The 72,089-nt window shown below is 43.5% G+C and overlaps 1 protein-coding gene and 1 pseudogene across 1 annotated transcript; one reads left to right on the top strand and one right to left on the bottom strand.

Moving 5' to 3' along the window:
• Positions 1-13,487: 13,487 nt before the first annotated feature.
• On the bottom strand, positions 13,488-45,058 carry Hapstr1 (HUWE1 associated protein modifying stress responses). The gene is made up of 4 exons (XM_052759435.1): positions 44,585-45,058; positions 43,869-43,949; positions 30,381-30,656; positions 13,488-15,861 (listed from the first exon to the last, which is right to left on the bottom strand). The coding sequence occupies exons 1-4, from the start codon at positions 44,808-44,810 to the stop codon at positions 15,617-15,619; spliced, it is 828 nt and encodes a 275-aa protein (XP_052615395.1). The 5' UTR covers positions 44,811-45,058; the 3' UTR covers positions 13,488-15,616.
• On the top strand, positions 39,905-40,245 carry LOC128121445 (60S ribosomal protein L39-like; annotated as a pseudogene).
• Positions 45,059-72,089: the final 27,031 nt, after the last annotated feature.

Below are 72,089 nucleotides of genomic sequence, written 5' to 3'. Positions count from 1 at the left end.
TCATTGTCAACCCCAAGTACCTGCACATGTGTGCCCCCACCTCAACATACACACATCACTACAAAAGAAGCTCAAAAATGTAGTTGGAAAAAGAAAACCATGACACTTGTTTTACACAGTGTGCATCTGTAGGCTGTGTTAGGGGCCTCTGCACTGTTCAGGGGAGACAAACCATCCAGAAACAGAATGTTCAGAATTTTACTCTTAGACTCAAGTCCCTGGCAATTTCCTCAAGTAGAAATGATTAATGTGCACCCATCCCTGGGGCAAGAAAGAGTATGCAGAGTAACAAAAAGATGGGGCCCCTTGCGTCTCCTGAGGATTGAGGTGATGCGGGCTCTGCTCATGCTCCCCCAGGGGCTCACCATGGCTATGGGTGTAGCACTGCTGCCCTCTGCAGCCACGTGGAGCTAACACAGGAGCCCACGGGTGACTGGAATAGTGCAGCCAGTACCTTCCATTACAGAAGCACTGAGCGTAGGCAGTTTAAAACTGCACTTTATCCAAAAGACCAGCAACCTGAAAAGACAGTGGATTAACATCCTAAAAGATCTGTCTTCCATCTCATCTCCAGGTGACAGGATCAGAAAGGAGAGAGACAAAGGCAATCATTGTAGAGCTCAGGCTGGCCTCTCGGGTCAGGGGTCAGCCACATTTCTGAGCCTATCTTCATGATCTCTGTATTCCTTTCATTATCACCCCTTAGACTCTTCCCTCATTCTGTGGATGTTAGGGCTCAGGCATTTCTGGAAACACTGAGTCTAGTTAGTTCCTGCTGGTACCAACTTTGTACTCCTCCTCCAGGGGTATCTGAGCTGGGAGGGAGTTAATTCAGAATAAACCATAAGCTATGAACAGCGTATGCTCACTAAGCTGTTGATTAACATGTGTGTGCAGATCCCTTTTCATAGTATGGAATACAACCAGGTCTTTATAATAAAGAACATGAAAGAAAAAAAAAAGCCAGACAGTGGTGGCACTCACCTTTAATTCCAAGACTCAAGAAGCTGAGGCAGACAGATCTCTGTGAGTTTGAGGCCAGGCTGGTCTACAGAGTGAGTTTCAGGACAACCAGAGCTATTACACAGAGAAACTCTGTCTCAAAATCCAAAAAAATAAAAAGGAGAGAGAGAGAATATGAAAGTGTCCCTATCATGACCACAGCCGTATCTGCACCAGGGCCCAGGGATAAGTTTCCCATCCCTACCCTGCCCAGTATACAAGGGCAAGAGTGCACTAGATGGAGGGAGATGGAGAGGCAAACGGAGATCTTACCTGATCCTGGAGGAAGTCAGAGGAGCACTCATGTTTGCAGGCTGCCTGATCTACATGCCACTAATTAAACACTATCTCCCACAGACCCCTGCCCAGCCAGACACCAGCACCTCCTTTATTTGCCAGTACCAGGCAGTCCTTCTCATGTAGAGTAGTACTGTGTGAGCTATGGAGGATGGAGTAAGGAAAAGAGAGGAATGGTCCGTATCCCACCCCACCCCATCCCCCCAAAAGTAAATGGACAGGAAATACAAATGTCCAGGGAAGAAAGGAATCCTCAGTTTGGACATGACAGAGAAGGCAGGAAAGATGCGGGACCTGAGTGAGCATCAGGGAGCAGCCTGGATGGACCACCCACTGAAGGAAGATGAAGACTCTGCATGGACAGGTAGGGTGGAGAAGGGCAAGGGGAGCCCTCTAAACTGAGGCGGCAGCTGGTGCAAAGACACCATGGTAAAAAATAAAATAAAATTGGGGGGGTACACTTCCCTCGTCTTGGGGTGACTGTCACAGGGTTGAGCATGGGGAGTGCCCCCACTCAGAGTCTGATTGTGTTTGTTACTTTTCAATGTTGTGATTGAATACCTGACAACACAAGGGAGGAAAAGGGGGAGGGTTTGTTCTGGCTCACAGTTTGAGTCCATCTCAGTGGGTAAGTCACAACAGCAGGAGTGTGAGGCAGCTGGTCACATCCCATCCAGTCAGGAAGCAGAGAGATGAGCGCTGGTGCTCAGCTCCCTCCCTCCATTTTATCCAGTCTGGGACTCTAACCCGTGGACTGGAACCACTCACCTTTAGGGTGGTTCTCCACCTCATTTAACCTAACCTAGATAATCCTTCATCTGCATACTCAGAAATCTGTTTCCAAGGTGATTCTAAATCTCATCAAATTGACAGTCAGGATAAACCATCACAGTAAAACTGGCTTAGGATATTCAAGGCATTAGTTTAGCTTGTATTCAAGTAACTTTGCTTACTACTTTTTTTTTTTCCAGGAAGTCTCAAGGAGCCCAGGTTTGCCTCAAATTCCATACATTCCCAAGGATTGTCTGGAATTCCTGATCCTCCTGCCTCCACTTCTCAAGGTCAGCTCCAAACTTCATTTCAGTTCCCTGTCGGGGCTGTACCCTGTCTTAGACCCAGGCCCCCTGCAAGGGTTGTTCCACCAGCTGTCTGTCTTCATTAACCCATAAACTTCACCTAGGTAGCAGCCACACCATCACCTCCATCCTGTGTCCCCAGGCACAGTGTCTAGACCACGATAAGAGGTCAATTAGCACTTGACACTCATTCTCTGAACCTGGAATTCAATCCCAGCAGACCTGGCTCAGTGAATACAGAATAAGCCTGACTCAAGTTAGCGCCTGAGATGTGTACATTTCCAGGGAAGCCTGTGCCATGACCATCACCATCAGATAGTGTTGGCTCACTGGCCTAGATCTGTGTGTGACTAACAAAGTTGGGTGACTCAAAATCACACAGGGAACATACTACTACTGGGACATTCAGAACCCTTTCTACCCAGCAAGTTCTGATTAGGGGGCTAAGGATGGCACCAGCAGTCCTGTAAAATCATCTCCTACCTAACAGTTGCTTCAAAGAACCACGTATTAAGAAAAACTGTTCCCAGCCGAGGAATGGTGGTGCACACCTTTAATCCCAGCACTAGGGGGGCAGAGGCAGGTGGATCTCTGTGTGTTGGAAGCTAGCCTGATCTACAGAATGAGTTCTAGGTCAGGCTCCAAAGCTACAGAGAAATCCTGTGTGTGGGGGTGGGTGGGTAGGTGGGTGGGTGGGGGTGGGTAGAAAGAAAAAAAAACAAAACTGTTCTCAAAGGCTTCCCTGACCCCCTAAAATCTTCATGGACACCGCACCCCAAAGGGTCTGTCTAGTGCTGACCTTCTCAGAGGCTCCTAGAAAACAAGCAACCCTACAAGAGGTCAGGTGTGTAATGCCAGGGGCCCTGGAGCCCAAGACCAATGATTAGGTGAGGACAGCAAGGTCGGATGCCCTGTGGTCCAGAAGCCTCTAGATGGCAGTGACCAGCCAGAAACAGTCTGCAGTAGCACAGGGAACCCGGAAGAGGGAAGGATGCCTGAGAAGGGCTGCCGAAGCCCAGGGCGGTTCAGAGATAAAAAGATGTCACCTGGGAACCAGCCAGCGTCCACTAATGAGCCCAATGAAGGGAGAAAGAGGGCCTGAATTATCAACAAGATACTACGGAGCACTCATTGAAGCCCTGCTCAGTCACTGCCAGACAGTAAACCCGCAGTTGACTTCTATCCTACTTTGAACACTTCCCCACACTGTGAGATTTCCCTTGGTGTTTAGGCTCTTGCCTTCCCTCTCCTACACCAAGTGATGTATACTTGATACTACTGCATAAGAATCAGCTTCCAGGGGCTGGAGAGATGGCCCAGTGGTTAAGAGCACTGGCTATTCTTCCAGAGGCCCTGGGTTCAATTCCCAGCGCCCACAGGGCAGCTCACAACTGTAATTCTAGTTCCAGGGGATTTGATACCTTCACACCAACATGTATAAAACAAAGTTTAAAAAAAATTTTAAAAATATCAGCTTTCAGCATCCTTTGGAATGTAGGAGCAGAAACTATGAGATGGCATCAAAGGCTAAGGCCCTTTTATATTCCTTTGGGTTTTTTGAGACAGGATATCACTAGCAAAATGGCTTCAAACTGACGATTCTCCTGCCTCAGCCTTGCTAGTACTGACATGAACCACAACACCAGGCATGTTTGTTGGCTGGTTCACTGAAAGCAAAGTCTTGCTATGTAGGAAGTCAGTCTGGCCTCAGATTCACAGCAACCTTCCCATCTCTACTTTCCAAGAGCTGTTTTTAAAATTTCTACTTACCAACAAGATACCGCAGAAACTGTCTCATCTATGTATTGTCTATTTGAATTTCAAGCTCTAAAAGCCCATTTACATCCTTGTTTTTACTGTGTGGTATATCACTTTCTCACTGGTATACAAAAACTAGTGTCTGCTCGTGTGTCTGTGGACCACGGGAGTAAATTTTTCATTTTGTGTGTGAGGGAGATGCATGTGTATGCTTGTTTTGCACAGAAGGCTAATAATATGCCCACTGGGCTTTCACGTGGGTTCTGAGGATATGGCAAGTGCTATACTCATGAGGCCATTTCCTCAGCCCCAAACTGGTCCCTATCATAACTCCATTCCCCTGAGTTTATAGTATGAACAAAACTTTACATTTATGCTGTGTTTTAGGGAAGTATTGTTTATTTCCTGTATGCTTATAAATATTTACATACTGGTTCTGGAGAGATGGCTCAGCAGTTGGGAGCACTAGACGCTCTTTCAGAGGACGCAGGAGTCCAGTGATCTGATGCACTCTCCTCCACAAGCAGCACACACATGGTACACAGACGTACACACAACATTTATACACATAAAACAATAACTAAAAAGGTTTTATACATATTTCCCTCATTGTCATTATTTTATTTGAGACAAGGCCTCAAGTAGTCCAGGCTGACCTCAAATTCACTGTTTCGGACACTGACCTTGAACTTCTGTATTTCCTAGGCAGGGATTACAACCATATGACCCCATACCAGGCTCTATGCAATGTTTCATATTACTACCAACTGAGCTACATTCCCAGCCCCATGAGTACTATTATGAATACTGAAGTTGTTAAATTCATGTAAGCCTCAAAACAATTTGAAATTTAAAACCATCATTACATTTTACAGACAAGGAAACTGAGGTAGGCTAACTAGGTTTGTTCAAGGTCACGCAATCCATTAAATGCTGAAATCAGACTCAAATCCTGCAGTTTACCTCCAGAGACTGAATCCTAGCATTTAGTCATACCCATTATATTTTTCTGATATCCGTGCTTCTTAATAATGTGTGTGAAAGTACCCATCCATGTGTGTATGTGGGGCTCAGAGAACAAACAGCCCTGAATGCCAGGTCTTACCTTCCAAGGTATTTGAAACAGGGACTGGTTTTGTTTGTTCCTATTGCATACATACCAGGCTATCTAAAGCTTCCAGGTCCCTCTGGGATTCCGCCTGTAGTGGTTTGGATGACAATTGCCCTGATAGGCAGCTCATATTTGAATGTTTGGTCTCCAATTAGTTGGACTGTTTGGGAAAGTCTAGGAAATATGGCCTTGTTGGAGATGTGTCACTGGGGCAGGGCTTTGAGGTTTCAAAAGCACATACCAGGCCCAGAATGTGTCTTGGTCTTTCTGCCTGTATGCCTGCAGATGTAAGCGTTCAGCCCCATGCCTGTCCCCGTCTGCTGCCATGCTTCCTGCCATGATAATCATGAACTAACCCTCTCAAAGTGTAAGCAACACTCCCAATTAAATGCTTTTTGTTTCCTTGGTCATGGTGTCTCCTCACAGCAACCAAACAGTAACTAATACAACTCCCTTTCCCCCGTAGGAACGCAGGGGTTACAGAAGCATATGCATATGTCCCTGGGGTCTGGGGATTTGAACTCAGGTTCTCACATCTACCTAACAACGCTTTATCCACTGAGCCCTTATCCTTAGCCCTACATCAGCCATTCTAATATATGTGTACATATATCTAGATGATTGTGTACACACACACACACACACACACACACACACACACACACACACACACACACACTAAGCTTAATTTAGAAAATCAATCTCCCACCATCTGCTTTGACTTAGAGGGCATGACACACAATGCCAAGGACATCAAATAACCTCTGATGTTACTCTCCCATGGGATCTTAAGCACTGAAGCAGGAATAGAGATATCACACAAAGGGTCCAAGTTTGAGAAAGACCATCTTCAAGCAAGTTCCTCAGCCTTTGTGAGCTAAACACGTGCAAAAACTTGCCTCCAGATTACCAGATGGTACACGTATTCAAAACACCCAGGAGGGTTAGAGTAACCAGTCAGCAGGATGATGTGGCAACTGGGAACCCGTGTACCCCAGGGCTGCTGACATTCCTGCAAGACTAGCCTGCTTCCTGTTTGTTTCAGCCCCACCCTCAGAGCCCAGAAAAGCTGGAGCCTGCTTTGCTTGACCATTGAGTTTGTGTCCAGCCAATGGTTGACAGGTCTGTAACCTGAGCTAGATCCTCTGGAGGGACTTTGGAGGCAGAGCCCTGGAGAATGGCCTGAGGATCCCATCAGCTTCTTCATCCGAGAATGAGAACAAAAGAGACCTGAGAATAAGTACTTAAGAGAATAGCTCCTGACAACTAGCCCAAATTGGGGGGGGCGGGGGGGGGGGGGGGGGGGGGTTGAGCAGCTTCCGTAAAGTTCCAGCCTCACTCCACTCTCCAGGTGTCCCAGGCCGAGGGGTGTGTGTGTTTGTGTATGTGTACATATGCATGCAGGTGTGTGTGCTTCACTCTGGTCAAATCACAGACACAGGAACAGGACAACTCCAATTCCTTCCAACCTTGTCTCAAAACAAGATTCACATGACTGTCCTAAACAGAAGCCCACTCGGAAATCTACTATCCCCAAGGAGCCACCCACTTGTGCCACTTACCTGCTCGACCTCGAATACCCACCCCTCTTTAAGACTGCATGGATTTCGGGTCAGAGTACTGTGACCCAGTTTGAGACAAACTGCAATGAAGAACAAGGCGAGGAGACCAGTGATGACCATTGGGAACGAATCCCTTGGTCCCTGGGGGCTGGAGAACAGTGTAGCTTCAGAGAACCAAGTCTTAGTGAGGGAACAGGAAGAGGTCCCTTGGGTTCAAATCATGCCTCGTTCCAGATTTCATTATTAGCCCCCGACACAGCGTGCCAGGAGGAACTACAGCTTTAAGAGTCTGGTGGGCAGGCCTTACTGTTTCCCTGGAAGCAACTTAGAGACTTTTTTTTCTCTGCATGCCTCCACCCAAACAGGAAGTGAGTCACCAAAGAATGTAGGGTTCCTGGCTGTAGGGTCTTCAGGCTGACCTTGAATGTCCCCCATTGGGAAGCGGGCTTTGTGGGGCCCTGACTCCAGGGTGAGAAAGACTTCAGCATCACTTGCCTCCGTGGGTAGTATTCGGCTTTTGGAAGGTCTCAGAATCATCCAGGTGCACCACACCCAAGCTGTACAGGGTCATGCATATTTTTTGTTCAGGTCCTGGCCAACAGTTTTTTTCTTTCTCACTTTACAGATGAAACACTGAGGCTCATCCCCACACACACACTACCCACTCCTGTCCCAAATTTAGGCTGAACAGGAACCATCCACAAGTACTTTCTTGACAGACCAGAGATTGGATAGATCTGGGTTCTGATGATTCAGCCATTCCCTTAACCCTTCAGTACCTCATACTTCTCATTTGCAAAATGAGAATCCCAATAAATATTTACTCCATGAGTCAAGGCCAACCAGGCTTATGCAGACACATTAAAACAGTGAACTAGTAAGTAAAAACATCACAAGACATGATGAGAAAGCCAGGAATTTTGCACTACAACTTGCAACTGGGGTAAAGGAAGGCTCCAGTGGATCAGACCCAAAGATCTCTCTTAACCCACTCCAAACTCCAGCCCTGTTTCTTCTGTGCCTAAGAAGGGCCAGCCAGGTTCCAGGGACCTACAAATAACCCACATCTTCCTTTTTAAGGGTCCTCCCCCAGAGACTGGTCCCCTCAGTACTCTGTGCAAGCATGTTAATCGAGTCCCCAGAGACGTGGAGTTTTCTGGCTTCCAAAGGTGCTGGAAACCCAATCCAAGGTGGAGGATGCAAGGGGTAGGTTTAAAAATATTAATGAGATGCGCTGGCTGTAGTGTGTGTACCACTACATACAACACTTCTGCTAGCACTGTACTGAAGGTGAAGCAGGGCTACTAACAGTCCACATGAGGACAGAGGCTTAGGCAACCTGTTCATGGTGATACCACAAACACCTCTCAACAAGCCAGTCTTCTCATCTGGGGACAAGCTCTTCCTCAATTCTCTCAGAGAAAAAATGCCAGGGTCATTCTGAGGGCAGTACTCCACTAATTCAGCCCTCAGACAAGTCTCAGGCAGTAGCACATTCCATCCTCACCCCCAACATCCTTCTACACAGAAGGGCGAACTTCAGATGTCTGTAACTGTTTCTGTATCAGGATGCCTGGTGATGTTTAATGCAATGGCTGGTGCACTCTGTTGTATCCATCAGGCTTGACCTTGGTCCAGCTTCCCTCATAGCTGCTGTGGCTCCAGGTGCACCTGCACTAGATGAATTGCTGGGCAAGAACTCACCTGCACCTGTTCGTACACACCACCAACATAGTATCATTTAAAAACATTGACATAAATGGACAGGACTCAAAACTTCCTTTTACTTAATTCAGCTTTGGAGGGGGGTGGGGGCAGAGATAGCTCGTCCTTTGATCTATGCGTGCTTGCAGTCACAGGCAGTGAGTCCAGGAATCTGTTTTAAATCCCAGGGTGACAGAGAATTACCAGGTCAGGTCAGGTGACTCACCACACCCTCTTATGCTAGTGCCAACTTCCTCCTGCTCAGCCCAGTGATGAAGCCTGCCCCAGAGGAATGCAATGGTCACACTGGCTTCCTCAAAGCCTAGGGCCTGAGCTGCCTAGTGTCACCGTCACCTGCATAGCCAACCTGGCAAGGGGCCAACCCAACGCTCCCTCTGCAGAATGTATCAGAAGTTCCTGATTAAGTATCTCGGTGGCTAAAGCCCCACCCTATCTAGTTTTTCTGGGGTACAGCTTGAGAAAAGCTGATTCTAATATATGCATTTAAAACCATTACATTGGAGGGAATAGAGTTCTTGAAGAGTTGGAGGCTTGGAACTGGCACAGAATCCCAGAGAGCCCCCCCCCCCCAGAATCCAAGGAAACTTCGAGAAGAAGAGGACATGCACATCGATCAGATAGTGTCCAAGTATCTGTAGACATCTTCACGACAGGCTCCAGACAGGCTGAAGGATAAAGCAGCTAGGGGCAAAACTGGATTCTCATCCACACCCCAACCCCAATCCATGCTTTTTAACTACCCTTGTTCTTGTTTCTTGAAAATATAAAGGCCCAAGAAGAGGGAAAACAGTGGGGGGCAGGGGGCCGGGGGGAGTTTAAAAGGCCACACTTTTTAATCTACTTACTCACCCAAGAAATATCCATACCCTCCATTGGGTGTTGTTGCTCATCCAGGACCCAGGTTCTCACGATGGTGGTGATGTTGCTAATGGTATCACACAGCATGTTCAGTAGAGTACCCAAAACTACAGAATCCATCATCCAGAAAGGTGAATGCTGACGTCTGAGGCTTGTTTATCATAAGACATGTGTATAATGTGTATGTATTCTCAACTGTCTTGGCAGAGGAGCTATTTTCCATTGGAGACAATGATCCAAAATGTGAGAAACCAAGATGAGCAGGAGGCAAGCCTTATTACAGTGTAATGTGTAACGCACACAATTGTGTGCAACCTTAAAACACTTGGCAGTTACAGAATTCTACTGCACCTTAAAATCCAATGTCCACTGTGACCCCAAGGCTCATCACAGCAAGAAACTAGTGAAGAGCAATCCACTTCTTACCTCTGCAATCTGAGACTTTGATAAGGAACCCCCCACCACCACCCCCATATTTCAGCCCTAGCACCTCCACCCCAAGGACAGGGCAATGGTCTGAGAATTTTCTCAAAGATGAACCACAGCAGCCCATTCCTGGGTGGATTTAGGAACACCTGCATTCTAAGTACACAAATACTGAGGCCACTGGGTCCCCAGGGGCTGAGACAGCCTAAGTACCTTTAAGACCTTCCTGGGCAGGGTACAGAACACCACTCTGGGCCTGCACAATCTCTTGATACCTATGTTGGAACTCTCCAAGGCAGTTCCAGATGATTAGAGCCCGGGACGCCCTGCGCCCACCCACCAGACCTGGAACACAGGAACACCACAACACCCAACAGCTCCATCTGCAGTGCTGTGAACTGCCCGTATTCCCTGCAATTTGAGGCAGACAGCGCTCAGAAGACCCTACACCTAAGGCCAGAGGCACACCATACCTTCTACCTGAGGATGAGTACTAAAGTGAGGTAGGTAGCCTACACCTGTGCTCACCCTTGGCACCTTCCTACAATGGCACCCAGCCTTGAAAAATGCTTCACTTAACATATGGACAAGCCCTTGTTCTGAAAACTAACACTCCACAGTACACAGCATCTGTTGTTTGCTGCCCGACCCTCCCCTTTCCAATTGCCCCTGGGACAAGTTGAAATCAACAATCAGCCAACTAGAATACTTTCTTCATAGCTACATCCAGGAGTGACTTATAAATAAACCAGGAGTGGTAGCTCAAGCCTGTAAACCCATCACTCAAAGGGCTGAGGCATGAAGATCACCTTGGGTTCAAGGCCAGCCTACAGTGCAAGACTGTCTCAAAACTAAAAAGATTTATAAATATACAGAGAATTGTTTGAAAAGTTACTCTTCAAAACTACTCATTTTACCTCTGGAGAGGGTGAGAGAGAAGATAAGTCAAAAGGCCTTTATGCTGTCTGGAATTTAAATTTCCTTCACACAAAAAAATAACTACATGTTTATTTTTCAATGATCAACAACACACTAGAAAAAAAAATTAAAAACTATCAGTCACATTCCAGAATGTTCAAGAGCTCACCCAACCAATGGGAAGATAAACATGGACATAAATGTTTCCAACTTTCAAGGAACTTGAGAAAAATCACATTTTTCACCCAGACTTGTTTCAGAGCTGATGAAACTGGACCAGGAAAAGAAAAAAGCTGTAGGTAAGCCAGGCGTTGAAGTCACGCATCATTAAGTAGATCAGCTTCCTTCACAGGAGAAGCCAAATTAAAATTCCAAGGTCTGCCGCAATGAAGCCTAGATCCCCAATGCTGGCCGAGAATCCTGCAATAGACACTGAACGTGTCGAGACAGGGTTAACCTGTGCCTCTGCAGAAAGTTCATTGCCAGAACTCATCAGTATTTTAAACATGATTTCATTTGAATTAGTGACTTCCTTTTGGGGTTGTTTTTATTCTACAGAGCCAGTCTCACTTTATAAACAGACTAAAACTCACTACCATAGACTAGGCTGGCCTCAAATTCATGGTGATCCCCAATGCTGGGGGAGCTAGCCTATCCCTGGCCTGAACGATTCATTTCACCTGTAGAAAGTTCTTATAAAACTTAGACCAGAGGGGCTGCAGCGATGGCTCAGGGGTTAAGAGCACTGACTACTCTTCCAGAAGTCCTGAGTTCAATTCCCAGCAACCACATGGTAGTTCACAACCATCTATAACGAGATCTGGTGCCCTCTTCTGGTCTGCAGTCATACATGCTGTATACATAATAAATAAATAAATCTTAAAAAAAAAAACTTAGACCAAAATAGTCGATACTATATTATGACTAATTATGAAAAGCTGGAACCTGCATAAAAAAATACTCCAATTTCCACCATATTCTGATGGGAAACAATCTGTAGAACAAACATGGGACAAGCTACATAGTACACTTCTGTAGCTTCTCATCTCTACTGAAGCAAACAACATAAGCAAAGCTACCAGGAAAACTCGAAGGGCATCCACGAAACTCAACACCCGTGCTGGAACCTCCACGCCCACCGAGCACAAGCTGCTGTCTACACACTGCACAAAGAGCAAGCAGATCCCATCATACAAAGTTTCAACCTCGCCACAAGCATGCCAACCACACGGCGTGTGACATACACATCAGTCTCAAACCTGTTCCTCTCAAATCATGTTCCCACATAAACTTCACACACCAACTATTCTAGACTGCAATCCAGAAGCTCTCTTTTCCAGGTAAGGATACCTGGACCAAAGTTGTAACAGCTTTTAGACAGGTCACAGGCACTACATGTGTGACATGGATCTCCTTTGTTTCCAGAACCTCCTTTAACCAACAAGGAGGTGAACATTTCTTTTTAAACAGGATTCCTGTGACGTAAATCCAAGTAGTGTGCCTCGTAGTGGCACAGGCCTGTCACCCCAGAACTCAGGAAGCGAAGTCAGGAAGATCAGGTTCAAGATCAGCACCAGGTAACATGAGACTCTGTCTCAAAAAAAAAAAAAAAAGCCACAAATAAACAGCCAGGCAGGGCACACCTTTAATCCCAGCACTCGGGAGGCAGAGTCAGACAGATCTCTGGGAGGAGTTCGAGGCCAGCATGGTCTACAGAGTGAGTTCCTGGTCTAGAGTGAGTTCCAGGACAGGCTACACAGGGAAACTCTGTCTGGAAAAAAACAAAAAAATTAATAATAATAATAAAAGAGTATCACTAATAAATATATCTCTGTGGACAGTCATCATACCTAGAACTCTGTCCATAGTACTTCCCTAGGACTACCTACATCTCCAAGTAGAGGGTTTTGAAACCTTGAGATCTTGCACCTTTGGTCACAAGTTAGCTGTCCCTTTTCACATTCTAACTTTATGTGATTACAAAGTTACTGGAACATGATGACCAAAACAAAACCGCAGACAAGCCCCTGCTGTCTTCTTGGTATTTTCAATGATTTATTCATTTTATGATTTAAGGTGTATGTCACTACCTCAAGTCAAGTAAACTACATTGATAGCCTTTAGATTAGTTTTGCTCTATAAAGCACTGACCCCCCCCCCCCCCCCCCCCCCCCCACTCAACGATATCTGAAATGCTGCAGTGGAGGGATGAACCTGGCCTGTCCCTGCCAGATCTAAAGAATCAGATTCTGGCTCATGACAAAGACCAAGGTCCCCCACACTCATGTGCTTAGCTCCAAGAGCAGCCCCTTCTGTTCTTGATCAGCTGAAAAGGCCAGGCAAGCACCATGCCAGTAAACCACAGCACTCAGGCAACCAAAATAGGAGGATGGCATGCCTGAGGTCAGCCTGAACTACACAGAAAGACCTGTCCAAAAAATAGACAAAGAAAGTGAAAGCTGAAAAAGGCTGTCATTTTTAAAAAGTACTACACAAGTATGTGGTCGTCTTTGATATTTTCCATCTAACTGGTGAAAGGAAACTTCCAAAAGATTCCGAACTATGTCAGACTAACTTTTGCTAGGAAAACACTTGGCTTTGTGGGTCTCAGGGTTACTCTACTCTGGTAGAACCTGGAAACAAAGGGACCGGGGGGGGGGGGGGGGGGGGGGGGGGGGGGGGGGGGGGGGGGACGTGCTAATGAGGGGAGGAAGGTACTAGATACTGAATGCAATGGAAAAAAGTAACGAATGCTAAAGTTTTTAAAAAGTTTAATGGAGCCAATAATCGGCATATAAATTGTGTTCTGGCAGACATTAGACCTGCTTTCTCTTACCAAAGAAAATGGCACGTTTTATCAAAATTTGACAACTGAGAATAAAGGGCACTGAGATTCAGCTTCAGAGCACCAACTTAAACCAAACAACCAAGAACATCGTTATTCAACTTGGACAGAGGAAACAGAACCAAGGCAGGAAGAGATGAAACATGTTCCTCGGTCTCAAGTCCCTTAGGAATAGGAGCTCTGGCTTCTTGTCAGCAGCCATCACACCATCAAACCCCAATTGCTGAATCTATATTCACAACCACAGAAAAGCAAAAGTGAACTCCGTGTCTTGGTTTATCCCAAGGGAAGCCTGGAAGTACATGTGATGACAGGCTTGTCCGTTTAAGGTAAAACGCCAGATTGCTGTAATTCTTCCTGCTTTTTAAACAAACAAAAGAAAGCTCCATTTTTGCAAAAATTGAGAAATATCTTACTTTCATCCCTAGTTTGAATATGAATTTCAGTTTTAAATAAGGGCTATATCTATAATGAATACAGAACTTCAATTCACACAACATTCCTAACATTCCACTCACATCCCACTCAGTCAGTAATGGTTAACTTAGCAAGGTCTCTTCACAGAAAGGTATTACTAAATGGCTGACAAAATTGCAAACTTTCAACTAAGTGCTGTAATTATCAGAAAACCCCTTACACTGATTTGCAATGGTTATTAAGGATAAAAATAGAAGTAACTGAACTGGACTACAAGTTTGCACGGAAACATTTTCACTGTCCTACTTGATATATAATATAACAGGATAGAATGGATCACAGTGCCTGGCAGGCTGACATCAGTCTTCTAAATAGACTACCATTCAGTTCAGGTAGTAAAAATGCAGATGAAACATGCTCTAAAATGTTGTAGCTACAAGAGGTCTTATATTTACCCAAAGAGGACTCCATGAGCTTTTCTTTGGGTCTACCTAACATCTAGAGAATCTCCATGCGATCTCATCTTTTCCAGAATGAAATTCCAAACTGCACTTCTGAGAGGAATGGAGGAACAGGAAAAGTTGGGTTTTGCTATTTAAATTACGTTCACATTAGTAGCAGATAAAACATATTTATCATCTTCCACTCACAATGACAACTACACACAGTAGGGCATCCATTAAAATGCAAAAGAAAAAAAAACCACTAAAGAATAAATACCTACTCCCACCATCCATTTCCTCTCACTACTACCAAACCAAAAAGGAAGCCCACTCTCCAAGATCATGACCCATTTTTCAGGTCACTTTGAATGCAGTTTGTGTTTAACCATAAGTAAAGTACCCGGCGTAGGAAGTAGTACTTGTTTTAAAACTGAGTATCTGAAGCCTACAGGGTTATTCTGGCGACAGGTTAATAATATTGCTATTTTCAGAGCACTAACACACACAAAGTGAATCCAATAAAGTTCTGTGTATTGATTCAGTATTAAGTATTACTTGCATGACCATCATAGCACCTCTTTACATCTCACAATCACCAGAGTTAGAACTGTTTTGAAAACTGAAAACTGGGCATAATCTGATAATCAGAAATTGCACACTATCACTAAGGAAACCAGGTGCGTGGTTCAATGTGGCTGCAAAAGTGGAAGCCTGCAGATCTAGCTTACAAGCCAGATCAAGGTTTTAGACAATTGTAGGAACCTGGCAATACTGTTTAAGCAAAAATACTCAACACAGCAGGAAATGGACCAAAAAATAAAAATAAGAAAGCATTCTATAACCAAATAAACATCTGATATTTCCTTTCCCTTTGAGAATAAATACAGTTAAGGTCACTTTTAGCCTTGGAACGGATATATGTTTGCCTATGATGATCTTGCTAATGACTACACAATTATCTCATGTCCTCTGCTAGGATTATAGTTTGAGAAAGCCATAGTTACAGGAGGCATCTACTGTAAATACCTAAAACTTCCTTTTATGGCAACCAATAGAGAATTCACTTGTCTTAAACAGTGAACAAGGGAAGATGGCCTCATGTTTCCTTTGCAATAATAGTATATGTTGAGGATCGAGTGGCTTTCAAGCAGCATGGTGGGTGTGAAAATGTCTGCAGTTTAGAGCATTCTGTTGCGTTTATGAGTTGGTGAGTCTGTAATGACATCGCCACACTGGGCTGAGGTACGCTTTCTAGTTCCACCATTGTCCAAGTGGAGTGCCATTTCTTCTGTTATGAAAGTGTTCAAATCGACATCATGGAGTCCATTTCTCCTTCGACTAGCATTCGGTCCACTGCTTACATGTGTAGGAGAGCCTGGGGTACTCGAACGCACGCTTATACTAGCCATTGCACCACTAAGACCTAGGAAGAAGAAAAGAGGTTTTAGAGTTGCTCAATTAGTCGACCCTTTTGAAAGCAACCCACTCTACTTTCCATGTTGTCACAGTGTGAAAAGGTGCCTGCTGGTTTTCTTTGTACGGGGTCAGCAGTGAATAATAGTTTATTCTGTAAGGAATCATCTGGCTTTGACCTACATTTTCTTGCCAATACAACCATTATTCATAATAATGGCAACTAGCAATGATGGAAAGCTAGATGTATCAAGCACAGCTAGGAATGCAAAAAAGATTTGAGATTCTCCCATCTATTCTATTAGGCAAGTACTACATACAATTTACAGACCAGGACAGGAGGTACTTGCTTGAAGCAGGACATTTTGTTTGGTCCAATGTTACCATTCTTACAATCTCTCTGATGTGTGTCTGTGTGTAATGTATATAGAGAGAGCAAGAAAACATTTCCAGGTCTGAGTAGGCTTAGTCCAACAATCCTTTTAGATGAGGTGACTGTATAATGTATCATCCATCCCAAATACTCTATTAAGCCTGAAAATCACTGTTAAAAATTATACTGGACAAACAAAACAGGGCCCTATCATCATCAACGTCTGGACTGTATCTGGCAGACACCCTTAAGATAGCACAAGAGCCCAAGTCAATACCATCCCTAATTCTTCAGGGATGAAAGACTGAGGAAGGGTGAGGTAAAGAATCCTGCTTCACATTCGGGTTCTTAAATCCAGACTATGTCCCAGCACTGACTCTGAACCTTCATTGCTTAGAACGGGAGCAGCTAAAGAATGAAACATACATTCTACTCTGAATGTTCAGGATAAGCCTGTAAAAAGGTACATGACTGACCAGAACACATGAACTGTAACAAAGTTTAAATTCTAGTATGGACAGTCCATTTCCTATCTCATGAATTTCTCCCTCACTTAGATTTTGGCACTGCCTGAATAAAGAGAATGATCTAGTATCACTGATGTTTCCAAGAGTAAGAATTCCACCTGATCCTTTAAAACAAACTTCTAAGTTTGATCTAGTAGGGCCATACTCCTTATTTTGAATTGTTTAAAAAAAAGTTTGAAGATTAAATAGAAAAGGAAGGACTATGCACCTACCAAATCAAATCTACTAAATTCCAAAGTTGTTCTTATTGTTCAAAGACTTCCTGTAGACAACATTCTCCATCCACAACCACTTCCCAGTCTGCCAGCAGTCACCCCATCAGGATGCACTCTTTTTTACAATGGTGACCAGGGAAAATCAAAAGTATTCCTCTTTACCTCTCTAGCTTTCAAAGGTCAGCATTTTTTTGGTTTTGGTTTTCTTTCTTTGGGGTGGAGGGCACTGATCCTGGCATGGTTCCCAGATCAGGCATTGTCAGTCCTCAAATAAACCCTCAGATGTATGGCTCTGACTCCATTCTGCAAGCCAAGACTACAGAACAAAAGTATCCCCACCCCACCCAAGGTAACAGGCAGTAAGCAACAGCTGAATCTCAAGCCAAATAGGGCCAGGGGAGTCTATACACTAACGAACTGTTACACTGCCTCCCCTTAATATAACAATAGTAAGAGGCTCAAACAGAAGAACCGCCCTATCTCAAAAATCTCTGTCTGTCACACATATACACACAATTTAAGTAGTTTTAGGGCTTAGAGTTAGCCTGCCTTTTAGGCTTGCCTTGACAGCTGCTCACCCCGCCCTTTTTATCCTACCATAGATTTATTGTGTATCACCAGTATCAATGATTAGTGGTTCTTTTTGAAGTCAAGACTGTTTTTGTTTTGTTTTCCAAACTTTGTTCAGCCAGAGTCCAATAAGGCTCACAACTCTCCTGAGGTTACTAACTCTCCTTCTCCCTTCTGGCCTCATGATGTTGCTTTCCCTCCCACTAGCTGCTTCCTCAGCAGCCTGTGTGGGCTTTCCTTCTGCCCCTTTATCAGACAGGTGTGTCACATATTGGGAGCTCTTTCTCCCCTTAGCCTGCACTCCCTATCTCGCTCTCAAAGGCCCACTCTTATTTCTAACTGCTTCCTGAACAGCTCAGACTTAATAGCTCCAATGAGGAACAACACTTCTTTGTCCTCAACACATAGGCTTAAACAAACAAATGCAAGAAAACCAAAATCTGGGGCTTATACAGCACAGTCAACCATCTCGTCCTATGGGCAGGCTTTCTATTATCTATCTGAAGGACTTAACACACTGCCTGGTTACATAATGCTCACAGAACTCTGATAAAGAACATTGCTTCACAGTCCTGCCCCACATTTCAAAACTCATTGAAATTCAGGGCTTTATTTCAGGAAACAAACCCAGGTTGCTGCTGACTGGTCACTTAAATCAATGCCATCATTTTAAACTCAACTAACCCAAAGCTGCTTGGTTTTTTATTATCCCTACACATAGACCATTAACAACTTGCTGAGAAAGCTGTGCTTTTCTTCTTAAGCCTACAGTCAGTAACAACCTACTAGATGGTACCCAGCAGTTAACATAGCTGTCTGTACCTGCCCTACCCTTTCTGTAAGTAAATCAGGCTGGTCTCACACACTACCTGAATCTTCCTCCTGAAAGCTGGAACTGAAGACATGCAAGGACCACTACACCCAGCCTTTTCTCCAGTGTGTGTTTCTTTTTTAAAACAGGGTCCTACTGTCTGTAGCTCAGGCTAACCTCAACCTCACAACAATCCTGCCTCAGCCTCCCAAATGCTGAATTAGAGTCAAGAGCCACAATGGCCAGTTAACATCATTTATACTTGCCCTAGGATGCAGACGTTCTATAATAATTACACTGTAAAGTCTGAGAGCTAGGTAATTAAACTGGGCTACTTTAATAATTCAGGATCCCTTTTGCAAATGAAACTACAGGGGATTTCAATGAACCAACTATCTTTCATGAATGTTCATGGTGGTAATGAACTTAAGACTCAAAGCACCCCATCAAGGAGTGGATTAATCATTTCCAGTGAGTATTTATTGATTCAACTCCATGAAAAAGAAAATACATCATGCAGCAATTTGGCCAATCTGAAAATGCTCATAACACCTGGACAATCATTTCTCTATAGAGAATTGGTTTTAGCTCCAAGGTCAGGTCACCTATCCTCAGCTATGACAATCTTCTCAAAGTCTGAGTTACTAATCTTCTGCAAAGATTTTTCACAAGTGTCAAAAACAAAAATTAAGACTACAACCACGGGGAAAAAAGCATTTTAAATAGCCCAAATTTTATTTTGAAAACCAGTGACAGCTACTGAAGCTGCTTCAGAAAACCTTGCTAAGCCACATGAACACAATCAGCCCATACAAGCACAGAAAATCTAAACATGCTTCAGAACTAAAAAACTAAGTTGTACATCCTTAGGACATACAACTTAATTTCTACCAAAAACATTTTCAAAAGGACTATGGTAATACCATTTGACAAAAACAGAATAGGTAGCATTAGACAGAAAAGTCTCAATTGCTTAACATAAACTCACGTTTTAATGTTTCTGCATCCATCTGAAATGAGTAATTTTTTTTTTTTTAAAGCTCAGGATGATTTAATCATTCATTGAAAACTCCCAGTGGAGTGGAAACAAGTTTGCAGTCCAGGTTATAGGAATCCAAGTTACATGAAAAATCATTAAAAATTGCACATCACTATTATTTTCAAGCCATGTTCATCATTTCATGCTTACTCTAATACGGAAATGCTGTTTGCATAATCGATTACATAAAACTTCAGTTTCCCAGCATTAAGTCCTAGAGAGAGGAGGAGCAAATTCCCACCCAGGAAACCTCACAGCCCAACTGAGGAGGCTGCCATCTATGCTCTACTGGCTTTCAGCACCTCAGATCCCTTTGAAGAAAGTCAGCCCTAGGAGTGCACAAGGTGATCGTAAATCACAGATTCATTCAGGCCCCTCTGCAGACTGCTCAGCCAGAATTATCAGGGGTGGGGGTGGAGGTGGGTCTAAAATCCCTCAAACTTGAAGTGGTATCAACCTGCCTGGGAGCCCTAAAAAGTATTTTTCTTCCTTGGAAATGAATTGTACGCTCAAGTGTGAGTGCTCCCTGTACAATGTGCTGAGTGAGGTACAAGCACTTGCAATGTCAATGTCATGTAGTGTTTTGGAGTTCAGTCATTTAAAAAAAAATAGTAATAACTCTATCAGGAAGGTTCTGGTCATTTAAAGTAGATACCACTCCCCACCCCAATCAGTAAATTGTAATACTGAATTTTTATTGAAGTAAAGCACACTAAATCAAGCCAATTACAAAGGTACATGTGTCACACCAAGAAAACATTTTCAGTTATACCGCCAGCCCAAAATGCTTTCCATGTATCAAAGACAGCCATTTTTCAAAGACAGTTTTTAATGCCACAGGAAAAGGTTCACGACGTTAAGTGAAAAAGCAAGATACAGTACCACATATGCAGTATGATCAACTGTGAAATAATATTTACACATTGAAAAAAATGACTAGAAGAAAAATGCATCATTTGGCTCTATGTTTCTTTAGAGTGAAATCGCAAGATACTGAATCTTTTTGCTTGGGGAAATTTTCCAAAATGAAACTCAGATAATTCAACTGTTTAAACAGCTACCAACAGATTACTGAATAAGTACTAGAGCAAGTAAACTGGCTTTTGAGACCTACATAGCCCTTTAATTCTCCCACGACAATATCCAACAAAATGTTATAAGTTCAAGAAAATTCTGTCTTACTAATATTGGAAGTCTAATCTTTCTCCAAAACCTTCGGTTATTTAATATCTATCCTTAATGTACAGAAAATATCAACTTTTCATCTGAAATTAATGTGTTATAAGTGTCCTGCTGTAATTTTCTTGGTCTTGAAGGCTGGTTTGAAGGAAAAAACAATAATTCCTTCAGAGAGCTGGGCAGTGGTGGCACATGCCTTTAATCCCAGCACTCTGGAGGCACAGACAGGTGGATCTCTCTGTGTTTGAGGCCAACCTGAGTTACAGAGTGAGTTCAGGACAGCCAGGATTGTTACAGAGAAACCGGGTCTCAGAAAAAGAAAAAGAAGAAGAAAAAAAAAAATCAAATGTAAATGATTAGGAGATTACTTTGGGGCTGAAATCTCTTACATCAAGTTCCAAGTATGTATTTTAGACCTTTGAAAAGCTACTCCAACAAGATGCACCTAGCTACAACATTCAATAAGCACTATAACATTACACACACCAGGAGTGTGTTTCCTCAGGAGAGAAAAAAACGGGGGGGGGGGGGGGGGGGGGGGGGGGGGGGGGGCAATGCCTGCAGGCTGTGAAAGATGAACAGACATCAACAAACCCTCAGGTTGGTTCTAACCAGTCCCCTGACATTAAAAAAAAAAAAAAAAAATTGCAGTTTCTTCTATACTATCTCAGCACTTTAAGAACTTTTAAGCATCTGTGCTAGCTCTCAAAATATAGCTCTTTGCTGAGTGGTGGTGGCACACGCCTTTAATCCCAGCACTGGGGAGGTAGAGCCAGGCGGATCTCTGTGAGTTCGAGGCCAGCCTGGGCTACAGAGTGAGATCCAGGAAAGGCGCAAAGCTACACAGAGAAACCCTGTCTCGAAAAACCAAAAAAAAAAAAAAAAAAAAAAAAAAAGGATACAGTTCTCATGGTTTTGCTAAAGCATTAGAAGGTATGATAGAATGAAAGCAAGAAAGGAAAAACCAAACAAAATATTAAAGTTCTTCCAGGTACTGTTCAAGAGTCTTATTTATCATAGGTCTCCTAAACGAGTTATTTCTCTCTTTAAAAATCACTTTGCCACATATAAGCCAAATAATGTTTCAAAAGAATCACTGGAAATCTGTGCTGAAAAGAAAATCTAATTGGCTCATGCTGCCTAAAGTCACACCTTTCCTTCTGGGGTTCTTAAAGAAGGTAGCTGTTTAATGCTGTGTGTGAGGAATTAGGAAATCTAGCTAAGAATTCTTGTCATATTTTATACCACGAAATCAAAATTCCAATGACTGCTTTTTCTTACATGCCTCACCAGATTCTCTAGACCTAAGGAGCTGTCAAGTAACTTAACTGACTTAGGCTAAGGATGTGGCTAGGGATGGAGCTCAGTGCCAGAGTGCTTGTCTAGCACATGCAAGGAAAATTAAGTATCACAAGACTCAGACTTTTACCCCCCACCAAGCAAATGAACACACACACACACACACACACACACACACACACACACACACACACACACACACACTGCCTCAGACTGAGTCCTAAGGCTTACATGCTTCAGGATGGTGTTAATTTTACCAGGCCAGACATTTCTTAAGATTAATCATTTTTATAGTTACCTGTTCCTGTGTCTGCAAAATAGCACCTGGTAAATTTACTCGAAATAAATGTTATCTATAGAAGTGCTCAACTACAGAAAGGCAATATAACATTTGTCTTTATACATATATGCATTTTAAACTGCAGAAATCAAAACCCATAACAAATCCACAAACAAAACAAAGGATTTTCAAACCGAAAGGACTTCAACCTTCAAAGCTGAGGAGACTTTGTTATGATTTATTATGTGGGGAACCCTGAGTGTATCCCAGGCATGCAGGGAAACATGCTAGTATGCTGGGCAAATGCAGCGGTGGGCTGGTGGGTGACCCAATCCATGTGGGCATGGCAGCGGGGTGGTGGGTGGACATTCACAACCCAGAAGCTACATCCGCGCAGAAATAGTTTATTATAAAAGAGAGAAGATAGGAAAGAAGGAGAGAAGAGAAAAACGGAGAGGAGTTGAGGGGTACACACCTCATGGGAGTGGAGAGAGAGAGAGAAAAAGGGGCGGAATTTTTCCTTAAGAAGAGGCTTCTACGTCAGGATGCAGCATGGCCCTAAGGGGCAGGATTAGAATATTAACAAACTTGTCCTAATTTACCAAGTAATCCTTTTTAAAGATACCTTTCCAAAGACTGGGGTATCTATCACTCAAGAGTAGAGCTCAAAACCCCTGAGTTTGATCATCATCATGCATATACACACACGCAAAAATATTATGTGCCTGTAGTCTCAGCAATTGGGAAGGCTAAGGCAGGAGACTCCCTGAAGTCCGAAGTTCAAGACCATTCTTGTCTACACAACAAATTCCAGGCCAGCCAAGTATGTACAGTGAGACCCTGTCTCCCAAAAAGAAACAAAAACAGTAATAATTACAACAAAAGATAGTTTCTCTCTTTTAATTTTACAATGTATCATAAAGGCTCCCCTGTCTGAGTTTGCCCAAGTCCTTCTCCCAAAGCTCACTGCCTTTTTCAACATAAAAGTAATTTAAAAAGTATCTTAAACCTAAATACCAAGTAAGAGCAGTAATTCCCACCAGTGCCAAAGGGATGTCCCAGCATGTATAGGCCTGAATCAGAAATAGGATATACTTCTAAGAACCACCTACAACCTAAGCCCAATGGGTTTAATTGTTTTACAGAACTCAAGAATGTCATGAAAGTTGTTTTTGGAATGAAAATAATTATCTTTGATTTTTAAGAGACAGTGTGGACCAGAGTTAGTAAGTAACCTACAAAGACCACCTGTGTCACAAGATGACGAAGAGTGAAGCCTGAATAATTATCAGATGAGTAAAGTTTGTTATGGTAACATGCCTTGCCTCTATAATCTATGTATATGCCTTCCTATTCTGCACCTTTGCACCTATCTCCATGGTAACAACTCTAGAAGAGAGTTCAGCCTAAGGTTCCCCAAACAGCACTAGCTTGAACAGGGCAATTCAGAACCAATTTCTCTAGCTTGCCCATAAAAATCAAGCTCAAAATTTAGCAATAAGCAGGCAAAAAACAAAACAAGAACAGTAAGACAGTGGCTGGAGAGATAGCTCAATGATTAAGAGCACTGGCTGCTCTTCCAAAAGGACCCAAGTCTGACTCCCAGCACCGGCATGGTAGCTAACAACCATCTGTAAATCCAGTTCCATGGGATCCAATGTCTTCTTCTGGCCTCCACAGGCAATGCACACGAATAGTACACAGATATACATGTAGACAAAATACGTGTGTGTGTGTGTGTGTGTGTGTGTGTGTGTGTGTGTGTGTGTGTGTGTGTGTGTGTTTTATTTACAAAAAATAAAGCTTCAAAATAACTCTGTGGAATGAAACCTGTAATTCACTACAGGCAAGGCAAGACGTGGCTGTCAGAAACAAGAACATTTACACAGGATCAAGGAGGGATAGATAAGTAAGCAATCTGGTTTGGTTCTCATAGATCATTTTACAAAGATAAGATTAGAGATTTTAAGCACATTGTCCAAGGTTGCATAGGACATGTGGTCTACACATAAAAACTATGTACTTACTACTCATCCTACCACAGTAAGCCAAGGATACCTAAAGCTGGCCACCAGCATCCATCTTCAAAAACACTTATCCAGATTCATTCAAAGGAGAAACCCAGACAAATAAAATTTTAATTTTTTCTGAAATTTTTCTGAAATTACCTCAAGATCTTTCCTACCCACTTAAGTAAGCCCAGGGGAAAGGGGAGAGGTGGGTATTAGAAAAAGACACCCTAAAGCTATAAGAGAGGTAAGTGGGCAGGAGAACAAATTTTAGAGCCAGATGGATCCCAAATAACCTATTCTATCATTAACCTAGTCTACCCTAACAAAATTAGTCTTTCTCCATCAATGAACAGAGTAGGTGAATATTAAATGAGGAACCTTTGGGCTTGATGTTGATACACAGTATACTAAAAAGCCCAGGTCTGCAATCCCAGCCCTAGGAAGGCAGAGGCAAGAGGATCACTAGCTAAAAATTCAAAGCTAACCTACCTACACAGCAAGCTCCAGACCAACCCAGGCTCCAGTGAAACCATGCCTCAAAAGATAAGCATCTTTTAATAATTATAGACAAAATAAAAAGTCTTTTTTTAAAGTATACAAAGGCTAATAAGCAGTCAGTAAGTCAATAAGACCTGCACAACACCACCACCAGATGATATTCCAAGGTAGATGAGGGAAATCTCACAAGGACAAACACTAAATATAGAGCTCCAAGTGGTCAATTGCTGCCACGAGAATCAAGTCTTCAATCTCAAGCGATCAGTCTTAAACACACAGAATGTGTTATAAACAGGTTACAGTTATGTATACATGTATATAAAACAGTAACTAAAGAAGTCAAATTTGAGAGGGAGGACATGGAGGAGTTGGAGGGAGGAGAATGGAGTGGAAATGATGTAAAAAATACAGTACTCATGTACGAAACTGTCAAAAAAAATCAATGTTTTTGTTTTTGTTTTTTAAAAAAAGGACTCCCTCTCATGGTTTCGTTCTCAGGTCCAGCAAGTTCCAGTTGTTGTAATGTGAGATTCCTTCTCAGGAATTAAACAGGTAACACGGATTACTCCCTCTTTCCAAAGCGGTCCCCAAGTGGTGTTTACAGTCACCTCTCAGACCTCTGTATTTATCCTTACGGCAAATTCAGAAGCACAATTACACCATGTTGTGTGCTAGGGTCTATGAAAGCCAAAAGGAATGACACAATATGGTCTCAATCATCAGAAAAGTACAGCATCTGAACACAGTGAGACCCTGTTCAAGGAAAGCTTTAAGAACAGAAAGCCAGGTGTAATGAGACACATTTCCAATCTCAGTACTACAGAGGTAGAAAGAAGACCACCCAGGAGCTCAAGGACCTTTCCACATATTGAGTTGCAGACCAACCAATATATTGTAGTGCATTACTACAATAATTACATTTAAAAACAAATGTGAGAGGTTGGGTTCTACGTCAGCCTGGACAACAGGAGACCCTGTCTTACAGTTTAAAAGAAATAGGAACAATAGGCCAGATGTGGTGGTGTACATCTGTAAGCCCAGCACTCAAGACAATGAGTCAGGAAGGTCATAAATTCAAATCTAACCTGTGTTAAAAATGATGAAAATGGAGAGAAATGGAAAAAAGCTCCATTGATCATGTCACAAGTCACATGATCAGCCTTACAGTGTAAACAGGTGGATAAGATTTGTGAGAGAACAAGAGATTCAAGACCTTAACAACAGGGCTGGACTACTGATCCCAAATCAAAACCAGACTACAGTGGGTTTCTACTTGCCCTTGCAGAACCACAGGAAAATCTTAGGCAGGGCAATGACAAGGCTGCGAGGGTGGGAGGGGGAGGAGAAAGATCATTCCAATGGTTTTATAAAAGACAGTCTGGCAAAATCATGTCAGAAATAACAGCAATCAATAGTAGATCACTCCAAGCCCAAACACACCTTCTCCAGAGACCCTTCCACAAGCCTGCCCATAGCCAAGCTAAACGATGAGATAGCCCTTTCTGCCCCCCAAAAATTTTACACCACATCCAAGATATTAATATAAATCATCCAACTGTTTGTCTCAACAGGAAATGGAAGAACTCTTCACATATCTATTTCTAGGGACTACACAAACTGCTAAATAACTACATAGAGAAGATGGTATAAATATATTTGCTGAGTGTGAAATGTCATCTGATGTACAGCTCAGTGGTACAACACTTGCCTAGCATGCACAAGCCCCTAGGTTCAAGCCCTAGTACTGGGGAAGGAAAAAAAGGCAATGTCATCTGTAACAAATGCTCACAGGACACCCTGAGAGATGTGCATCAGAAGACAAAAACATATATGATGGGTAGCCTAGAGAGTTCTAAACGAGAAGTAGAAATTTGGAAGCTAAAAGAGCCCCCCCACCACCACCCCCCAAAAGAGCCTGTAGAAATTGGCGGCCAGGGTTAGAGATCCTGTAAAATCTACTTTAGGTCAGTCAAGGAACACGAGAAAAAGGTCAGAAACCAAAGTAGCAAAAGAGAATGAAAACACCCTAGAAGAGAAAGGATATCATCAGAAAGGTAAGCAGAAAATAAAGCAAAGGACTCTGGGTATTTTTGGTCTACATGAATGAATTATTATTTACATAAAAAGGAGAATGGGGAGGCAGCGCTAGAGAGATGGCTCAGTAGTAAAGAACACTAACTACTCTTCCAGAGGTCCTGAGTTCAATTCCCAGCCACCATATGGTGGCTCACAACCGTCTATAATGGGATCTGATGCCCTCTTCTGGCATGCAGGTATACGTGCAGAGGACTCATACATAAAATATAAATAAATAAAATTTTTAAAAAAGACAATGTGGGAGAATCTCTCAGTAGATTTTCAATGTTATTTTAAGATGAGAATTAACCAAGACAAAAAAAAAAACTCATTTAGCATGAGCCTGTATTTTTATTTTCTATGAATGTAACATCTAATAACTAAGTTCTACAGTGCATAAAAAATAAGCAACATGCTACAGAAAAGTGATCAAATGAAGCACAGGTGAGTCTTACAAGTCTTACACATTGCTAACCACCATCACTTAAAAGTTTTGACTGAAACTGTTTGATGAGCATTAACTGGAGTGTTTTTCTGAAATGAGACCTTCCATTTAAGAAAAGCAGTAAGTGGTGGTGCATTCCTTTAATCCCAGCACTCTGGAGGCAGAGGCAAGTGGATCTGGATCTCTATGAATTTTGAGGCCAGCATGGCTGTGTACAGATCTATCCCAAAACAAAACAAAACAAGAATCCTATAGCAGTCTTTCTTATCCTTCCCAAATGCTGTGACCCTTTAATACAGTTATTCATGCTGTGGTGACCCCCCAACCACAGAATTATTTTGTTGCTACTTCATAACTTTAATTTTGCTGTTGTTATGAATCATAATGTAAATATGGTTATTTTTCGATGGTCTTAGGCAACCCCTGTCCTCTAAAGGGGCTGTGGCCCACAGGTTGAGAACCACTGTCACCTAAGGAACCACACAATTCACCTACTTATACCTGGGTCAAGTGGCCATTCTTCTGTTCAAATCTGGTTAAAAGCATGGACTCTGACAAATACCTAGTGATCCATCCATTTAACAAGGACTGTACCCTAAAGCTCCCAATACATGAGACTGGAATCTTCAGCCTCATGTTTCATACAGGGAGGGCATTGTCCTCTGTACTAGTTTGTTTTTATAAAACAATTAGCAAAACAGCTTGTGTCTATTTATTTTCTATTTCGTACTTCTGTGCACCAGAATCTTAGTCCATTCCTTTAAAAAAAAAGTTTGTTGGAAATGTTGAAATAGAACCCAATTCTGATTGAAGCTAGCCAAATCTCACACTAAGCTGGTTCCCAGCTGATGAGGTTATCCGTCAGGGGGGGTCTTCTTTGGCACTCTCTGTCTACATGAAACATTCTGCAATCACTTCAATAGTCCCTGCTATTTTTCTTCCAATAATGACAGGCTTTATGTGTTGCTAGCTCTTTTTGGTGGAGGTATTATTGGTGGTGGAAGGGTTCCAGGAACTAATGAATACACTTAAAAGGAAGTTGTCCCTTCATAAAATGATTAAGGACATGATGTTTGCTTCCACTGCAAACACAAATCTGCCTCGCCATATTCTTTTTCCATTCCTCCTTGCTCTAAAATTTCATGAATTTAGACTCACCCTCCAATGTAGTACTCTAATTTGAACTTTATATTTCAAAATTGACTATACAAATGCACAAAAAAACCCTGGTATCTCTACCCTAATTAAAATGTTTCCAAATTAATCACCTTAAGAATTTATTACAAATCAGATAATACTATATAGACATTTGTCTATCTTGCCATTTAATTAACAATGCCCTCTTACTAACCCAAATACCCTTGTTTAAACCTTCAAATCAGACTAGCAGTCTCCCGTAAACTGACAGCCATTATTAGAACACAACATTCAATTTTAAATGTTTCTAAAAATTCTCTGAAGAGGCCCTAAAACTTTAACCCAAAACTGTTTAACTACGTGACTTTAAAGGTACAAACCTGTCAAATAAGAGTACACTCTGCTCAAATATGTATTGAACTTTACTGTAAGTTCACCATAGGCAAAAATTTTTACTGATTTTATAGTTACACTTATTAATGCCCTCATAACTTAAGCATAAGTAACAGTCCTTTCTACATCTATATCTTACAAAACTCTCAAAGTTCAAAAAACAATAAATCACAGATTCAACAAATTCAATCTGAAAAAATGCACTGGCCCTTAGGAGCAGAGTTTCCTCGTGGAATCTGGGCTGCCCTTTTACTGTATATACCCTGGCACGGTTATCTAGCAAGCATGGCTTCGGTTTTGTGAAACTGTCTCTGCAGGATACTAGTATGTAGGAAAAATATTTTAAGTATGAATTCAACCATAAACCACACTTGAAGAAAATGACAATATTTAGGAGAGGAAACTATTATCTCATGCTGCCATTCACTAAATCAGACATATTACACATACCTCTTATAATCATTTTTCCAAATTTAAGAAGAAATACGCGACACACTAATCCAGTGTGGTGGTGGGGGGGACCTACCTAAATAGTGTGAATATCAGAAATAGTATGTCATCATAGGAACTGCATTCATACAAATTTCTTCTTGAAACAAGTGCTTTAACTTGTAAGTAAATCTGAAACAGGGTGGAGGGAGGCAACATTTTTCCAGCTCCCCTCTTTTCATTAGGGATATAAGAAAGTAAATTAGGAATGGCTGCCAAATAAATGGCTGTCTCTGCACACATTAAAATTTCCATGATATAGAAGCCATTTATACATATCCCACTGTTTATTAGCAGGTTAGCCTTATTTTAGATGACCTATGACCATTTCTATATCCCAAAAAAGTTAGCTGTTAATAGGATGCATGACCTAACTCACTTCTACCTGGCTAGTCACCTGTTTGACCATGTGTCCATCTTGGTTTCAACCAAGACTTACTTGGTTGCTGGTTTTTTTCTTTTTTGTTTTTGTTTTTTTCACAGCAGTCTAACATGTCACACAGTAAGTAACCCTCTCTCATATGGAAGTCTGTAGTAGACAGCAATTAACAGATTTATCACTAAGGACATTTCCCTGTCTCTCCAAGAATACTAGATCCTCTGAGCATGACAGATTTGGCCTGGCAAATAGTGATGACTTGGTCATTGGCTATACCTCTCACAATCCCAGCACCTAAACAATAAAGGTTTGAGGGACAGCATCCAGGGAATATGACTTTTCCAAACTCTTTCCCCTGGGCTATCAATTCACTCTCTATACTAGACAACCAAAGGTGTTAAAGGTAGTCCCTGGTTCCCATGATAACCAACTCAACAATTACCTGTCTTACTTGACTACCATGGACCAAGCACTCCAAGCAACTGTAACAATAACTTCTTAAGAAGACACCAAGATTTCCCCTTTGACTCAAGAAGACTAAGAAAACCTGTACAACATGTGAGTGCAAAACAATGAATTCTAATCCAGTGGTGCAGAAATAATTACTGTAATACTAATAAGCTCAAACTAACCTTTCAGATGGGCTGCCAATGTAAGCTCGTAGCTTGCATTCTATTTCAACACTTCTAGAACCAGTATTTACTATATAGACAAAAACAGACAATATAACTGGACCCTAAACATGAAAATGGGTTCACAGGCACACTCTTAACCATTTTCCAAAGAAATATGTTTAAACGGCTTTACCATGCAGAGCTATGGCTTCCCGGAAGGGTTGCAAATCAGTCTCTACAGATGAGCTAGTTTCCGTTGAAGTAGCTCGGTTAGGGGACACTACAGTCAGTCTTGGGGGAGCTCTAGAGTTTCGTGGTGGAGGAACCTTTCCACACAGGAAGCTGATCAAATCTTCTCTACGAATAGTTCTTCTGCGCTTTTTAACCCAGGCTAGCACATCCTTATTGCGTCGCTGATAGCCAATCTGAATTCCAATATCAAAACTTCGCTGATGGGTATCCACGCTTTCTATTAGAAAAAAAAGCAAAGGAAAATACAGTGATCGTTACAGCTGTACATTTGCTCCTAAAGAAAACCACTTTGTACATTAACCAAAATGAGTAAGCTATGAGCATTCTAAAGCTACAAGTAGCATTTTTTTTAAGATGAGTTTGTAATTATATTTATGTACAGAAAACTTAGCAGTGTACATTTAACCCAATTTAGTGGCGAGCTTTTTGGCCTTTGCCTTTTCCAGCTTGGCAATTCGAGCCACAGATTTAGGACCCAGGATCTCATCACATCTGTTGTTATAATTGGTCCACCAGCTTAGCCACAGCACCCTTGTCTTCCGACTTAACCTGTGTGAAGGCAACAGTGGTGCATGTGTTCCTGTGTGGACCAGCTGCACAGCCTGGCCTTCCCCTTGATGATGCAGTAGGGGACCCCCACCTTGGACACAGGGCAGACGGGAAGACCACCAGCTCAATGGTGTCTACATCGAGCCACAAGTAATCTTATAATCCAAAATATACCTTAGTCATGTTTATAACGTTAAACATTTAATTTTCTAAGTCTAAATTCAGAGTTCAAGCCATAATTCTAAAACTTACTTCCAACCCCTACCAAAAAGATAAACACTGCATACACAAATGGAGAGGCTGCTTTTCTTTACTCAAAGTAACTTGTCAAACTTTAGCATATCTTAAGAGTATTAGGTGTTACTTGAGAAATGAAGAAATCTACCTACCATTGAATAGTATTACAACAAGTAAACCAAAAGTCCCCACTCACTGCCCTCAATGTATTTGCAGTCTGCTTCCAAACAGCAGCTTTTCGTAAGTCATAACTCTTCCCTTGCCTTAAATTTTCCCAGAGTAGCCTCCCAATATATACTGAAACTCAGTTCAGCAAAATATCCCCTGCCGTTCAGTTGTTCTATTTAGTTGGAAACAATATCTCAATGTTTAAAAGTCACTCAATTTTCTTCTGAAGTTAGCTGAGCTAGCAGAACACATGGAATATATTTTATTTTATTTTATTTTATTTTATTTTAGGAAGACAAGATCTTACTATGTAGCCCTGGCTGGCCTCAAATTATAGAGTAGCCTCTAAAAAAAAAAAAAAGGTGGGGGGAGATCAATATAGTAAAAGGAGAGGTCTGTCCTACTAAGACAAATCACCAGACAGAGATCCCAAAGTGAATAAATGTTCTAAAAAAAAAAAAAAAAGTAGTACTAGCAGTTAAATAGGGCACAGACTAGTTTAGCATGCAAAGTCTTGGCCTCAATCTCCAGTGCTCATCCCCAAAAGCAGGGTGAGCAGAGTGAAGCTGTAGAAGCAGGACCCTGCAACAAGACTTTCTCCTTAGCAGTTGGCAAATCTTGTGCACTCTTTAATCACAGCATTCTGGAGGCAGAAGCAGATGGTATATGTGATTTTGAGGTCAGCCTGGTCTACAAAATGAGTTCCAGGGCCACCAAAGCTACAGAGCTCCTGTCTAAAAAAAAGGTCAAAAAAGTGGGATGATCACTGGAGTAGGTCTAGTCTCTTTTTTTTTGGTTTTTCGAGACAGGGTTTCTTTGTGTAGCTTTGCACCTTTCCTGGAACTCACTTGGTAGCCCAGGCTGGCCTCGAACTCACAGAGATCCGCCGGCCTCTGCCTCCCGAGTGCTGGGATTAAAGGCGTGCGCCACCACCAACCGGCGGTCTAGTCTCTTAAAAAGTAAGTTCAAACAGGCTAAAGAGATACCTCAGCAGGTAACTGACTGCTCTTGTAGAGGACCTCTGCTCCATTCCTGGCACCCACATGGTGATCCAAAACCCTCATCTCAGCACTTGGAGTCAGAGACAACAGGATCTCTGTGAGTTCGAGGCCATCTTGGTCTACAGAACAAGCTCCAGTACACAGGGAGACCTCGCTTTTAAAAACCAAAAAATCCAAACCATTGTAACTTTGAGAAAGCAGAGTCTAATTTCAGATATAAAAAGGCAAGAGTGAGATCATCTCTCCAACTAGAATCCAAATCACCATGAAATCAGTATCTGCTGCTTTCTCATTTCCTCAAATATATGAGCAGACATGAACTCCAACTTAAAAGAAACCAGTATTCATGAAGGTCACACACACAGCACTTTCCAACTCTTAGAAGAAGATGAGAAAGCCATTCTTAAAAAGTAGATAAAACTCAGGTGATCTCAAAAAACTCTATCAGTAATTCTGAAAGAGCTGAGCAGTCTGTCAAGAAAAAAAATCAATGAAGCACAAAAACCCTATCCCTTGGAACCAAAGAAAAATATAAAATCCAAGCAATCAAGATTTTAGAAACCGGCCCTCTATTTCAAAGAAAAGGGAAAAAAAAATTGCTAGGGCTGGAGAGATGGCTCGGCTGCTGCTCTTCCAGAGGTCCTGAGTTCAATTCTCAGCAACCACACGATGGCTCACAACCATCTATGTAATAGGATTGGATGCCCTCTTCTGGGATGCAGGTATCCATGCAGAGCACTACACATAAAATATAAATAAATAAAACTAAAAGAAACAAACAAACAAACAAACCCACCCTACCTAAAGAAATGCTTTTCTTCAAGCTCCTAACTGGAGAGGTTTGTGCTGAAGAGAATGGGGAAGATTTATCTTTCAAGATTAAGTTAAATTTGGTAACAAAACGTAAACACTGTTTTGATGATGAACACATCTAAACCTGTGGGTTTCAGATACCTGGCTCAAAAACCCAGGGCACAGAAACTGTGGGATAGTCTTGTGTCCAGAACTATTGTATCAAAATCAAAGCCATTATTGGAAAAGAACCGCAAACCTCAAGGTAAGAGGAAGCCTCAGAGTATCAAACTGCCAACCCTTTAACCACAACACATGTCCTTATTACAAGAGTCACAGTGAATGGTCCATGTTTCATTTGAAAAATGTTTTCCAAAATAGAGAGATTTGAAAGTCTGTTTTTCCCAGAACAACAGTGGCATGCCATTCTATGCAGTACTTTCGTACATAATTCACAGAGCCAAAACTCATCAGGGTTTTGTTTCTGGTGCTAGAGTTCAAACCTTGTACATGCTATATTCATATTCTGCCACTGAATACATCCTCAGGCTTTTTATATTTTTTAATACAAAACTTTGTGAGTCAGCAAAGCCGGTAACCCAATTGAGGAACTGGGACGGAGACTCGAAGAGCCTTATCCAAAGCTAGGTTAAGAGGCAGTTTTGCGACTCTGAGATACCACCTTTCACCTGTCAGAATGGCTATGATCAAAAACTCTAATGACAGTCAATGTTGGAGAGGATGAGGAGCAAAGGGAACACTCCTCCACTGTTGGTGGGAGTGCAAACTTGTACAACCACTGTGGAAATCAGTATGGTGGTTTCTCAGAAAATTGGGAATTGATCTACCTCAAGACCCAGCCATACCACTCTTGGGCATATACCCAAGGAATGCTCAATCATACCACAAAGATACATGCTCAACTATGTTCATAGCAGCACTATTTGTAATAGTCAGAACCTGGAAACAACCTAGATGCCCATCAACCAAAGAATGGATTAAGAAAATGTGGTACATATACACAATGGAGTACCTCAGCAGAGAAAAACAATGACATCATAAAATTTGCAAGAAAATGGATGGAACTAGTAAATATCATCCTGAGTGAGGTAACCCAAACTCAAAAGGACAAAGATGGTATATACTCACTCAAAAGTGGAAACTAGATATAAAGCAAAGGACAATCAGACTGCAATCCACAGAACCAGGGAGGCTACCTAGCAGGGAGGACCCTAGGATGACTGTGGCTTATAGTAGGTTTTGGTTTTGCCCAATCACTGGGCAACCTTTATCAAAACATTTCACTATTAGGATAAGAATTTGTACCGTATGTTTTCCCACAGTGTTTAGAAAGTAAAGATGCTGAGGTGACTTTGAGCTAACTTTGATTAATTAAACTTATACAATTATATCATAAAAAAAAAAAAATTTTGTACCGTTATCAAGCTGAGGAAAGAATATGCTGGCTGTACTTTCAGGAGGGGAGGTTAAAATGTTTGTAGATTATGGATGAGCTTATAGAAAAATGTCTGCCGTAAATCAAACAGTGAAGGGGAAGATGAATAGGAATCTCATTTACACAACTTAAGTAAAACATAGCTCTCTGAACAGATAAAGATAGGTTTCTTCTGTATCCCAGAATCTAATCAATATTTATATGTATAATTCAGCTATTATTTGGCTTAAAAGGGCTTATTGGGAAATGTTATCATTTTTACTATTTTCTACAGAGAAAATATTTTCCAGTTTCAAACAACCCTGGACTTTTGAATTATAACCTCTTTTTATGTTCAAGCTGTGTATTATTTCTCCTGCAGTTGTACATAAAATGTTTTTACATTCAAAAAAAGGGATAAATACTATAGAATTGTATTACATGAAATATATAGAATATACAAATTCATAGAGGCAGAAAGATTAGATGCTATCTCAAGATGGAGAAGAAAGGAATATAGAGCAATGATTTCCTATGTATGGGGTTTCTGTTTTGTGTGATGGAAAAGCCCCACAAATGGACTTAGTATCAGGTCATAATATCATGAATGTAATAAATCAATACAATTAATGTAATTAATATCATAAACATAGTTACTGAATGAATACTGTGAATGTAATTAATAAATACCACAAATGTAATTAATATCATGAGTGTAATTAATGAATATAAGTGTAATTAATATTTTGAATTTAATTCATGCCACTGAATTGTGAACTTAAAAATGGTTACAACTGCAATTATTATGTTCATTTAGAAGAATAAGGTGAAATGTAATCAGGTGAAATGTAATCACCACATTATACATGTGTATGAAACTGAAGACAGCGATGTTCTAAGACAGCAATGTTCTAAAATAGAAAGTGGTGATGGTGTCATGGGCCTATGAGGATACTGGACTAAAGTCTATCAAATTGTGCAAACAGGCGAATTGTACACTGTGAATTATTTGTCAATAAAGATTTTATAAAATGTAAAAAAAAAAAAAAGAAAAAAAATACAATAGAGAGCGATGAATTCATTCATTTATGCTATTAAAAAAAAGAGGCAGTTCTGTCACCAAAAAACTCAATTCTTCAATTAAAAAAAAAAAATTCAATCTTCTTTACAAGCCTAAGACACAATACTAGATCAAAGCAACACTTCTAAAGAAAATTACTAACCACAAAACACAGGAATTTAAAATTAAATTTACACTGACCATCGACAATCTAACAAATAAGGAAAAACAGGTATGTGGGTTTTGTTTTTTAGACAGGATCTCAATAGCCCAGGCTGACCTGCAATTCATTTATAATGAGAATGGCCTTGAACTTCTGATCCTTTGCCTCCACCTCCTGAGAGCTGGGTTTACTGGCATATGTTCACCATGCCTAGTTTATGGGGTGCTATTTGATCCAGGACCATTGAGCATGCTAGACAAGCATTATTCAACCAGTAACTGAGCTACATCACCAACCCCAGAGTAATGTCTTTATTTTATTACAACATAAGAATCTGAGTTAAAGTCAAAATGAAACTTTTTCCCCAATTATTTAAGGAATATAACTCTCCTATAGTCCTTAAGAAATTAGTACCTAAAACTAAGAACTTCTTTTTCACTTATGATGTGTTTTCCTAATCTTCACCCAGAACAAAAGATGGGAACCAGGAGAGAATCATAGCAGCTACTTACTGGTGATAAGCATCCCTGGCCTCTAATCCCTGTCCTCCCCTTCCTCAACTTTTTGCTGGATAACTAACCATGTGTTAGGCAAAGTTTTCTCCACATTTGATGTAGGAACAGAACATGTAACTTAGTCCTGAACAGCTAATCTGCATAATCCCACACCTAGCTACAGTACTAATTCTCAGTAACTAAGCCATTCAACTCTGGACAAGAATTCTGTAACAAGTTAGTATGGGCTCTTCTAACTTGCAGAGTAGCACTAACATAAAACCAAACGACACAAACTGGACATGTAAGAACACACAAGCAACAAGGAGAGAAGTGCAAAGGTCACCAAATCAAGTTACTCAACCTACAACTTAGAAGGAGACCAATGGGTCCACACCAATAAAGCCAACTTAAAATTTATTTATTTAGTTTGAATGTGTGTGGATACATGCTCAGAGATCAGGACAACTTATAAACTTATTCCACCCTGTGGATCCCAGAGATCAAACTCAGGTCCTCAGACTTGGGAACAAGCACCTTTACCAAATGAATCATCTCACTGGCCTGAAAATGCTTACATCCTATGAAATTTACAGACAGAATGACTAGGCATGGTGGCAAATGCCTGCAATCCTAGCACTTGGGAAGCTGAGGCAGGACTACACCAAGTTCAAGGCCAGCCTGAGCTGCATGGTGAGTTCCAAGAAAGCCTAAGTTATTTGTTATATAGCAAGACCTTGTCTTAAAAAGAAAAGATCACAAAATAAAAGCTTCAAAGCTTGCTACAATTTACAATAAAGAGTCACAAACCCTTACCATCTATCTCTAGGCAAAACACACTTTCTCCAACTATTGTTATAGGCACTCTCAACTTGTACCAGATTTTCATTATGTTCCATTCATCTTTGGAGTACAGATAACAAGTTAAGTCCAAACTGGCCACAGTGAATTGAAATGATTGTTAGAAACAGGATGTGAACTGGGCAGTGGTGGAGCATACCTTTAATCCCAGCACTTGGGAAGCAGAGACAGGTGGATCTCTATGAGTTCCAGGACAGCCAGGGCTACACACAGAGAAACTATGTCTTGAAAAATAAAAAAAATAGAATAAAAGAAAGAAAGAAACAGAAGGTGACATAACACTGTCTCTCCTATCCATTCTACTTAACTTGCTCATTAAAAAAGGAATGTACATTGCAAAGTTTATTGACATATACAATTTTAGAAGACAAAAAAAATTACTAGACTTCCTTTCACATTAAGCACTTCCCACTGTGCAAAATAACTTAAACAATTAAAACCTGATCACCAGCACTATGAAAATTAAATACCCCCTAAATGCCAGGCACAAAACTAAAAGCTTATATGGTATTCATAGCCTTGTTTTTGTTAACGGGAATGAAGAGACCAGCAGACTCTGAAGCATGAAGCTCACCTATTCTTCAGTACTACTAAAGCAGATACACAAAAACAACTCAAATTCGCAGTATCAAGAGAAAGCTCTCAATGTGTGACAGACTTCTAACCAATCCTTGCTTCAAAGACACTTATAGAAAGTAGTGCTAGAGGCCTAAAGTGGTGGCTCAGTGTTTAAAAGCACTTGTTGCTCTTACAAAGGACCCAGATTTTGTTCCTAGAACACACATGCTAACTCAAAATCATTCATACCTCCAGTCCAGTAGTCCTGACACCTTCTTCTGACCTCCACAGGCACACATGGTACTCATATATGCTGGCGAAACACTCATACATATGAAAATTTTAAATCTTTCTTTAAACCATAAATAGAAGTAAAGAAAACAATTGGCGCTGGGCTTTAATCTCAGCACTGGGAAGGCAGAGGCAGGTAGACATGAGTTCAAGGCCAACCTGGTCTACAAATCAAGTTCCAGTACAGCCAGGTTACACAGAGAAACTATCTCAAAAAAAAAAACAAAGAAAGAAGAGAACAATTAACCAGGAATGTTGGCACACAACACTTATAATCAATCCCAGCACTTTGGAGGCTGAGACAGGAGGAGTGCCATAATTTTGAAGACAGTCCAGGGCCACATAGCACATACAAGGCGTAACAAAACAGAATTCAAGAGAAAAACAAGCCAGATGTAGTGGTCCACACCTTCAATCTTAGCACTCTGGAGGTAGAGGCAGGAGGATCCGAGTTTGAGAGTGGCCTGATCTAACATAGTGAGCTCCATGCCAGGCAGATATGTCTCAAAAACAAATAAAAAATAAAAAAAAAAAAAACTTAATAAACACAACTAAGGCTGGGAAATGTAGCTAGCTGGGGGACTAGGCAGACCATAAGTTTGAGCCCTAGCATAAAATAAACCGGCTTTGATAACACAAGTCTGCCAGGTAAAAGGTGGATGATCACAAATTAAAGGTCATCAACCAATTCAAAGCAAGCAGGAGGCCAGACGATGCTAGAAACAATGGAGGGAGGAGGGAGCATTTGAGAAGTAGCTCTCTGTGGTTTCAAAAGGCTACTAAAACAGCTAGGGCACCAGCTCCCACCCCAGCCTAAGTGTCCTATAAGACTAGCAAGGCTAACTTTGTCCTGAATGACAACTACCAGTCCAATCTTAAGGAATTGCACATCCCCAAGCAAAAGAAGGAATTTAGAGAGACATGGTAGCATACCGATTATAATTCTAGTAGTCGGGAAGCTGAGGCAGGATCATTGCATATTGGAGACCAGTCTAAGCCAAACAGCAAGAACATTGTCTCAAAAAAAAATTCAACTATATACAATACCTTCCTAATGAAGAACCAAGAAACCAAAATGGAAACAAGTCACCCAAGGAAATGAGGTAGAGGTGCAGCTCTGTGGCAGACCATTTACTTACCTAGCATGGGGGGTTTCCGTCCCCAGCACCATTACCCCCCAAAATTAAAGCAAAGTTTAGCAGATATCCACCAAACCTACCTAGAATCAAACAACCTCTTCACTCCTTTAGTTGAAGATACAAAATTCATACTATGCCAAGGGATGCTGTTCTCTTTGGAATGATCACATAAATGAGGAACCAGCCACCAGAATTTTCTTGCCCTGCCCCACTAAAAGCAGCAGGCAGTTTGACAGATTTGGCATAAAAGGTCCAGGGTCTCTCATCCACAAGCCATACTCCCAAGCCCTCTTTTTGAAACAGGGCCTCACTGTGTAGCCCAGGCTGACATGAAACTTGCCACCTTCCTTCCTCAAAATCCCCAAGTAACTAGGATTTACAAGCCTGTATCACCAGGGCCTGCCCAATCACTCCATTTTACTGAACTGTGTCTTCAACAAGGAGACAAAACACAACTTGTTTTCTCTTCCAAATCCTTCTGGCCTTATCCCAACTAAACCACAAGTGCATGCTCAATTTTTCAAAAGCTTATTGGCAATTAAAAGATCCCTAAGGGTCAGTGAATTGGGTTCAGAGGGTAAATGTCCTTGCCACCAAGACTGATGATCTGAGTTTGATGCATGTTTGAAAGAACCAACTCTCTAAAGTTGTGTCCTTTGATTTCCACACACACTGACACACATACTAAGTAAATAAATGTAACTTGAAAATGTATTTTTTGCTTCTCTTTTCCTCCACCATGGTGTCCCATACCCAACTCTGCTTCTCACCCTGTCTTCTCACAAGACTTTCAGAATCAAAGGATTCCTGGCCAAGAAACAAAAGCATAATTGTCCTATCCCTCAATGGATTCAGATGAAAACTGGTAATAAAAATCAGGTACTACTCCAAGAGAAGACACTGGAAAAGGAAGCTGGGTCTCGAATTATTCATATAATGGTAAGACTGAGGGTTTAGTCTGAATCATGGTCATCCACCAACCCTACCAGATGCAGTTCAACATTTTTATACTGGAGACTTGGTCATGTTTAAATCGGGGGTGTGGTTCATCCAGTAAGAAGATATAGAGTCTTTCAGTAAGAGGACCTCTTTTTTTTTTTTTTTTGGTTTTTCGAGACAGGGTTTCTCTGTGTAGCTTTGCGCCTGTCCTGGAACTCACTTGGTAGCCCAGGCTGGCCTCGAACTCACAGAGATCCGCCTGGCTCTGCCTCCCGAGTGCTGGGATTAAAGGCGTGCGCCACCACCGCCCGGCGAGGACCTCTTTTTTTAAAAGAGGACTCAGGCCAGACACAGTTGTAAATCTATAATTCCAACACTCAAATTCAAGGCCATCTTGGGCTACATATGGAGACATTCATAAATAAATAAGCAAGCAAACATATAAGCATGTCCCCAAAGACCCCTTTGCTCAGAGTTCTACCTCAACTCTGACCTTCCTGTGTGCTGACTTCAAAGAATCACCAAGGAGCACCATTCTTTCCTGGCTGTACAACGAGCCATTTTTTAGTTTATCATGTGACAGATTATGTTAAATCCATGAGCACTGCCCACTTAAGAGGATCCCTCCAAAGTCTTTCTGTCAGTTAACACTTAAGTAGTTCATCAGAACTGTGAACAATCTGACTTAAATTTTTAGTGTTGAATTCACGTGTGATATTACTTTAATTTTACCAGTTCTATTTAAGACAGCCAAATATTCTTATAGCTGTATGCCTGTTTTATGGCCACACTCTGAAAAGGTGGGAGTGTGTGAAAGTACATTATTATTCACCCTCATTACAACAAAAAAGGAGTTGAAACTACATACAAAATTTATCCATTCCTGTGAGGTAATAAGCATGTTTTATAGTCTGGAGAGATGATGGTTCAACGTGTAAGAGCACTGGCTACTCTTCCAGAGGTCCTGAGTTCAATTCCCAGTACCCACATGGCAGCTCACAACCATCTATAATGGGATCTGGTGTGCAGATGTACATGAAGACAATACATACATAAATAAAAAGCATGTTTTTATTTAACAGGACACTTAGTAGAATCAATTCACACTGACAACCCAGGAACTACATGTCCTATTCAAATAAAAGCAATGTTCCTCCTCATGAAATTTCCTAAACAAAGAAAACCTATCTATCTGTTTGGAAACTCATTACAGAGCCCAGGCTGGCCTTGAACTCATTGATCCTCCTACCTCAACCTCCCAAGTACTGGGATTACAGGCATTTGCCACAATGTCCAGCAATAAGCATTTAAAATATAGTAATCAAACTAAGAATTATTTTAGCCTGGTGGTGGCACACACCTTTAATCCTAGCACTCGGGAGGCAGGGGCAGGCAGATCTCTGAGTTTGAGGCCAGCCTGGTCTACAAAGGGAGTTAGTTCCAGGACAGCCAGGACAAAAAAAACCCTGTCTCGAAAAAAATTTCGTAAGTTTTGTTTGGTTTGGTTGTTTTTTGTTTTTGTTTTTGTTTTTTTTACTTTGTTTTTTTGATTTTTCAAGACAAAGGTCTCTCTATGTATCTGGTTGTCCCGGGACTCACTCTGTAAACCAGTTTAGCCTTGAACTCAGAGATCTGCCTGCCTCTGCCTCACCAATTCTGAGGTTAAAGGTGTGAACCACCACACCTGGCTCAACCTATCTTTTAAGAAACAGTTCTAGCTTTAACCCTGCAGGGACAACTTATTAGTGTATGCACCAGCACCAAAACTATGGGGACACATTCATAGCAGTAAGTAATATGGCTTAGGCTAGGGACCCAGCAACCAGAAAAAATGTACAAATTTTGCTGTCTTCCCTTTCACACAAAAATTACAAAAGCAAAAAAGGATAAGCCTCGGTTACCAAGATAGCAATTATTATTCGACAACATAGAAGTACTGAGTTTTGGCAGAACCTAATGTCAGGGGCATGCCTTTTATCCCAGCACTCAGGAGGCAAAGGGGCAGATCTCTTGCGTTCCAGGCCAGCCTAGAGAGACTGTCTCAAAAATAAAATAAAGCAAAGCATTGAGCTATTAATACCTACAATGTGAATTCGATGGGGCCATTCATAAGTATATAGCAATCAGGTTACATGGGAATGGAGTGGAAGATATATTCTATTTGTTAATAGTATGTGTGGCAAAATGAAACTGCACATTTTTAAAAGGTGATTTTATTGTATGCAAATTATACACTACAGAATTTAATTTTGCTGAAATTTTAATTTAAGTATTATTTCTTTCTAATTCTCCTTCTATATAAAGCGAAGAGCTACCCAAAGATAATGCTCAAGACCCCCAAGCACCAATAGATGCTAAAAAATCAATTTATTCAAGTAGTGAAAACTTATGAAACTTGGGCTAGGGTTGTGACTCAGCAGCTATCTAACTGCCTAGCATTTTTGAGGCCCCTGGATTCCAACACCAACACCCTCCCCTAAAACTTAAGAAACCCAGCTATATAAAATCAAAGCTGAACAGTAATCATGGAAACTGTGTTTCTAGCAGGGCATGGTGGTACACACCTATAATCTGAGCACTGGAGAAACTGGAAAAGAACCACAAGTTTGATACCAGCCTAAGCTACAGAATGAGACCCTGGCTTACAACAGCAAAAAAAAGGCAATAAATAAAATGTTTCTCTTTCTTCAGTAAGACTGGACTATGAGTTTCTCATTCCTTAAATTAACATTTCAGTTAATAGTTCTCAAAATTACTGTCCCTTCAAACTGCCAAGTGTATTCTAAAAAACTTTCAAAAAATGCTGACACGAGAATCTGACACTCAAGAAGGCGCTCCATAATGTTTCAATCAAAGTTGTTATTTGCTGAACTGCACAAATTTCTATTATCATTACTGGACTTCTAACGTTTGAAAGCCTGTGTCCTAACAATCAAATCCAAATTAATCTTATCACAAGAAAATTCCCGAAGCTGTAACAATGCACTAAGTCAAACTTATTGTTACCAAGATCCAACGGCCAAGACCTTATACCTATACACCTTCAGTCATCAGATCTGAAAATGAACTCCAAAACAGCACCAAACACAAAGCCATCCATTCAAAAACTATTACAGACGCCAGCAATTCACAGTCAATTACAAATTTTAAAAACTATACGTAATTTTGAATTTGCCATAGACAGGATAACACGCACAATCCCAATCTAATCAGCTAGAGTTCAAAGCATTTTAATACTATCAAACTACCATGCTCCAAGGGGCCAGATTCAAGAATCTTCCAAGGTGATCCCCTCTGTGGTACATAAGGGAAAAAAAAAACTTTTCTTCCCTCGAAGACTTTTCCAAACAGAAACAAGGCCCACCAGTCTTCCACTGTAAAGCTTCTCAATCAATCTCAGCACTTTGGAGACAGGGTAAGTTAAGTCCTTGCTAAAGGGTAGGAGCTGGGGTGTCTCAGGCACTGCAAAATAACCAGCACCCTCTGCCCACCACATGCCAACAGCAGACCCCTCTCAGGGATGACAATCAAATGTCCCTCAGGCACTGTCACATGTCCCCAAGGGAGGAGGTGGAAGAGTGTCAAAAACTTGTCTCTAGATATCTAGCTAGAACACCAATGAGATCCTCAAGTTGCAAGGCATTCAAGGTTAGCAGAAGCCAGGACATCAGCCGTCAACCCTAAGCGGCCTGCCCTTCCTCCCTTCCCCCTTACCCTGGCAATGCAGCAAGGTTATCTTTACCTTTGTAGAGGTTGGTGACGGCGGTGGCTGCGTTTTGGAAGGGGACCCAGAGAGAAAGTCCTGGCTGCTGACACACTCGGTCTGGAAACAAATCGGAGCAAAAAAAAAAAAAATAGGGGGGATAAAAAGACACACACAAGGACACAGAGAAAGAAGAGAATGTTATTTGGGCGTCAGTCACACCGGAACGGCCATATTAGGTTTCGCCATTTTGTTCAGGGTTTGGGGATCCCAAAGGGAGCGTGAGACCGGAGTTACTGGGTCGAGGAGGGGGAACCTGACATCAGCGAAGCCGGAGCTGCAAACGGGGCCTGGCAGGCGCAGGGAGGCGCCCCTCGCAGTCTCCGCCCCGAGGCCGGCTCGGGGCACAATAGGGCCGCCCCACCGCCTCCTTCGCCATTTTGTGACAGGGACTCCTCCCCTATCCCCTCGATCCGGCCGGGGACACCGGGACCGGTATGTGGGGACCCTCCAGGGGTACTCCAAGTCGGGGGTCTCCCCATCCTCCATCGCGGCTCCCCCTCCCAGCGCCGCTCCTCCGTCGGCGTCGTGCGAGTCGGATGACAAGGGGTCGGCGGTGCGGCCGTCCCCTCCCCGCCGCCGAGCTGTGCCCGCGGGGTGCGGGGAGCGACCGGGCCCCGGGAAGCGAGCCGGGAGCCGGACGGAAGGGCAGCTCCGGAGGCCGGGGCGGCGCCAAGATGGCGGCGCGGCCTCACCTTTGTAGAGCTGAGCCACGGCAGTGGCCGAGTTCTGGAAGAGATGCCACAGCTTCTGCTGCTTGTGCTCGGGCTGCGCGGCGGCCGCCGCCTCCTCCTGCAGCTCGGGGGACAGCTGCTCGTCCTGCTCGGCCTCGGCCAGGCACTGCCGCTCCCACTTGGAGAACCAGTGCTCGGGCCCGTGCTCCTGAATCTCCGCCTCGCCCTCCTCCTTCCGCTCCTCCATCCTCCGCGGCCTCCCGCGGCCTGGCCGCCGCCGCCGCCGCCGCGTCCTCCTCAGGCGGGGCCCCCGCGGGAGCGTCGTCGTCAACAGGCCCGGGGACAAGGGGCCCGGCGGCCGGCCCAGGCCTCCGCTGCAAGCCCGCGGAGCCGGCGCCCGCCCCGCACAGCCCGGGGCCTCTGCCCGCCTGACCTCGCTCAAATGCTCCGCACCCTGCCCCGGCCTCGCCCGCACCCCTCTACCGCCCGCCCACCGCGCCCCGACCTCGCTCCGACCCCCGCCGCTCTCCGCCCGGCCTTCCCCGGCCGGCCTGCGCCGCCGAGCCCACCCCGAAGACTGAGGAACGTCGTCGACGGCGGCGGCGTCGACGCCTCTGCGGCGGCCGGGCCCCGCCCTCCCCCGCCCACATGCTGACTGGCAAGCGCCGCCCACTGGGCCAGCGGCGCCCCCGGGAGGAGGCGGTTGGGGCGCGCCCCGCCGTCAGCCTTCCCCATTGGCCCGCCGCAACGGGTTCCGCGTGCCGGCCCCTGAACACAGCGTTCCGATTGGCTCGCCCGCCTGTCGCCCTGATGTCATCAATGGGCGGGGGTGGGGAAGGAGTAAATGTCAGGGAACACGAAGACCGTAGAGCAGGGAGGAGTTGACAGTGTTTGCGTGCAGCCAACCAAAGCAGAAAAAAAAAAAAAAAATAGATGGACGCCGTCGCGGAGGGGCTGCGCGTGCGCAGTGCTTGCTGTCCCTTGTTGTCCAGCTAGGGTCACGTGACTCGGCCCGGTGACCGCACCCGGCGGGGGCCTTTCTGGGGCTTGCAAGCCCGTGGTCACGGAGTGTTTATGTGCTGATTCGGGGTTCCTGAGAAGTGCGGTCTATGTCTGTTTCCAAAGCGCTTTCCACGTTCTTACACCAGAGTTCCTAATCTTAGTGGGGCACATAAATCGTGCGAGTCCAAAGGAAAATTCTCCCGAGGTGCGAGCGCCCCAGGGACGCCCACCGCGGCTTCCAGGAGAACGGACCGGCCCGTGCTGGACATCGGTCCCGCCTTGGGCTAGTAGCGGCTCCGCACCTGTCCTGTGCACGCTCCCGGGACACGTGCAACCGCCGCGTCCCTCCCCCGCCCCTCATGTGCAATTGCTGGCACCCCCGCGCCTGCGCAGCGCCTGACGGGTGGGCAGTCCGGGGAACCGCAGCTGGGAAGAGGAGGGCAGCAGCGATGACCGACCTCTCAGCTTCCTAGCTGACAGCCCGGGCAGAGGTCCCCCTATGCCGTCTGCACAGCCTGAAAGTCCCAGCAGGATCTGACCCTGCCTGCTCTGGCTTCTCCCGAAATCACCCTCTGTTCTGTCCAATTACTCTGATCTCTGATCCGTCGCATTCCCCCAACTCCTAGTTTCTGGTCTGTCTGAAAGTTCATACTCCTTTTTCCTCGAAACTGGACTCAAAGGCGGGCGTGGTGTCGCTTTAAACACACACACACACACACACACACACACACAGACTTTTTTTTTTTTTTTTTTTTTTTTTTTTTTTTTTTTTTTTTTTTTTGGTTTTTCGAGACAGGGTTTCTCTGTGTAGCTTTGCGCCTTTCCTGGAACTCGCTTTGGAGACCAGGCTGGCCTCGAACTCACAGAGATCCGCCTGGCTCTGCCTCCCGAGTGCTGGGATTAAAGGCGTGCGCCACCACCGCCCGGCTCCACAGAGACTTTTTTTGTAGTCCTGGGGCTCGCTAGGTATAGCGGGATAGCCTCGAACTCAGAGATCCTCTTGACTCTGCCTCCCACGCGCTGGGGTTAAAGGTGTGCACCGCCACACCTGCAGAGTTTTTGTTTCGTTTTGTTGTTTTAAATCCTAAATTGGCTTCAATGAAGCCTAAGCAACATTATCGTAAATCAACACCTGGACCCTTCAGATGCCCACAACTAGCCTGTAAAAAGCAACCTATGCTTCAGCGAGACCTGGTGGAACACACCTGCAAGCAATCCTTGCCCTCAAGAGGATCGTCACAAATTGAGTTCCGTGTAAGCCAGAACATCAGAGGAAAAACCTAGTCTCAAAAAATTAAATTAAATTTAAAAAGTAGCCTGTGCAAAAGCCACAGGGCATTAAGTCAAATATGGGAGGTAGACAAAAAGTCCCAGCGTGGGATTAGAGGACATTCAAAAGTCGGAGTTTCTCTGAATTGGGAGTGAGGCTCAGATAAATTCCTAGCAGACTGGAGAAGATATAATGAAAATTGTAAGTCATTCATTCTGCCTATCTCAGTTAGATCTTCCACAGCAGTCCTGCTCCCAAGAAATAATCTCAGAGAACTGAGTCATTTGAGTGTGTCCTGTGTGTGTGTGTGTGTGTGTGCTAGAAGTGGATGTCCTCACTCAAGGGGAAAGGGGGATGGGGGATCTGAAATGCCAGCACTCAGGAGCCTGAGGTTCCAGGATCATGATAAATTTTAGGCCAGCCCTAGGCTACAGAGTGATTTCCAAGCCAGCCTAGGGAGTCAGTCCCTGACTTAGCTGAACCCAGCCTAAAGGTTCAGCTAGCTGGTGATCTGAGTTCAGACCCCGAACCCATATAGGGGTGGGAGGAGACAACCAACCCCACAAAGTTCCCCTCTGACCTCCACACACACTGTGGCACACATATACCATACACGGGATAATAATAAATGAAATGCATTGGGGGTGTCCTGTTTTTGTTTGATTTAGGCTTTGAGACAGGACCTCACTCCAGACTGACCTAGAAATCACTATTTGCCCAGGCTGGGCTTGAACTACTGGCAATCCCATTTCTCTCAAGTGCTGAGATAACAGTGCTGGTGAGGTGATTATTTTACATGTTAATATATATATTTGTTTTTTTCGAGACAGGGTTTCTCTGTGTAGTTTTGGTGCCTGTCCTGGATCTCACTCTGTAGACCAGGCTGGCCTCGAACTCACAGCCAAGTGCTGGAATTAAAGGCATGCACCACCACTGCCCGGCTCCATGTTACTGTTCTTCAAACCTTTTCCTCACAACAATTTGGACATCATGCATGTCGGGAAGCAAAGGACTCTGAGGATGCTGCAGAGCAGCCCTGCATAGCATGCCTTCTCCAGAGTGCTGAGATTGCAAGCTTGCCTCCCTGCAGTGCTGCCCCACGTTTGACCAAATTATGTGGTGCTGGGAATAGAACCCAGGGCCTTGTGCAGGTGAGGCAAGCACTCTACCAACTGAGATGCATCCCCAGCCCTCCCCCTTTCAGTTTTTATTATCTACATTTGTGCGTGATGTATGGATAGGCACACATGCCAGGTCACACATGGAGAGATCAGAAGCCTTTTTTTGTTTTGTTTTATTTTGTTTTTCGAGACAGGGTTTCTCTGTGAAACAGCCCTGGCTGTCCTGGAACTTGCTCTGTAGACCAGGCTGGACTCAAACTCACAGAGATCCGCCTGCCTCTGTCTCCCAAGTACTGGGATTAGAGATGTGTGCCACCCCCGCCTGGCAGAGGTCAGAAACCTTTTATCATGTCAACTTCACATGCATTCTGGGACTCAAACAAACCAGCAAGCTTGCACAGCAAAAGCCTTTTCCCACTGGGCCAGCTCGATAGACCCACCAACCCCACCCCCTTCTTTGGATAAAGGATCTTGCCAAGGCTGGTGTCTAACTGGAGCTCCTAAAGCATGGGTCTCCCCAGTCACCACAATGAGCCAAGGGAAGGCAGAGGTAGAGGGTGTCTTTTTAATAACCTGGAAATCAGCAAGAACTTGGGGGGGGGGGGGAGTGTTAATTAGGTTGGGTTTTGGTTTTCTGAAACACACTGTGTCATTCAGGCTGATCTGGAATGTGTAGCAATTGTCCTGCCTCAGTCTCCTGGGTTACAGGTGTGTGACCCCACACCCAGTTTGCAAACATTTGGATAAGAGAGGTGCCATCTTAATGAGGGTTACTGTTGCTATAACAAAACACCAAGACCAAAAGCAGCTTTGGAAAGAATGGGTTTATTTGGCTTATGCTTCCACATCACTGTTCATCGTTGAAGAGCAGGAACCTGGAGGCAGAAGCTGATGCAGAAGCCATGGAGGGTGCTGCTTATTGGCTTGCTCCCCATGGCTTGCTCCCCATGGCTTGCTCAGTCTGCTCTCTTATAGAAGCTGGAACCACCAGCCCTATCTACATTTGTACTACCTACACTGGACTGAGCCCTCCCACATCAGTTACAAATTAAGAAAATGCCTCACAGGTTTGCCTAAAGCCTGATTTTATGAAGGCATTTTCTCAACTGAGGCTCCCTCCTCTCTGAGGACTCCAGCTTGTGTCAAGTTGACATCCAACTAGCCAGGACAGGTGCTTTGCTTCCTTGAATGCAGTAGCTGCTCAAGTTCAATGTTGCCAAACAAAATCCCACGAGTCCTACACTTCACTCCTGTTGTAGTGGACTGTGAGACATGCGGCTCTCGGTCTTCTCACAGAGGAAAGAACATGACCGGCCCATTTTGCTGAATCAAAAGTCATAGGCAAGCAGGGCGTGGTAGCACATGCCTTTAATCCCAGCGTTCAGGAGCAGAAGCAGATAGACCCCAGTTCCAAGCCAACCAAGGGTACTACTTAGACCCTGTCTCAAAACAAACAACAAAATGTTTTTAAGTTAAAGCCAATGTCTGAGGTTCTGTGTAAGATAATCATATACCACCTCATCTTTGAAGAATCAAGTTTGGAGTTTGTTTATTTTGGTTTTCATTGTTATTTCTTTTTGAGATGGGGCTTATTATGTAGTCTCAGCTGGCCGCCTCCTCATTGTGTAGCCCAGGCTGACCTCAAACCCTTGCCTCGAGCTCCTCAGTGCCAGACTGCCAGGCATTCACCAGGATCATGTTGGAAGTTGTTTTTGTTTGTTGAGTCAGGGTTTAACTATGCAGCCATAGCTGGCCTGGAACTCAATATTAAACTCGATGGCCTTGAACTCATAGAGATCTGCCCAAATGCTGGAAATAAAGGTATGCACCACCACACCTGGTTCATGTTGATGTTTTAAGGAATGAAGTCATATTTGTTCTCCTTGTAATTCAGACTCAATGAGCAGCTTTGACCCTGACCTTTACTTGTGAAGACACCTATTTTTGGTCATAGATCCAAGAAGGAATGTGATTATATCACACAAATACTAGATCTCTAATTAACATGGGAAGACATCTGCTTTATTACCAAAACATTCAGCCAGCAGGAGAAAGCCTTTATTTTCACCTCAAAACAGTTTATTGGTTTGTTTGTTCAAGAAATGCACCTTGACATCCTATTTCAGTTTCTTTCTCCCTACCCCCAGGGTTTCTCTGTGTAGCCTTGGCTATTATGGAACTCTAGACCAGGCTGATCTCAAACGCAGGGATTCACCTGCCTCTGTCTCCCAAGTGCTGGGATTAAAGGTGTGCGCCACTACACTTGGCTCTTTCCCTTTTTAAATTGCATTTATTTGTGTTTGTGTGCCTCAGGCATGAAACTCAGACTATCAGCAAGCACCTTTATCAGCCCAGAGTTTCTGAATTCTGATACTAATTGTCAGAGTTGAGATAATATTCGTTGTGGTTTACAAATGTAATTAATATCATGAGTGAATTAATATGTTGAATGTAATTCATGCCACTGAATTGTGAACTTAAAAATGGTTACAATTGCAAATGTTATGTTCATTTAAAAAAATAAGGTGGAGCCAGGCGGTAGTGGCGCACGGCTTTAATGCCAGCGCTTGGGAGGCAGAGGCAGGTGGATCTCTGTGAGTTCAAGGCCAGCCTGGGCTACAGATTGAGTTCCGGGACAGGCTCCAAAGCTACACAGAGAAACCCTGTCTCGAAAAAACAAACAAACAAACAAACAAATAAATAAATAAGGTGGAATGTAATCACCATACATTGCATGTGTGTATGAAATTGAAGACAGCAATGTTCTAAAATAGAAAGTGGTGATGGTGTCATGGGCCTATGAGGATGCTGGACTAAAGTCTATCAAATTGTGCAAACAGGCAAATTGTATGCTATGTGAATTATTTGTCAATAAAGATAAAAAATATTCTTTGTGGTTTTTGGTTGTTTTGAGACAGTTTCTCTGTGTAGTCCTGGCTGTCCCAGAACTTGCTCTGTAGACCAGGCTGGCCTCGAACTCAGAGATCCACCTGCCTCTGTCTCCTGAGTGCTCAGATTAAAGGCCTGTGCCACTATGCTCAGCACTTTTCTTTTGTTTTTTTATGTGTATTGATGTTTTGCCTGCATAAATGTCTGTGTGTGAGTGTCAGATCCTCTGAACTGGAGTTACAGACAGTTGTGAGCTGCCATGTGGGTGCTGGGAATTGAAGCTAGGTCTTCTGGAAGAGCAGCAGTGTTCTTAACTACTGAGCCATCTCTCCAGCCCCCACCCCCAGAGTCAAGCTACTATTCTATAGCTTATTACCTGGGTCTCCACACCTGTCTTATTATCAATGACACATGGGACAGAGGAATGTGAAAGTAACAATGAAAGACCTTGGTGAGGGGCTGGAGGGATACCTCAGCGGTTAAGAACAATTGTTCTTGCAGAGGAGGCATGACTGCTTATAATAGTCCATAACTCCAGCTCCAGTGGATCCAGAGCCCTCTTCTGACTTAGACAGGCACTAGGCATGTTCATGGTATGCATATATATGTGCAAGCAACACACTCATACATATAAAAATAAAATAAGCCCCCAAACAATTTTTTTTTCCAAAAACAAATTTTAAAATACTAAAAAAAGATTTTTGGGAAATGTGAACTGCAGTGCACATCTGTGATCCCAGCACATTAATAGGTTTTCTGCCTCTTCTATAATAGGTTTCTCCAATGACCCAGTAAGCCAGATCAAGCCTAACTGAAAAAGTGTAAGGACAGATTTATTTGAGCAAAGCAACTTCCCAGTGAGTTCTCCAGTCCCAGAGATCAAGGCCGGAGAAGCCGCGCATGAACTAAAGCAGGGGGCTTATAGAGGTTGTAGGCGAGGAGGTGGTGATGGGTCTGCCTCAAGTCGGGTTTGTGCCCAAGTGTGGTCAAAAGCTGACCGCTTTACGCAGGGACTTGGGTGGCTGGCAACTTCAGGGGAGGAGCTGCCACAGCCGCCCAGAGTACAGAACTGGGCTTTTTGGTGCCTTCCCTTTGTTCAGATTCTCTGAGTGGGCAGGGTTTGGAGAGGCAGGAATGGGGCTTCTCAGACCTTGCAGGAGTGAGCTGTAAGTTCCAACAGAACACACAAGGGTGTGTGTGTGTAAAACCACAAACAAACATCTAACCTCATGGACCAGATATAATAATACACATTTATAATCCCACTACACAGGACTAAGGCAGGAGAATTGCTAGTTTGAAGCTACATAAGTAAGAAACCAGCAAAAGCCAGATACTCAAGAATGCTAACAATATTTCCTACAACTAAGCTGAAACCCCAACTTTAGGAGATGAAACTCTGACCCATAATCTTCAAAGAATCAAAGGTCTTTTTTCTTTTGTGAGACAGGGTCTCTCTATGTAGCCCTGGCTGTCCTGGAACTTGCCATGTAGACCAGACTGGCCTTTAACTCAGAGATCTGCCTGCCTCTGCCTCCCAAGTGCTGAGATTAAAAGCCTGCACCACTACACCACACACACACACACACACACACACACACACACACACACACACACACACACCACATACCCTGCTCCCAAGAGAGACAGAATTTCTGACCTTATGCAGGAAATGGCGGTTGTTCCTCAAGAATGTCTCAAAACTTCAATGTAAATGTCTATTCTACCATGATTCTTTGATACTAGTACCTAAGTTTTTATTTAAGTAGGCCTTGTCACTAATTCCAGAAGAATGCGGTCTCACCCCCACAAGCTTTTCTTTTCCTGGTTCCCACTCCTAATTAACTACTCAGCTAATTGCTGCAGGATCACCATAGAAGACCGAAGACCATCAAGTATACCCAGGTAGTAAGAAACAGTAACAGTTGAAAGGTATTTATACCCCCAGACCAAAAAGGGTCTAGATTCTGCAAAAACAGGCCTTAATATAACAATCCATTACTGTTAGATGCTCTCAACAATTGATTGCCTGTGTCTCCTGGATGCTAAACTATTAAAGGAAACAGGTGCCTTAAAATAATCTGTCTCTGATAAAGCTTATCTCAGGTAAAAATTAAAAACATTTTCCAATCTCTCTCTCTCTCTCTCTCTCTCTCTCTCTCTCTCTCTCTCTCTCTCTCTCTCATTAACCAATGTAAGCAGAGTACTAACACTTAGCACTACAATGTCATGGTCACTAGCCCAAGACTTTAATTTTTATCATGGCTGCTTAATATGTTTAAAATTTTTTCTAAGCTCCAGAAACCAGCTTAAATCCATCTGGACAGGTCGGATCTACTTCAGATAAGTGCTAAACCCAAACTTTCCTGGTCTAGGGACCCCCTCTATCACCCTGGGAACCCCCAAAGGAAAAAATAAAAATAATAATAATTCTTTCTTCTAAGCTTTTCTCCATCTCACCAGCATCCTGTCAGACACAAGCAGCCAGAGTCCCAGGCCAAGAAAGATGAGCAGCTCCAAGGCAGCAGACGATAGCAACAGCCCACCATCCCAGGACCAGTCTACCTCAGAAGCCCCCTTCCCTACTCCCCCCAAGAGTCAACCAACATCTACCAAGTCAGCTGGAAGCAGTTTTCCAGGAGAAACAACGCCCCTATTCCTGTTCACCCACTTTTTTATAATAAGCAAAAAGTCTGGAATGCTAGGATTCTGCCACTACAGCTATATGACCGCACATGCGCAGTTCAGTAGCTAAGTAAGGGGTCTTACATCAGCACGCTTTGTGACCATGCAAATATGCACAGTGTAGTCACACAATCAGCACACACGTGGAGTAGCTCCATAAGCCCACCTGCGCATGTGCACGGGAATCCTTAAAAAGCCAGACACAGACTCCTCCTCTCTCCTCTCTCTCTCTCTCTCTCTCTCTCTCTCTCTCTCTCTCTCTCTCTCTCTCTCCACTCATGTCTCCCCTTAGGCCTGGTTACTCTCTTCCATTCCCCCCCAATAAAGCTCTGATACTGGGTTTTGTCATGTCTCATGACCTTTTCGCCCTGGGTAACAGTGCAGCTTATATTTTTAAAACAGCAAATGTGAGACCAGCACTTGGGAGGCAGAGGCAAGTGGATTCTGGACAGCCAGGGCTGTTAAACAGAGAACCCTGTCTCAAAAAAAAAAAATGTGGGCAATGTTTTTGATTTCGAGATTACATTTCCTAGACAAAACAGATGGATCATCAGATAATCAGATGAGAGCACTTATTGTTCTTGTAGAGGACCTGGGTTTGGTTCCTAGCATCCACTTGGTAGCTCACATCTACCCTTAGCTCCAGTTCCAGGGGATCTAACTTCCTTTTCTGGTTCCATGGGCACCAGGCACACATGTGATATACACACATGCATACAAGAAAAACATAAAATAAAAATTATATTTTTAAAAGACTACATTTCCCAGCCTCCCTTGCAGCTAATGGAGGATGATGAAATAATAGGAGGAAGTGCTTGGGTGGGGCTTCCAGGAAAACTATTTAAAAGGAACTGTCTTAGCCTGCCCTTTTGCCCCAGCCATTTCCTCCTTCCTTCTTCTTAGAACACAAACAAGATATTCTGGGTTGCAACAGCCATCTTGGATCATGAGGTAATGCTTAGGATTGAAATATGGACAAAAATGATGCAGTAGGAAGAAGAAATCTCTGAGAGTGAATCTGTGGGTGTCACAGAGTACCTACCTCAAGACTTTTTAAATAGAGGAAAATAAACCTCAGTGTAATATAGAAATACAAGTAAATATGGACAGGTTGTAACTAAAGAATTCATTACTCTCTCTTCCTTTTTTTTCTGGGACAGAGTTTCACTGTGTAGCTAGCCCTGGCTGACCTGGAACTTGCTTTATAGACCAGTCTAGCCTTGAACTCACAGAGATCTGCCAGCCTCACCTAGCCCATTAATCTTTTTGAAAAGATTTTTAAAAATAATTTATTTATTTTCATTTTATTTGCATCAGTGTTTTGCCTGAATGTATATCTTGTGTGATGTCAGACCCTGGAGTTACAGACAGTTGTGAGCTGCCACATGGGTGCTGGGAATTGAACCTGGGTCCTCTGGAAGATCAAGCAGTGCTCTTAACCACTGAGCCATCTCTCCAGCCCTTGAAAAGATGTTTTTAAAAACCGTTTTTTTAAGCCAAATTATAACGCAGTAACCAGACTTCATGGGAGAATCCATGCCACCCAGCCAGACCTCCTCCAAGAATATAGAAAGCATTCAACATTGTGTAAAACCCTGTAACAATGCAGGATTTTTTTCTTTTGTTCTTTCTCTGTTGTAGAATATTATTTTAAGGTGTGTTACTTTTGTTTATGTTGCATTTGTTTAACTCTGTGAAGCTGTGATACTGTGTCAGTCTAAAACACCTGATGGTCTAATAAAGAACTGAAAGGCCAAAAAAAAAAAAAAAAAGTTTTTTTGTTGTGTTTTGTTTTGATGTATGTATGAGGGAGGCATTGTGCACATGAATGCAGTGCCTGTAGAGGCCAGAAGAGGTCACCAGAACCTCTGGAGCTGGATTTGAGTTGTAAGTTAGTTACATGTTGCTGGTACTGGGAACCAAACTCCAGAGATGTAGGAACTCTTAACAGCTGAGCCATCACTCCATTTCCCACATAAGGTCAGAGGTTCTTCAAAATTCTGGGTTGAGGTTTCCTGTCTCAGGGTTGGGGTTACAGCTCAGAGGTAGAGGACATTATTAGCATGCTTGAGGCTCTGGATTTTGCTTGTTTTGCTATGAGTCTGAAAAAATATATTTTATTTAGCTAGTCGTTGGAGTTTGTTTGTTTGTTTGTTTGTTTGTTTGTTTCAAGACAGGGTTTCTCTGTGTAGTTTTGGAGCCTGTCCTGGATCTTGCTCTGTAGACCAGGCTGTCCTGGAACTCACAGAGATCTACCTGGCTCTGCCTCCCGAGTGCTGGGATTGTTAGTTGTTTTTGAGACAGGGTCTAGAACTTGATATATAGACCAGACTGGCTTCAAACTCATAGAAATAAGTCTGCTTCTGCCTCCTAGGTGATGGGATTAAAGGTGTGCACCACCACATCCAGCTCCCATGTTTGTTTGTTTGTTTGTTTTGTTGTTTTGTGTTTTTTTTTTTTGAGACAGGGTTTCTCTGTGTAGCTTTGGAGCCTGTCCTGGAACTCTCTCTGTAGACCAGGCTGGCCTCGAAATTACAGAGATCCACCTGCCTCTGCCTCCCAAGTGCTGGGATTAAAGGTGTACACCACCACCACCTGGCCATTTTTTTTTTTTAAAGACAGATTTTATTATGTAACCCAGTCTGGTCTCAAACTTCATTACTCTTACATTGTAATAGAAATAATCTGCCTTCCCAGTGAGAAATCTCCACATACTTAGTGAAAAAGTAAAGCTTTTTACTGAAGTCCTTGGCCAACTGTGGCTAATGACCAATAAAAGTCATTGTCAAGTATAAGATTTTATTAATGTGTATACAATTTAGACTTCTGTATTCCACAAACATTATCATCCTTAGATCTCTGTCAGGTCCCAGCCCCAGATTATACTTCCTATGTTTTAAACAGACAAGAGATTGCAAGTCTGACCACTTAGGCAAATGGGAGATTGACACAGTAAAGATGTTGCATAGTATCAGAATTATTTTAAGTACACCAGTGTTGCTCTTTTCAAATAGTTGCTACTCACGTTCATCTTGCCCACCTGGCAGAAATACGCTTTTCTTGATACCAGCACAGGGGAATTAATGGCAGGCTAGGACTCAATGATCGTTGTGGCCCCCTTGAGCTCCCATTAGAGGTATGTCTTTGTGGGAAAGGGACTCATGGCTGGTTGTAAATCAGTGCTGTCTCCTTTGCTATGGAATGGAGTCTGGCCTAGTCACTGTTCTATTGCTGCCAAGAGACACCGTGACCAAGGCGACTCTTTTACAGGAAAGCGCTTAACTAGGGGCTGGCTTACAGTTTCCAAGGCTTATCATGGCAGGGAGCATGGCAGCATATATGGCATTGAAGCAGTAGCTGAGAGCCACATCCTGATCCACAAACAGAGAGAGACAGACAGACAGACACACAGATACTCTAGGCTTGGGATGAAACCTCAAAGCCAACCCCAAGGGACATACTTCCTCCAACAAGGCCACACCTCCTAATCCTTCTAATCTTTTCAAATAGTGTCAGTCTCTGGTGACTAAAGCATTCAAATATATGAGCCTATGGGGTCATTATTTTTTTTTTTTTTTCTGGTTTTTCAAGACAGGGTTTCTCTGTATAGTTTTGATGCCTGTCCTGGATCTCGCTCTGTGGCTCAGGCTGGCCTCAAACTCACAGAGATCCACCTGGCTCTGCCTCCCGAGTGCTGGGATTAAAGGTGTGTGCCGCTGCTGCTGCTGCTGCTGCCGCCGCCGCCGCCGCCGCCGCCGCCGCCGCCGCCGCCGCCGCCGCCGCCGCCGCCGCCGCCGCCGCCGCCGCCGCCCTTATTCAAATTACCAGAATGTAAGGGCTGGTCAATCCTGTGAATAAACCTTTACTTCCTAGCATTCTATCCTAGCATCCTAAATTCTGTTATCTCTAACAGGCCTGGTTAGCTTACTACTTATCTTTGGGGTAATTTGGAAGTAGAGCTCTTTTAGCTAAAATGTACTTGTGTAATTTGATGTTTCCTAAGCAAATCTATTAGTAGGTCCCTTATACAAGTGCATGAGTCACAAGTGCCAGTGGAGGTCAGAGGCATCAAACCTAGAGCTGGAACTACAGGCAGCTGTGAGTTACATGTGGGTGCTGGGAATGATCCTCTGCAAGAGCAGTACACTATCTTGGCCACTGGGCCATCTCTCCAGCCTCTAAAACATGTTAAAAACACAAAAACAGGGGGCTGGAGAGATGGCTCAGAGGTTAAGAGCACTGACTGCTCTTCCAGAGGTCCTGAGTTCAATTCCTAGCAACCGCATGGTGCCTCACAACCATCTATAATGAGATCTGGTACCCTCTTCTGACCTGCAGTCATACATGCTGTATACTAAATAAATAAGTAAATAAATCTTTAATTAAAAAAAATACACACACACAAAAACAAGGTCTCATGTAGCTCAAGCTGGCCTCCTTATTACGTAGCCAAGGATAACTTGGAACCCCCATCCTCTTGTCTCTGCTTCCTGAGTACAAAGATTATCACCCTAAACTAAATACTTACTTTGGGGGCTTTGTTTGTTTATTTTTGTCTTTGTCTTACAGTACAATGCTGGGGATAAAACCCAGGTCCTTGAACTGGGCAAGTAGGTTGCTAGTGAGCTACCTCCCAGCATCATTTCTTCCTGCTACACAAAGCTCGTGGCTGTTTGAGGATGACTCCATAAACGTGCTGTTTCTTCCTATGGAGAGATGAGGGTTGCAGCTTGTTTGTGTTTGTGTTTTACCCTGTGTCCCCGTAACTTCCCTGTTATGGCACTTTGGTCATTCCTGTAGCTAAGAGCTGCAGCTGGCTCTGAGACTGTACACTCTGATCAGCCCTTCCGACTGTTAAGGACTAAATCACAGGCAGTTAAATGCATTTCCTGAAAGACTGCCTGTGGCCTCCCTGACAGGTAGACTCTTTGTGAGTGGCCCCTGTACACCTAGGAGGGGTTAGAGGTACAATTCTACACACTTAGTTGGGTGTGATGGTGTACACCTGTAATCCTAGTAATCCCAGCACTTGGAGATGGAGGCAGGAGGGTTAAATGTATTATTTTATAACTGGGCAGTGGTGGCACACACCTCTAATCCCAGCACTCAAGAGGCAGAGGTAAGAAGATCTCTGTGAGTTCCAGGCCAGCCTAGTATAGAGAGCAAGTGTCAGGACAGCCAGAGTTACACAGAGAAACCATGTCTTGAAAAACAAATAAACAAACACAACAAAACAAAGTTGTATTATTTTATGTGTGTGCACAATGTCTATGGTTGATACCCCAGATTCCAGAAGAGGGTGTTAGGTCCACTGGAACTGAAGTTACAGATGCTTGTGAGCCACCATGTGGGTGCTGGGAACCGAACACAGTTCTCTGCAAGAACAACAAGTATGCTTAAGCACTGAGCCAACTCTCCAGCCCCAAGGATTTTTTTTCCCCCGGAGCTGAGGACCGAACCCAGGGCCTTGCACTTGCTAGGCAAGTGCTCTACCACTGAGCTAAATCCCCAACCCCCCAAGGATAGTTTTTTATCAACATTTTTATGTATACTTTTTTTTTTTTTTTTTTTTTTTTTTTTGGTTTTTCGAGACAGGGTTTCTCTGTGTAGCTTTGCATCTTTCCTGGATCTCGCTCTGTAGACCAGGCTGGCCTCGAACTCACAAAGATCCGCCTGCCTCTGCTTCCCAAGTGCTGGGATTAAAGGCGTGCGCCACCACCGCCCAGCCTGTGTATACTTTTTAAAGATATTTAAAATATTTAACTATATTTATTCATGGTGTGTGTGTGTGTGTATGTAGAGGTCAGAAGACAATCCCAGGGATTGATCCTTGACTTCCACTTTGTTTGAGATAGACTCACATGTTCATCACTTGGTACCCCCGGCTACACCTGCATTGCAAGCTTCTGAGAATTGTGTCTCCTCTCACTGTAGAGCACTGGGATTACAGACATGCTATTATGTCAGGATTTGTGTGGATGCTGGGGATCAGCACTCAGGTCCTCATGCTTGTGTAGGTCTGCTCTTCAGCCCAAAATGTTAACTTTTTTCTTTTAAATTTATTTTGTGTGCATTAGTGTAAAGGTGTCAAATCCAGTGGAAATGGAGTTACAAACAGTTGTGAGCTACCATGTGGGTGCTGGGAATTGAATCTGGGTCCTCTGGAAGAGCAGTCAGTGCAACCACTGAGCCATCTCTCCAGCACCCCCAAGATCTTTTGGAATTTCTGATCCTTCTGCCTCCACTTTGCCAGTGCTGGGATTACAAATATATGACAACTGTGCTCTTCTATTCCAAATGACCACTGACTGACTGTTTTGAACAAGAGCTCACTCTAGCCCCAACTAGCCTAGAACTAGTCACGATGTAGACTAGGCTAGCCTCAAACTTGTAGCCATTCTGCATCTGCCTCCCAAGTGCTGGGATGACAGGCATGTATCATGCTCTGATCCCAAATGGTCTTAAATCTCTTACATTGGTACATTCCAATAGCCAGAGAGGCAGCAGCCTTAGCTAAGGGCTCTGATGCAGAGACTGTACTCCATTTAAAGTTGTATCTGACTTTCATGGCTCCTTTAGTAGGGACATCCTCCCAAGGGGAAGAAACATGCTGGCCCCAGAATTGCAAACAGTGAAAGTAGTACAGAACTCATGCTCAGAGAAACCAGGAGTCAGCAGATGGCCAATGACAGGCGTGCACATGTATGTGTGCTGACTATGTGTGTATAAAGAGAAGAATCTCCCTGTTTCCTCAGAACCCCGGGGCACAGACCCTGCAACCTCTGAAGCCGCCTGCAATCCACTCATTTAGTCTCAAATCTGTCTGTGATGTGGATGGCTCCTTCTTCCCACAGTGCACACAGCCTGAACAGCTCTCACCCACAGCTTCATCCAAGAATGTTTATGCTTGTGGCTTCTCCTACTCCTGTTGTGATTACAGGCACTCCTGCAGCCGGCTCTCCCCATCTGGAACTGGGAATGTCAATGGACATTGGAATAGGGAGCTTCATTAGGCTAAAGACCAGGTTATTCTATTCCTCTTTTTTCTTTCTGTTCAGCACATTGTTTTTTGAAATAGGGTCTTACTGTGTAACCCTGGCTAGCCTGCAACTCACTATGTAGACAAGCTGGCCTTGAACTTAGAGATCTACCTGCCTCTGCTGGCCAAGTGCTGAGATTAATGGGGGAAAAAAGGTATGTGCCATCCCACCTGGCTATAGTACATTTTAAAAAGCATTTGTCTTGGGTTGTCAATATGTCTCAGCAGGTAAAAGATCTTACAGTGAAAGATTGTGAACCTGGGCCTGGAGAGACAGCTGAAAGGTTAAGAGCACTGGCTACTCTTACAGAGGTCCTGAGTTCAATTCCCAACAACCACAGGTGCCTCACAGCCATCTGTAATGAGATCTGGTGCCCTCTTCTGGCCTGCAGGCAAACATGCAGGCAGAACACTGTATATATGATAAATAAATAAATCTTTAAAAAAAAAAAAGATTGTGAACCTGAGTCAAATCCTGGAGTCCAAAGAGAAAGAGAACGACACACACCTAGTGGTATGGGCAGGCTAGAACTCACACACATATCATATACATAATAATAATAATATTAACAATTTAAGTACTCATTTTACAAGTTATTCTGCAGTCTAAATATACAACAGCTTGGAAAACAACATTTAGCAAACAAAAGCAGTGTAAAGAAGGACAAATTAAAACAGGAACACTACCTGGGTTTCACAACACTAAGATTTAATGGTTGTCTTAGTGCTAATTACTTTGTTATATTGTATTAGTTACTTTGCAATTGTATGAAATAACTGAGATAATCAGTTATATAAAGAAGGGTTTATTCTGGCTCACAGTTTGAGGTTGCAGTTGGCTGGGCAGGAAAGCCATGGCAGCAGGTGAGGCAGCTGGTCACATTGTGTCCACAGTCAGGATAGAGACATTGTGTCCACAGTCAGGATAGAGACATTGTGTCTACAGTCAGGATAGAGACATTGTGTCTACAGTCAGGATAGAGAGGATGAATGCTGCCCAGCAGCTTTCTCCTTTTTATGCAGTCCAGTCCCTGTAGCCCATGGAATGTTACCATTTTTTTTTAAGCCAAATGCCGTTTATTGAAGGAGGGAGGAGGTATTAAATACAGGCTTACAGCACAATGGGAGAACCCCGGAGGGCAGAAGTTCGCTACCATGTTTTACAATCTTGCATCTAAGCTGTTAACACCCTTTATGCAGGATATACAGACAAGGAACTTCCCTTAAGCATTCAGGAGGGTAGAACCTGGCAGGGAATTAGCATAGGGAGGATATCAAGGTCAAGGTCAGCAAGCAAGGCAACAGTTACCCCAAACAGGGGCCAGGTCCCTATAGGTCCCGATGTTACTAGAAAATGAGCTTCTGACTTAGGTTGCGTAGGACGTCAGCAGGTCACCTTACCCGTCATGGAGATGCCTGCCCAGGCCACACAGGCACTCTGTCTTAGGTTGGTGAGCGTCCCCCAGGAATTACCCGTCTCTGAATACTCATTATCATATAGGCTCAATCGTGTGTGAGCTGCAGAATTAACTGCTGCCAAAGATCTCAAAGTGGCACTGGGCTTGCAATCTGTGTGTTCAACACAGAAAAGACCAACAGAAGTCCTAACCCACCCATAGCCAGGAGGCTAAAGGAATGTTACCACCTTTATTAGGATGAGTCTTTTCATTTCTATTAAACCAATCTGGACACTTATACACACACCACCACCACCACCCCCACCACCACCCCCAGAGAGAGAGAGAGAGAGAGAGAGAGAGAGAGAGAGAGAGAGAGATATGTTACCATGGTGATTCTACATCCAATCATTAGTGTCAGAAACCTGTCCCTTCAGCAGGCTCCATTGCTTAAGATAAAAAGAAACACACCTACTTCCTGGTTTCATTTCACCTGACATTCTGTCCAATATTCTCTAGTATCAGAGCTTTCCCTTTTAAGCCCCAAACACTAACATTTTCCCAGTCAGAAATATATCAGCTCTGTTCTGCTCTGTTTGGAAGATGCCAAAGCTCTCAGTCTCATCAGTTTTTTTATTTTTAAACCTGGGGTCACATGCCACTTGTTAGATGGGTAAGGTGATCTAAACCCTGGTCTCCATGATTGTGAGACCACTGACTACTGAGTAACATCTCCTGCCTTCCCTCCATCCCACCCCCAAATCTTTTCAAAATTTGAGACAGAGTCTCATATATCCCAGGCTGGCCCCATACTGTATAGCCAAGGAGAGGCTCAAATTTCTGATCCTGCTGCCTCCACTTCAGGAGTGTTGACGTTGCAGACATGCAGCACCACACCTGTTTTATGCAGTGCTAGGAATTGATCCTGGGATGGCTCGCATGCTAGGCAGGCACTCTACAGACTGAGCCTAGTCCTTTGTTTCCGTACGTGGTTTGTTGCTGTAACTTGCCTTTTGCTCTTTTAACTTTTTTTTTTTTTTTTTTTTTTTTTTTTGGTTTTTTGAGACAAGGTTTCTCTGTGAAGCTTTGCACCTTTCCTGGAACTGTCCTCAGGCTTTCCTCAAACTCACAGAGATCCCCCTGCCTCTGCTTCCCAAGCACTGGGATTAAAGGCGTGCGCCACCACTGCCCGGCTCTTTTTTTTTTTTTTTTTTTTTTTCTGGAGCTGAGGACCGAACCTAGGGCCTTGTGCTTGCTAGGCAAGCGCTCTACCACTGAGCTAACTCCCCAACCCCCGGCCTGGCTCTTATAACTTTTTTATTTTATTTTATTTTTAGCTTCCTGATCAGGATCTCTGCCCTGCCCAGAGAGCTGGAAGAGACTTTAATTGCTCCACCCTTACTCACTACCCACTCGAGTGAGTAAGAATTCTTTGGAGAATGCAAACAGGTTGAGCAGTTATCTTCTCCAAGTCATCCCTCACTAAACTGCAACTCAGTAGTTTCTTTTTATTATTACTTTCAGTTTTTAGTATGTAGCTTAGCCTGGCCTCACACTTAACTTCTTCTGCTTCAGCATCCTAAATGCTGAGATTACAGGACTGCGCCCGATACCAGTCTGAGTGGTCGAATGCCACCTCACCTGTCTGAGTGGTCGAATGCCACCTCACCTGTCTGAGTGGTCCCATGCCACCTCACCTGTCTGAGTGGTCCCATGCCACCTCACCTGTCTGAGTGGTCCCATGCTACTGAACCTGTCTAAGTGGTCTCATGCTACCTCACCTGTCTAAATGGTCCCATGCCACCTCGCCTGTCTGAGTGGCATCCGGCAAAAGCACCACCCCCATTCAACTTTTAGCCTTTCATTACTTCTTCCAGTCTTTTATATGAACACAGGTGTTAAGTAGTATTTGAGACCTACATAGCCTTTGAGTATTTGAGTCTCAATAGTCACTTACATACCTCTACCTTGCTACCTCTAGGCACATACTGAGCATCCTCAGCCACCATGTAAATATTTACAGCATGGAAATAAACACATACTCCAAATCCTAGCACTCACCAGAGCTAGAACAAATGCCAGGAGTTCAAGGCCAACCTGAGCCACATATCAAGTACCAAGCAACTAAGGGTAACCATCACAAGATTCTCTGTTTTTTTTTCCAGAGCTGAGGACTGAACCCAGGGTCTTGTGCTTGCTAGGCAAGCGCTCTACCACTGAGCTAAATCCCCAACCCCAACCCCACAAGATTCTCTTTTTTTTTTTTTTTTTTTTTTTTTGGTTTTTCGAGACAGGGTTTCTCTGTGTAGCTTTGCGCCTTTCCTGGAACTCGCTTTGGAGACCAGGCTGGCCTCGAACTCACAGAGATCCGCCTGGCTCTGCCTCCCGAGTGCTGGGATTAAAGGCGTGCGCCACCACCGCCCGGCAAGATTCTCTTTTTTAAAAATAAATTACCAGCAGCCTGAGGAGACATTGAGTTTCCCATCTACCTGCATTCAAGCAACTTATACTTCCCTCCAACATATTTGGGAGCTTCTTCCTGTAAATGCAGACATGTTATGTGTAAATGTATAAGCACAATGATTACAAGTGATGAAACAGGAAGGAAATTCTATAAAACAGGTGTTTTCTGGAATGCAGTTTTGAAAAATGCAGTTTTCAAAAAAAAAAGATTTATTATTTATTTGTGTGTGTATTTGTGCGTGTGTGTTCATGCACACACATGTATCTCAGTACCTTCATAGGCCAAAAGAGGGTGTTGGATTTCTGGAGCTGGATTACAGACAGCTTCAAGCCTCCCGACCTGGTACTGAAAACTGAACTCCAGCCCTCTGAGAGAGTGTACCTAACTGCTGAACCATCTCTCCAGCCCCTAGAATGGGCTTTCTTTGCCACATTATATCATGAACATTTCCCAAGGTTTAGTTTTTGGTTTTAGTGATGGTAATTGTTTTGTCTATTGTTTGCTTGGTTGGTTTTGGTGTTTTAAGACAAAGTTGAATGCCACCCAGTCGACCTTGAGCTCACCAGATAGCTAAGATTGGCTCTGAATTCCTCGACCCCTTATTCCACCTTCCAAGTCCTGGGATTACAGACCTGAGGCACCATACCTAATATTAGGTTTTCACTATAGGTTTTCACTATATAGTCCAAGCTGTCTTTGAACTGGACATCCCCCTGTCTCAGCCTTCCAAATGCCAGGACTGTAGGTTTTCACCCCCACGTCCAGCTTCCTCCAGGTTTTTGTTTTGTTTCAATTTGCCTTTTTGTCTTGATTTCATTTAGTTTGTATTCATTTATTTATTTATTTATTTATTTATTTATTTATTTATTCGTTTGTTCTGAGACAGGATTTCTTTCTGTCGCCCTGGCTGTCCTGGAACTCACTCTATACCAGGCTGGCCTCAAACTCAGAGATCTCTGCCTTCCTCTATCTCCTGAATGCTGGGATCAAAGGTGTGCACAACCACCACCTGGCCTTTCATTTACTTATTTATTTGTTTGTAGAGGGGCGCTTTGTCCAATTTCTTTCTTTTTGTTCTTTTAATTGCATGAGCCACACCTTCATACCCCACCCCCCACTCCCGGGCTTCCATTTTCTTTATTTTTACAAAACAATTGATTTTTATAAAGAAAAAATAAAAGGAAATTTTCAATATGTAGGCTTAGAAATAATTCAGGAAAAATAGTGAATTAGGTTAAATTTCATCAAAACATTTATTCTTCCTTTTGGTCTTTTTTAAAATTAGAATACATTAATTATACATAATGAGTTTCTATAGTGCTGGGTAGAACCCAGGGCCTGGCATATGCTAGTCAACTTCTCTACTACTGAGTTACATTTCCACCGTGAGTTTCATTCACTTTACAACATTTTCATACATGCATAGAATGTATTTCAACCGTATTCCCTACCCCCTCACTTTTTTTTTTTGAAACACATTCTCTCCATTATCCTGGGACTCATTATGTAGACCAGACTGCCTTTGAATTCACAGAAATCCACCTGTCTCTGCCTCAAGGCACTTACCACCATGAGGAGCAAACCCCTCACTATTTCGGTTTCTTTTGTCTCTTTCCCACTTCTTCCCAACTAGAGTAGTGGTTCTCAACCTGCGGGTTGTGACTCCTTTGGACATGACCAACCCTGGGCTGTTACACAGAAACACTGTCTTGAAAAACAAAATGGAAAAGCCAGCTGAGTGTGGCCACCACAAGCACCTGTAGAACTTTCCGACTGCCAGTGGCGCATGGATTCAGTGAGAAACCCTTTCAAGACAATGAGGTAGAGGGTGATAGAGCAGGACACCTGATGTCCTCCTGGGCATGATTCTCCACACACATGTGCATACATCACACACACACATGCACACACACACACGCACACACACGCACACACACACACACACACACGCACGCACGCACGCACGCACGCATGCACGCACGCACGCACGCACGCAGGCATAAAATGAAAACTCAGCCAGGCCTGATGGTGCAGGCCTGTAATCCCAGCTAATTGGGAAGCTAAGAAAGGGAGCATTACAAGTTCAAAGCTAGCCTAGGCTGCAGAGTGAGTTCAAGGTCAGCCTGGGCAGTTTAGAGTGACCCTGTCTCAAAATGAAAGACAACAAGAGAGCGTGGGCTCAGAGACAGATCATTCTGTGGAATCCAGGAAAGAAGAAAGGAAAACTCGAGTACCTGTAGGTGCATGGAGCCAGACTCTCCAGGGAAGACACCGGCAACCTGCTTTTTAATAAGCCCCCCCGGGAACCCTGATGCAGGCTTTGAGTTTGAGCCCACAGCACTGGAGGTTTGAAAAGAAGACAGAAACCAAAGTCCTGAGGTGTGGGGCTGTGACTTCACAGTGAGGCTTTTCCCACTGGCTATTCTGTGGTCCAGGTGATTAGGGCAAATTAGCTGGGTTCAGGTGCTCTTTCTCCTTAAGTAGCACCTATATGCTCCAGATCACCAAACACCACTTATTTTTATCCCGGAGAGAGGCTCTGGGCCAGAGAAAGTTAAGAATAGGAAGCTAACAGGTCACCTGACTGCACTGTAACCACCACCTTGTGGCTCACTGCTACATGGAAACCCTGCTTCCTTAAATTTAAAAAAAAAAAAGGAAGGAAGAAGTTGGTCTTTTCATAAACTGATGAGCCACAAGACGCCAGGCCAAGGTGAGAGCTACCATCAACACCTGAGCTAATATGCATTCTGTTCAGAATATAGACTCACGCCAGTCACGGTGGCACATACCTTTAATCCAAGCAGAGGTTGGCAGAGGAAGATGTATCTCTGTGAGTTCAAGGCCAATCCATTTACCTACAGAGCTCCAGGGTCAGCCAAGACTACATAGTGAGACCATGCCCCTACCCCAAAAAAAATAGGGTCCACAATTTTTACTCCATCCTGCCCCAAAAATATGGCTTCTTGTCATCTGAGAGGATGGTAGAAGCAAAGAGGTCACTTTTCCCTTCTTTAATGGTTTGCGTAGGAAGTGGGCTCCCACAAGGTTCGGTCCCCTCTGGTGGTGCTACTAAGTGTTCTCTGAGCAGCAGAAGGGCTCAACTTCATGGGTGGATGAATCCATTTAATACATTCATCTGTGAATGGGCTATTGAGAGGAAGTGGGTTAGCGGGGCATACCTTTAAAGATCCATCCTTTTGCTGTGCCGTCACCATGTACACCTCACAATGACAGCTCAGCCTTGCTTCACCAACCACAGCCTGAACCCCTGGAACTAAGCAAGAATAAGCCTTCCTTCAATAGCTTCTTGCAGCTCTTGTCTCAGCAGTGACAGTCTAACACAGCTTCTCCTTGCCCTTTCCTCCAGAGCAGTGGTTCTCAACCTTCCTAATGTGACCCTTTAATACAGTTCCTCATGTTGTGCAGATCCCCGCCCCCAGCCATAAAATTATTTTCATTGCTATTTCAAAACTGTAATTTTGCTACTGTTATGAATCCTAATGCAGATATCCGATCACCTCACTCAGCCTCCCCAGGAACTAGATCCACAGCCCTAGGCCCACAAAACTTCACTTCTAGTTCAAGCAAAGCCTCTCCTGGGCCCAGGCAACGCTGTGGGATTTTCTCCTCTGTGATGACACGGTTTGACTCAGTGTCCCAGGCAGCTCCTGTGTTCTGTCTATGAAATGCCCTTCCCACACAAGGCCTCCTGGGAAGAACACTGCCTGGAGATTCCTGTGTGGTGATATTTTATTTGTACTGAAATGTGATATTTTATTTGTATGTTAATAAATAAAGTTTGCCTGGAGATCAGAGGTCATAGTGGGCCATAAAACAGAAGTCAGGCAGTGGTAGCACATGCCCTTAATCTGATCACATGGCAGGCAGAGTCTCTGTGTGTTCAAGGACACAGCCAAGTGTGGTGAGACACACCTTTAATCCCAGTACCAACCATAGAGACACGTCGCTCTGGAGGTCTATATAGACAGGCATCGACGAGGAAGTGATGTGGCTGTGTTTAGAGCCAATGAGAAGGCAGAATAGGAAGACAATAAAAGCACAAATTAGACAGGAAGAAGCTCTCTCTCTCTCTGGGGAAGTCACCGCTAGTTGTGGCTATTGGCGGCTATTCGCTGTTTCTCTGATCTCTTCAGTTACCACCCCTGTAATTGGCTCTGTGTTTCTTTTGTGTGTGTGTGAGTGTGTGTGTGTGTTTCTTATTTAATAAGACTGTTTAGAAATTCGTCTACACTCCTGCCTAGCTTTTCAGAACCTGAAAAAAGAAGTGACACTGTCCCATTGGTCACGATGAGTCACATGGCCTTGCCCAACTCAATGGGTCGGGAACCAGAATTTCTATATACTTTAATTTTAGGGCCTGAAAGGTAAGGAAAATTGGACGTTGAAGAGGGTGTAACTCTCAGTTACATATGATAAAAGGAACTTTAGGAGCTGGAGAATTGGCTCAGTCTCAAGAGCTTGTACTGTTCTTGCTTAAGACTCAAAATTCAGTTCCCTGCACCCAAGTCCAGCAGCTCACAACCACGCTTAACTCCAGCTCCAGGATCCAGGGCCCTCTTCTGTCCTCTGAAGGCGCCAGGCACAAATCTGGTGCACAGATACACACGCAGGCAAAATATCCGCACACACAAAAGAAGATAAATGCATCTAAACATTTTGATAAAAATCTTATAGCCAAGTGGTGATGGTGCACACCTTTAATCCCAGCACAGGTGGCAGAGGCAGGTGGATTTCTGAGTTTGAGGCCAGCCTGGTCTACAGTCTACAGAGTTCCAGGACAGCCAGGCTACACAGAGAAATCTTGCCTGGGAGGCAGGTCTTAAAATGTGGAAAGAAGCCGGGCGGTGGTGGCGCACGCCTTTAATCCCAGCACTCGGGAGGCAGAGGCAGGTGGATCTTTGTGAGTTCGAGGCCAGCCTGGTCTACAGAGCAAGATCCAGGAAAAGGCGCAAAGCTACACAGAGAAACCCTGTCTCAAAAAACCAAAAAAATGGCCGGGCGGTGGTGGCGCACGCCTTTAATCCCAGCACTCGGGAGGCAGAGCCAGGCGGATCTCTGTGAGTTCGAGGCCAGCCTGGTCTCCAAAGCGAGTTCCAGGAAAGGCGCAAAGCTACACAGAGAAACCCTGTCTCGAAAAACCAAAAAAAAAAAAAAAAAAAACCAAAAAAATAAAAAATAAAAATAAAAAAAGTGGAAAGAAGCTTTAGTGCGGCCTGTACGGTAGGAGGGGCCCGTCCTAGCCAATGCGTTAAAGCCGGGAGAAGGCTGCTCGAAGGGGACATTTCCTTTCCCTCGCCTTCTCCCTCTCTGACAAAGAAATTTTTAAAAAATCATTTGTTTTATTTTGGGGGATATAGGTGCATGCCATATCTGTCCATATGTGAGATCAAAAGAGTGCTTTGGATCCCTCTGAGCTGGAGTTATAGGCATTTTCAGACATAAGTACAGAGGTCCTAAGGGTTTAGCTACAAGCTCTCCATTCTGAACAATGACATTTCAGCAAAAAGTCCTCATGGAGCCACAGAGAGAATTAATTCCACAGGTAACATTATGGTGGGTCTCACTTGATACTTAATCTTTCTAGTGAGCTCAATTTTTTGTTTTGTTATATTGATTTCTTGAATATGTGTGTGTACATATTCATGTGTTTACGGGTACATGTACATATGTAGGTGTGCATGTGTATGGAGGCCGAAGACCACCTTGGATGTCATTCCTCAGGTCCCATCCACCATTTTCTTTTCTTTCTTTCTTTTTCTTTTCTTTCTTGCTCTCTCTCTCTCTCTCTCTCTCTCTCTCTCTCTCTCTCTCTCTCTCTTTGTCTTTTTTATTTTTTCAGAGTTGAGGACCTTGCACTTGTTAGGCAAGCGCTCTACCACTGAGCTAAATCCCCAACCCCAACATTTCTTTTTTTGGTTTTTGGTTTTTGGTTTTTGGTTTTGTTTTTCGAGACAGGGTTTCTCTGTGTAGCTTTGTGCCTTTCCTGGATCTCTCTCTGTAGACCAGGCTGGCCTCAAACTCACAAAGATCCGCCCGCCTCTGCCTCCCAAGTGCTGGGATTAAAGGCGTGCGCCACCACCGCCCGGCTTTTTTTGGGGGGGGGTCAGTGTCTCTTATTGGCTGGAGCTCACAGAAGACTGTGCTAGCTGGCCACCTGTTTCCACCTCCACAGTGTGAAGATTACAAAACACATGCCCCCATACTTGGTTTTTTTCCTTTTTAAATGTGTGTGTGTGTGTGTGTGTGTGTGTGTGTGTGTGTGTGTGTGTGTGTGTTTTGTCTGCATGTATGTGCAGCATGTGTGTGCCTGGTGCCTGCGGAGACCAGTAGAGGGCATCAGATTCCCTACAACTGAAGCTACTTATGGCTGTGAGCCACATGTGGCTGCTGAGAATCAAATCCTGACCACCTGAACTGAGCTGTCTGTCACTCTGTTTGTCTTTTATAGGGGTTCTGGGGATCAGCTCAGGCCCTCGTGTTTTTACAAGTACTTTACTGACTAGCCACCTCCCAGCCCAATACTTCACTTTCCTCTGTATGTGTTAGCTCAGTCAGTAGAGCATGAGACTCTTAATCTCAGAGTTATGAGTTTGTGCCCCACGTAGGCGGAGTTTTCCTGTCCCACAGTCACTCTCAAATAAACACACTGAGGATTATATAAATTATAAATGCTTGACCAATAGCTCAGGCTTATTACTAACTAGCTCTTACATTTTAAGTTAACCCATATTCCTTATTTATGCTCTGTCATGTGGCAACACCTTTATTAGTCTGGCTGGCAGCTCCAGACTCACCCTTCTTCCCTCTAGCGGTCTCAGTTTGGCTCTCCTGCCTAACCTTATTCTGTCAGCTTCTTTATTAAACCAATCCCAGTGACATATATTCACATAGTGTAAAGGAATATTCCATAGCATTTATTTTTATTTTTTAGTGTTTTTATTTTATTAATAATGTAGGTGTGTGTGTTGTGTGTGCTGTGTGTATGGGTGATGATAGAAAACAAAAGAGGAAGTGGGGTCCCCAACTCCAGCTGGAGCTACAGGCGGTTGTGAGCCAACTGATGTGGGTGCTGGGGACAGAACTCTGGTCCTCTTAGCCACCGAGTTGTCTCTCCAGCCCTGTGTGTTTATTTATTTAATTAATTTGGTTTTTTTTGGTTTGTTTTTTTGAGACACGTTTTTCTCTTTGTAGCCCTGGCTGTCCCAGAACTCGCTCTGTAGACCAGACTGCTGTGTTTTGTTTTTTGAGACAAGGTCTTGCTATGTTTCCCAAGCTGGCACCAGTCTTCACAGTCCTCTTGCCTAGGTCTCACTGGGGCTGGGGTTACAAGCGTGTGCCACTGAGATCAACTGGGCTAATGGTTTTCAGACTAACATATTTGTTACCACATGCCTTTTCATTTAATCAGATAATAACTTGCCAAAAAGGAACATCCCCAAAACATACCATTTGTTACCTGATGCTGTGTGCCACAAAGATGCATAATGTCTGTTCCTATCCACAGAACCCTTCTGTGTAAGATACCAAATGTGTAAGATTTTTGCTACACTGCAAAGAATTCTCTGTGGCTCAGGACACTACAGGGGTGTATCATCAATCAGTTCTTACACCATCTACCTAGAGTCAAAATTGAAA

Source organism: Peromyscus californicus, unplaced genomic scaffold (assembly GCF_007827085.1).
Source record: "Peromyscus californicus insignis strain IS unplaced genomic scaffold, ASM782708v3 Scaffold_3__1_contigs__length_106647218, whole genome shotgun sequence".
NCBI classification, from domain to species: Eukaryota; Metazoa; Chordata; class Mammalia; order Rodentia; family Cricetidae; genus Peromyscus; species Peromyscus californicus.
The sequence above is the reverse complement of the archived record's forward strand: the minus strand, read 5'-3'. Positions and strand labels throughout refer to the sequence as shown.

Excerpts from the sequence above, each read along its gene's own strand:
- Hapstr1 (XM_052759435.1), bottom strand. The coding sequence starts at position 44,810 with ATGGAGGAGCGGAAGGAGGAGGGCGAGGCGGAGATTCAGGAGCACGGG. Across the intron at positions 43,950-44,584 it reads CGTGGCTCAGCTCTACAAAG|ACCGAGTGTGTCAGCAGCCA; the intron begins GTGAGGCCGCGC and ends ATTTGTTTCCAG. Across the intron at positions 15,862-30,380 it reads GGAAGCCATAGCTCTGCATG|GTCTTAGTGGTGCAATGGCT; the intron begins GTAAAGCCGTTT and ends TCTTCTTCCTAG.